The sequence below is a fragment of the Myotis myotis genome, unplaced genomic scaffold (assembly GCF_014108235.1).
Source record: "Myotis myotis isolate mMyoMyo1 unplaced genomic scaffold, mMyoMyo1.p scaffold_m19_p_51, whole genome shotgun sequence".
NCBI classification, from domain to species: domain Eukaryota; kingdom Metazoa; phylum Chordata; class Mammalia; order Chiroptera; family Vespertilionidae; genus Myotis; species Myotis myotis.
Genome location: NW_023416359.1, coordinates 1 through 69,929, shown reverse-complemented (window position 1 = coordinate 69,929; position 69,929 = coordinate 1). Strand labels below are relative to the sequence as shown.

At 57.8% G+C, this 69,929-nt stretch overlaps 1 protein-coding gene and 1 long non-coding RNA gene across 2 annotated transcripts; both read left to right on the top strand.

The window, feature by feature from the left end:
- The first annotated feature begins 5,160 nt into the window (after positions 1-5,160).
- Positions 5,161-13,252, top strand: LOC118657320. Its single transcript, XR_004967980.1, has 3 exons — positions 5,161-5,270; positions 11,525-11,682; positions 11,788-13,252. It is a non-coding gene; the product is annotated as an uncharacterized LOC118657320 (long non-coding RNA).
- A 12,737-nt stretch (positions 13,253-25,989) lies between these two features.
- On the top strand, positions 25,990-54,613 carry LOC118657319 (basic proline-rich protein-like). Its single transcript, XM_036311169.1, has 3 exons — positions 25,990-26,030; positions 31,755-32,067; positions 54,522-54,613. Exons 1-3 carry the CDS (start codon positions 25,990-25,992, stop codon positions 54,600-54,602), a joined length of 435 nt encoding a protein of 144 aa, XP_036167062.1. The 3' UTR covers positions 54,603-54,613.
- Positions 54,614-69,929: the final 15,316 nt, after the last annotated feature.

Here is a 69,929-nt window from a genome sequence, read left to right as displayed (position 1 = left end):
GGATTGTGAGAGGGATCGGGCCTAAGCCGGCAGTCGGACATGCCCCGAGGGGTCCCAGATGGAGGTGGTGCAGGCCGGGCTGAGGGACATCCCCCCGCCCCATGCACAAATTTCATGCACCGGGCCTCTAGTAAAAGAATAAAGCTTGTTGTTGCAAAGGACGTCCGATGCCAGTAAGAGGGAGCACTTGTCCCGGGGACGAGGCAACCGGCTGACTTTCCCTGAACCCCAATGTCGGCCAAACCAGCAGCAGCGGGGGCCAGGGTCCTCCTGTCCGACTGCTCAGATAAGCTGTCGGTTTTGAAAACCATACCAATGACCATAAAAAACACCCCACTTGATAGCCAAACGGCAAGAGACTCTAAAATGTGTAACACGCAGCTTGTGTGCTTGTGGCTCTTGAACACGGGTTCAAGATACGACGGGTTGCTCACCAAACACGTGTTTGGGGAAGCATGAGCCAATTGGATTGTAATTGTATCATTTTAACCAAATCTCACACGATATAATGTTTTAAAAAAACAACCTTATTTTTCACCCGGCCGGCGTGGCTCCGTGGTTAAGCATCAACCTATGAACCCGGAGGTCACGGTTCGATTCCCGGTCAAGGGCACAGGCCCGGGTTGCGGGCTCGACCCCCAGTAAGGGGCGTGCAGGAGGCAGCCGATCCATGATTCTCTCTCATCATTGCTGTTTCTGTCTCTCTCACCCTCTCCCTTCCTGTCTGTGACATCAATAAAAATATGTATTAAAAAAAAAAGAAGAAGAATTGAGAGGCCTTTCCCGTAAAGGTAAGACTTCATCACGCCTATTGCAGAGTGGCTCCAACGCAGACACGTGCAGAGCCACGCCCAGGAGGGGCAGGGAGGCCCCGGTGCACGAAATTTTTGACGTAAATAAAACAAAACAGCACACCTTACTTTTCGCCTGCGAGTGGGCTGCTTTTCATGCGAGATGAGTGCGTTTTTCACAGAATGCCCGTTTACTTTTGTGTCCGATGGAACCGGCAAAGGCGTTTTTGAAAGGACCCCGGAGGTTTCGAAGCTCCGCTGTGTTGAAAGACGTGAGGTGGGGCCGCCTTTGATGTTTGCCAGCCCCTGGCGTTGGCACTGAGCCCCGTCCACACCCCAGACTGGGAGCCAAGCCTCTGGGAATGAAAAAAGGCAGCGTTTGAGGGGAAACAGTGCCACACGCTGGCCGTCCGGGTGCAAAGGGCCCAAAAGGACTGGATTCCCCATCCGTGATCCCCTGTTTTGGGGGCTCAATGGGGTGAGCGAGATGCCCATGCAGATTCCCCGTTCCCGCCAACGACGGGGCTAAACTCTGTGAATCTGAGCACAGAAGGCCCTCGGGTGACCGGGTGACGCCGGAGATCCGCTCTGTAAAAAATCAATAAAATATATTTTTAAAAAACAAGTAAGTAAATAAACTAGAGGCCCTGCGCACGCATTCGTGTGCGAGCAGCCCGCTGCCCCGCCCTCCTGTAGCTCCCCACCACGTGTAGCCGGGACGCCCCTTACTTCATCTTATAAAACGGATATTCTGCCTCCGCGAATGAGACATAACACACAGGCTGGGGAGATGGTTCCGTCTTAGGTCTGCGTCCTTTCTTTTTCAACGAGAGGCCAAGTCGGGCCGCGATGCCTACCAGGATTGATGGCGGTGCGTCTGGATTTTCACACGTGGCTCTTAGCTAATGACACCCGGGAGCCTAACGCCAGCGCACATGTCTATTGAAAGAATATTATGTCGTTTGTCATACCCCCGGCGTCATAGAGACATGCAATTACTCACAGCCCATCACAGGGCATCCCTGCAGATTAAGTCATGAGCCCCAGAACAGGGCCTATTCTTGTTTCTATGACCCGTAACGAAAAAAAAACCAATTAGCCCGGCCGGCGTGGCTCCGTGGTTGAGCACTGACCCATGCACCAGGCGGTCACGGTGCGATTCCCGGCCAGGGCACATGCCCGGGTTGCGGGCTCCATCCCCAAGTAGGGGGCGTGCAGGAGGCAGCCGGTCCGTGATTCTCTCTCATCACTGATGTTTCTCTCTCTCTCTCTCTCCCTCCCTTCCTCTCTGACATCAATAAAAGTATATTTTAGCCCTGACCGGTGTGGCTCAGTGGATAGAGCGTCGGCCTGCGGACTGAAGGGTCCCGGGTTCGATTCCCGGTCATGGACCTTGGTTTCGGGCACATGCCCAGTAGGGGGTGTGCAGGAGGCAGCTGATCGATGCTTCTCTCTGTCCCTCTCCCTTCCTCTCTGTAAAAAATCAATAAAATATATTTTGAAAAAGAGAGAGAGCAATGGTCACGCGGATGCTCTAGGGATGCTTCGTGTGAATATCCATCTTGTGGGTTTAATATACGCGTATAACCCCCGCCCTCTGCAGAGGAGAAGAAGGCGCTTATGCGGGACTCAGCCGTGTCCGAGAAAGGCCAGACCTCAGGGCAGCTGAGCCACTGTTCCGAACTGCACCACCAGGGGGCAGTGTTTCCATCCGCCTCTCGCGCTTACTGCAGCCGGCAGGGCGGCGGTTCTCAACCTGTGGGTCGCGACCCCTTTGGGGGTGGAACGACCCTTTCACAGGGGCCGCCTACGACCGCCGGAAAACCCATCTATAATCACATATTGATTTTGCGATTAGTCACTATGCTTGAATGATGCTCCATGTGTCACCAGGAAAATGCATCCTGCAGGTCAGATATTTCCATGACGATGCAGCGCAGCAGCGACATGACAGTGATGACGTAGCCACGCAAATGATTTTATGGGTGGGGGTCCCCACAGCACGAGGCACTGTATTCAAGGGTCGCGGCGTTAGGGAGGTTGAGAATCGCTGCCGTAGGGCATTACAGTGGGAGCAGGGACTTTATCATTTTTTAAAATATATTTTTATTGATTTCAGAGAGGAAGGCAGAGGAGAGAGAGAGAGAAACATCCATGATGAGAGGGAATCACGGACCGGCCGCCTCCTGCACGCCCCCCACTGGGGACCGAGCCCGCAGCCCGGGCCTGTGCCCTTGACCGGGAATCGAACCCTGACCTCCTGGTTCATAGATCGAGGCTCAACCACTGAGCCACACCGGCCGGGCAATCTTGGTTTTATTGACAAGGACTTTACTTGGGACTCGAGGAATAACACAGCCTTTCACGATTGATTCTCAAGTATTTTAATGGACTTCCCACCCCCCATACTTCCCTGGAGTTAATCGATGCGGCTCCCACGGTCTCCTGCTGTGAACACAGTGGGTCTCCTGCCGTGAACACAGTGGGTCTCCCCCGCCTGTGAAATTCCAAGTGTCTTTTTTTTTTGTGACTTGAACCCCGAAGGCCCAGATGTTAGATGCCTTTGGGAGCGGGGGCATTGGGGGTGACAGCACCGGGTTTGGGAGCGGGGACCTGGCGTTGTAGTCTCTCAGACGCTGCTGCATGCAAGGGCCACCCGCCCGCCTGCTGGCTCTGTGATTTTCGCCCGCCTGCTGGCTCTGTGATTTTCGCCCGCCTCCTCCAGTGAGATTCAATGGCCTGCACCTACTGTTCTGAAACGTTGCAAAAACAAGCCGATCTCTGGGTGATGAGCACACAGTCCCCCCTGAAGGAACGCCCTTTGCTTTTCTTGCCTGCCCACCTCCCCCCGTTTCTGTAAATCCCTTTGCACCCACAGACACAGAACCCCAAGCTCTCACGCTCAGGAACCAAGCACAGGACGGCAATGGTACTCAGCCGACGAGGCTTCCCCATGCCAGCGGAATGACAGGTTCGAGCTGGTGCCTGGCACGCGGGAGGAAAGGCATTTCCCAAGATGCGTGCCGGGAGCAGAAGAGCCTAGCTGTGCCCGAAGTTTAACAAGCGTGACTACGGAAAAGGAATGATATGCACAGGTGTCCTGAGGCTCCGCTAAGGGAAACGCGGTGCCCCCGGGGCAAGAAGGGTGACAGGATTCACTTTCCTAAGAGTATGTGAAGGGCTGAAGCGGTGCATGGAGCCAAGGCGACAATTCTCCGGTGAATGGTGCCGGTGGGGACACTGATTCAGAGGTCAGGCTGTGGTGTGGGTCTGAAGGAGGAGCTAAAATAAGATCAGATCGCCTTTCGCCAATGAAGTGCCCGTCAGCACCTTGTTCTAGTGTTCTGATAGGGGATGGTCATAATAATGGTGGTGGTGATGCTGGTGATGATGATAATGATGATGGTGATGATGGTGATGATGGTGGTGATGATGATGGTGATGGTGGTGATGCTGATGGTGGTGATGGTAATAATGGTGATGATGTTATTGATGATGGTGATGGTAGTGATGATGGTAGTGATGATGGTGATGATGATGATAGTGATGATAATAATGAAGATAGTATTGATGATGGTGTTGATGATGATGATAATGATGGTGTTGGTGATGGTGATGATGATGGTGATGGGATGATGAAGGGGATGGTGATGATGATGATGATAGTGATGGTAATACTTGTGGTGATGATGATGGTGGTGATAATGGTGATGGTGGTGATGATGGTGGTGATGATGGTAATGATGTGATGATGGTAGTGACTGGTGATGGTGATGAACCATGGTGGTGATAGTAATAATGGTGATGGTGGTGATGATGATGATAATGATGGTGTTGGTGATGATGATGGTGATGAGATGATGAAGGGGATGGTGATAGTGATGATGATGATGATAATGATGGTAATACTTGTGGTGATGATGATGGTGGTGATAATGGTGATGATGGTGATGATGGTGGTGATGATGATAATGATGATGTGATGATGGTAGTGACGGTGGTGATGATGATGAACCATGGTGGTGATGGTGGTGATGGTGATGATGGTGATTGTGGTGATGCTGATGGTGGTGATAGTAATAATAGCGATGATGGCATTGATGATGGTGGTGATGATGATGGTGATGATGATGGTGATGATGATGATAGTGATGGTAATAATGGTGATGATGATGATAATGATGGTGTTGATGATGGTGATGGTGATGATGATGATAGTGATGGTAATAATGGTGATGATGGTATTGATGATGGTGATGATGATAATGGTGATGATAATGATGGTGTTGATGATGGTGATGGTGATAATGATGATCATGATAGTGATGGTAATACTTGTGGTGATGACACTTCTAATCTCCTCCTTTAATTTTCACAACTATTCTACAAGGAGTGCACCCTCATCTCCACTGCAGAGACAGGGAATTCTGGCACCTACATGCTGAACGCTGCACAGCTCTGGAAATACTACACGTGCAGGTAAGGAACTTGGCAATTCTTCTTCAGCACCACACTGTGGCCTACCAGGCTACGTTCTCGCTGCCAAATCCTCTTTGCTATCCGAATCCAAACATTTGGAATTTCTCCTTCCATTCCCCCCCCCACAAGAGAATAAACCTTCGCTCGCGCTGTCCCCCCCTGCCCAGGTAGAACTCCCTGAGAGAGAGACACTGGAAAGGCGGGACTCAAAAATGAAAAAGAAGAGGCTGGAAACACGAGTCATCTAACCGTCTGGCTTCTGTTACAGTACGACCCCCTGCTGTAGAGAAATACAGCATCTCCCTTGGACTCAGTGGGTCTGAGCGAGGTTCAGGGCTTGCTTTTCCAAGAAGCTCCCAAGAGATGTTGGTGATGCTTGTCTGCTGGGATGCTTGTCTGCTGGGAGAGCCGAGTGGTCGAGAACACGGGCAGGGCGTGGACAGGCTGCATGGGGTGGACGACGAGGGGAGGGGGAGAGCGGACATCCCTGCTGTGCGGGGAAGGGAGACCCACACTGAGGCATGTGAGCCATGCAGGACGCGGAGGAAAGACCCCAAGCCAGCCCCCGAGGCAGACACGTGTAGACGGAGGGGAACGCCGTGGGCAGGAGCTGACGGGAGACGGTCCGCAGACCCCATCCGGGGGTGTCGGGGTGCCAACCACAGCAGTGAGCCCAGGGCATTCGATGGGGTTCAGGCCGGTTGCCGTAAACACCATGTCAGTTCTGCACAACGCAGCCCGGCTGTCCCTCACCCAGACTGTGGCGGGCGGCGAGAGGCCAGCGGACAAGAGCCGGGGCCTGTCTGTAGGAAAGCAGATTCTGTTGGAGGACTGTGTGCAAAGAACAGAGAGAAGTCAATAAAAACATTGTACAAACCAGCATTTCCTTTCCCGCAGGCAGGCCGGCAAACAGCAGGGCAACGGCTTTCTTGTTGGTTATGGGCTCAATCTCTTAATTACATTTTTTGAAGCCAGCAACGTTCCAGGAAAGAAAGACAAACAAATGGTCCAAGACAAGGTCATTCGTTCTCGAAGGTAACCGTGCCAATAGGCGCGCTGCTCGCGGCAGAAACTAATTATTCTCAAGACAGCTGCGCTCCCCCCACCCGGTAAATTAGGACATCGCCCCCCTAATTAGCCGAAACGGCCTGCAGGAGGTTCCCGCCACTGGGCTAGGCAATATCCCCCAGCAGGAATGTCCCATGCCAGAGGGATGCCAGAGGGAGGGCTTTAACAGGAGGGGGGAGGAGAGGGAGGAGGCGGGAGGGGTGGAGAGAGGGAAGAGGTGAGAAAACAAGTAGGATTGTTAAAAATAAAATAAAATAAAAGCAAACTAAAAAAACAAAAGCAGGATTGGCTCAGCCAGGGTGGCTCAATGGTTGAGCGTCGACCTATGAACCAGGAGGTCACGGTCCAATTCCCGGTCAAGGGCACAGGCCCGGGTGGCGGGCTCAATCCCCAGTGGGGGGCGTGCAGGAGGCAGCCAGTCCATGATTCTCCCTCATCATCGATGTTTCTCTCCCTCCCCCTTCCTCTCCAAAATCAATAAAGATATATATGTTTTTAAAAAAAGAATCCTATATAATAAAAGCCTAATATTAAAATCGACTGAACAGCAGAACGGCCGGTCGCTATGACGCGCACTGACCACCAGGGGCTGCCCCCAGCCTGCAGGCCCCAGGCCATCCAAGGTGGGGGGCTTGTGGGGGGCCCCCGATCGCCCCACCAGTTGTCCCACAGATCAGTCCTGATAGCCAGCCAGGCCTAGGGGCTCTACCTGTGCACAGATTTCGTGCACCAGGCCTCTAGTTAGATATACTCTCTTCCAAATTCCCTTGCGGTTGTGTGTATGTGTGTGTGTGTGTGTGTGTGTGTGTGTACGGTCTTCATGACATGAAAACTAACTGCCCATCAGCTCTGCTCAAATACTCAGTCCGATTTAAGTATTACACGAAGGAAATCAGACTTGTGTGCCGAACGCTGATCAGGAGCTAGAAATGCATTTTTTTTATCCCCCATCAAAGGCCACTCGCAGTAAGAACTCATCAAAGCCCCGGCCAGTGTTGCTCAGTGGTTACAGTGCTGACCTGCACACCGAAGGGTCTCGGGGTTATATTCTCAGTCAAGGGCACAGACCTGGGTTGAAGGTTCACTCCCCCAGCCCCCCGTTGGGGTGGGGTACGCACGGGAGGCAACCAGTCAATGTGTCTCTCTCACACCGACCTCTCTCTCTCTCTCTCTCTCTCTCTCTTTCTCTCTCTCTCTCCCCCCCTTCTTTCTCCCTCCCTCCCACTCTCTGAAAAGCAACAGAAAACAGACATCCTCAGGTGAGAATTAACAACAACAACAAAAACTCATCAAATCCAAGACTCGCTCAAACCAGAGGCATTTCTAAAGACCGACTGTAAACACAAACCCACCTGATGCCGAACGGAACCACACGCTGTGACATGTCCAGGCTAGCACAGCGTGTTGGAAATTGGTTTTCTTGCCCTGACCGGTGTGGCTCGGTGGATGGAGCGTCGGCCTGCGGACTGAAGGGTCCCGGGTTCGATTCCGGTCAAGGGCATGGACCTTGGTTGCGGGCACATCCCCAGGAGAGGGCACCATGGGAAAAGAATACAACAAAAGAATACCCTTGGCCACATGTCACGTGTGTGGAAATATAACCACCCACACGCACGCACACACACACAGGCACACACATGCACCCATGCACACAAGCACACACAGGCACACAAGCACACACAGGCACACACATGCACCCACGCAAACCCATGCACACACAGGCACCCGTGCACACACAGGCACACACATGCACCCACGCAAACCTATGCACACACAGGCACACAGATGCACCCATGTACACACAGGCACCATGCACACACATGCACACACAGGCACACGCAGGTGCCCATGCACACACAGCACACCCATGCACACGCAGGCACCCATGCACACCCATACACACCCATACACACAGGCACCCATGCACACACAGGCACACACAGGCACACAGGCGCCATGCACACCCATGCACACACATGCACACATTGGCACACCCGTGCACCCATGCACACACAGGCACCCATGCACACACAGGCACACACAGGCACAGACAGGCACACAGAGGCACACACATGCAGCCATGCACACACAGACACACAAGGCACCCATGCAACCCGTGCACCCATGCACACACAGGCACCCATGCACACCCATGCACACGTAGGCATCCATGCACACACAGACACGTGCATATGCACCGATGCACACCCATGCACACCCGTGCACTCATGCACACCCATGCACCCATGCACACACAGGCACGTGCATATGCACCCATGCACACACAGGCACGTGCATATGCACCCATGCACACCATGCACACCCATGCACCCATGCACACACAGGCACGTGCATATGCACCCATGCACACCATGCACACCCATGCACTCATGCACACCCATGCACCCATGCACACAGGCACGTGCATATGCACCCATGCACACACAGGCACGTGCATATGCACACGCCCGCACCAGTTTAAGCAGCAAGTCTCTGAGGCATGAATGAGCTGCTGGCGTTGTCAGGGGCAGCCTCCCAGGGGGAGGTCACTGTTTAGAACTGTGGGCTCCACACAGCGCGACTTTGCACCGGGGCCACCCGTGTTCATCGCGCTCCTCCCCCCTGACTCAGACCCAGCCAGAGGAAGTCGTGGGCACTGCCTCCCCCTGTTATGCTTCCCCCACCCGCTCACCACATCCACACATCACCCCCGCCTCAGGCATCCTCGCGGCTGCTGACGGACACAGGTCCAGTCTGTTCTGCTTGAGAGGAAGCTAGAAAGGCGTGCAGCAAATAACACACTGGGGGGTAGGGGAGGCCAGGGGATTCTCAAGGGCGGGGGGGAAAAAAGAGGAGACATATATAATACTCTTTGTAATACTTTAAGCAAAAAAATAAAATTAAAAAAAAAAAAAAACACGGAAAAAACGGTCAAATAAGAGCAGGTCAGCCCGCCATACGAACCAGGAGGTCACGGCTCGATTCCTGGTGAAGGCACATGCCCAGCCCTAGCTGGTGTGGCTCAGCGATAGAGCGTCGGCCTGCAGACTGAAGGGTCCCGGGTTCGATTCCGGTCAAGGGCACATGCCTGGGTTGCAGGATCCATCCCCAGTGGGGGGCGTTCAGGAGGCAGTCGATCCATGATTCTCTCTCATCATGGATGTTTCTCTCTCTCTCTCCCTCTCCCTTCCTCTCTGAAAGCAATAAAAATATATTTACATTTTTTAAAAAATAAAATAAAATACAGAAATAAAACCAGGTCAGCCCAGAGAGCAGTGGCCAGGGCCCTCCCTGCCCCTCCCCCTCCACATCGGGCCCAGGCCCTCTCCTGGCAGGTAGGCAGGTCGGAGGGGCAGCCCACACGGTGGCCCTATCCCTGCCTGTAGGCCAGGAGCCGCCCGCGGGCTGGGAGCAACGCACAGTTCATTACCAGCTGCCGGGACGCCTGGCAGGGTCCAGCTCTCACAACAAACGGCCTTTCTCCTCTGCACTGAGCCTGCGCCCTGATGGGGATGTCTCCCCCAAACATCACAGGCCCCCCAGAAGGGATTCGCATGAGGCAGGGTGCCTCCGGGGCCAGCTAGCGAGGCCTCAGCAGGGTGCCTCCGGGGCCAGCTAGCGGGGCCTCAGCAGGGTGCCTCCGGGGCCAGCTAGCGGGGCCTCAGTGCAGCAGCAACTGGCAGCAATCAGGACAGATTAGCCCATCAGCGAAACCTAATTGTCGAGTCAAAAGTTGAAAATGGAGAGATTTTCCCCGTTTACTGGTGTGGTTTTAACCCGATGGGACAACCGCGAGAGATTTCTACCCAGCGGGCCCGACGCCTGACTCCATCATTCCGTGAACAGAGTCCTGTAGATTTTAACACCTTTTTGCCCCGCCTTTTCAGAAGAAGATAAACGCGAGAGACGCTCACTAGGGGTTAATACGACATGGGGGTTTTTTAAATCGGGGTGCCGGATAGCGGTTCCCACCCTCCCCCCACCCCAGGCTGCCTCTACCCGTGGCTGCCGTGAGGGGTGGCGTTGGTCCCAGACTTTGTGGGAGTCGACGGCGTCGTTTTCAGGTTCTCGACCGAGGAAGGTGCTCCCTGCCGACGGGAAGGGGGGGTGCAGGAAGCGGGCCCAGCCGGACGCCCCGGGGTCACCATCTTGAACCAGAAATGGAACTGGGACCAGAACCGGAAGTCAACAGGGCACAGGCCAGGCCGAGGGACCCCACTGGTGCACCATGGGGGCCAGGAGGGATGCAGGAGGTTGGCCAGCGGGAGAGGGACCCCGGGAGGGCTCCAGGCTGCATCCGGCCCTTCTCGCTCAGTCCCGATCAGCTGGACCCCAGCAGCAAGCTAACCTACCGGTTGGAGCATCTGCCCCCTGGTGGTCAGTGCACGTCATAGCAAGCGGTTGAGCAGCCTTAGCATATCATTAGCATATTACGCTCTGATTGGTTGAATGGCCCACCAGACAACCGGACACTTAGCATATTAGGCTTTTATTATATTGGACGTCTATACTATGACCCTGCGAAACCAGTGCCTCTTACCTTCCACCCTCTCAAGGAATCAATACAAAAAATACCCTCAGGTGAGGATTAACGAAAAAAGCATTTACGGTTTGTTCCTTCTTTCTTATTTTTCTCTCTCTGGAACACCTACTGTTTACATACCAGGCGGGGTCCCTCGGGCTGGCCTGTGGGGATCTGGCCGACACCAGCTCTCCGACATCCCCCAGGGGGCCCCGGATTGCGAGAGGGTGGTTCTTGGGTGACACACCCCAGAATCAGGCTCCCTCCTCTCTGGTTCTGGGTGTATCACCCGAGAACCGCAGCTGCCAAGTCTCCGCAGCTTGGCCGCTCCTGCGTTGAGTGTCTGCCCCCTGGTGGTCATTGCGTGTCCTAGCTACCTGATGGTCGGACGGTCGGATGGTCAGACGGTCACTTAGGCTTTTATATATATAGACTAGAGGCCCGGTGCACAAAATCTGTGCAAGGGGCTCAACCCTTGCAGCTGCAAATGGCTTGCCTGGCAGCCCCGGCTTCGTCCGGAAGGTCGTCCGGAAGGACGTCCGGTCTAATTAGCATGTTACGCTCTTATTGTTACAGAGTGGACCTCGTGGAATGTTCCTCTAATTTTCTCCTCCGGTCTCTCCCATGGCCCCTCTCCTTGTCTTTTCTTCTCCCCTTTCTGTAGACCGCCTTCATTTCATCTTCCGTAGTAAGCTCGTTCTGCACTTACCCGTACCCCCTCGGCAAGGGTGCGTGTTACACGAGGCCAAGATTGATCATCCACACTGAGGCCGAGGGGGGTGGAGGTGACTCAACAGCCAATGTTGGCCAACGTCTGGGCAGGTAGGATGGGGTCAGAGTACCGCTTGGTGAGAAGTATTCCCCCCCACGCTAGAGCGTCCGATTGCCTGTGCGAGGCCTTCCAACGCTATTCCTTCTTCCTGGCAGGGCAACCGGCAGTGTTCCAGAATGTTCCAGAGCGTTCCAGAACACTCCAGAACGGGACTGCCCCGTCCGCCAAGGAGGACCAGGGCTTTCTCCATGACCCACAACAGACACGACCCATACGTGAGACGTGAAGTTACCGTGTTCAGCTGCTGGGATGTTGGGTTTCTCGGTTTCTGCCGCCGAGCCTAGCTGAGCCTCACCATTGGAACTTGCAGCCCATTTTACAGATGACAAAACTGAGGCAGACCTTCAGTCACACAGACAGAAAGTGACGGAAGCAGCATTAGAATCCAAGCAGTCGGCCTGCAGAGTCTCTGCTCTTATTGCTTTTTCTACTTCTTGATTTTGTTTGTTTTGCCTTGTTAATCCTCACCTGAGGGTATTTTTCCATTGATTTCTACAGAGAGAGGAAGGGAGGGGGAGGGACAGGGAGAGAAGCACATCAATTGGTTGCACGTGCCCTGACCCGGGCCCGGGATCACCGAGGGCCATGCCCTTGGCCGGGCTTGAACCCGGGACCCTGCAGTCCACGCGCCGACGCTCTACCCACTGAGCCACACCAGCCAGGGCTGCGCTTTTACTTCTCAGCCGCCTCTCTGGTCAGGACGCGTCCAGGGGAGCGTGGCACGCGCGGGAGAGACCCAACGGCGGTGGGTTCTGGGGCGAAAGTGTGAATTTCCTGCAACACGGGGACTAAATTGGACACGAAGGGTGGGGGTTCCCGCTGGAATCCCGGCCAGAAAGACGAAGAACGTGAGCAGAAGGCTCTGTGGGTGCAGCCAAGAGACAGGAACACAGAACAGCAAGTCGGGGTGCCTAAATTTATTCTTAATGGATGTGTCCGTTAGAAACGATCCCTATACACAAAACTACGGCTTGACTATCAGCCGAGAAATCGAAGCTGCACCCGTTTTCCCCGCTTGTCCCCCGCATCTCAGGGCTGCTTTTCGTAAAATGAAACAGGACGCGCTTCTGCGGGTGATTGACGATCTGCCCCTAGCACAGTCTAACTCGGGCTATTTTCGGAGGGCCCGGCGGAAAAATTGCTCCCGTGTCTATAAAAAGCGAGTGTATTTTGAGAAGTAGAAGATGAGAAACAAGAAGAAAAAGATGTGTGTTTTTTTAAAAAAAAATGCCGCTGCCCGTCCGGTGGGAGCCGGAGCCGAGAATCTCGTGTCCCTGAGAACACCATTCCCTCTGACGCTATTAGAAAAGGAAGAACCTAGATCAGAATCAGCCTGCGGCAAACGGAGCCTGGACCGGACTCCGTCCCCCAAAAATAACTCATTAAAAATATCATCTCACATGTGCATCTCATTTTGGCTCCTCAACGACAGACGCTGCCCGGCCGGGGTGGCTCAGTGGTTGAGCATCGACCTGTGAACCAGGAGGTCAGGGTTCGAGTCCCGGTCCAGGGCACAGGCCCGGGTTGCGGGCTCCATCCCCCGTGGGGGGCGTGCGGGAGGCGGCCGATCCGTGATTCCCCCTCATCATGGATGTTTCTCTCTCTCTCTCCCTCTCCCGTCCATTCTGAAATCAATAAAAACATATTTTTTAAAAAAACATAAAGTAATTTATAAAAATATTTAATGGGGAAAATGTCCTCGGGTGAGGATGAAAAAAAAGAAGCAGCAGCAGCTAGATGTTGAAGACAAAGGCATACATACCCAGACAGAGGTGGAAGGAATTGCTGTGCATAAAAGCACCAGAAGACATCACAGCCCTGGCCGGTGTGGTTCAGTGGATAGCGCGTCAGCTTGCGGACTGAAGGGTCCCGGGTTCGATTCGGGTCTTGGTTGCGGGCACATCCCCAGTGGGGGGCGTGCAGGAGGCGGCTGATCCATGTTTCTCTCTCATCGATGTTTCTGACTCTCGATCCCTCTCCCTTCCTCTCTGTAAAAAATCAATAAAATATATTTTTTAAAAAATTAATTTTCCTTTTTTTCTTAAATCCTCACCTGAGGATATTTTTTTATTTTATTGATTTTTAGAGAGAGAAAGACAGAAACATCATTCAGCTGCCCACTGTGTGAGCCCCGGCCGGGAATCGAACCCGCAACCTGGGCACGGGCCCTGACCGGGAACCAAACCCACCAGCTTTCCCCGGATGAGGCGATGCTCCAACCAGCGGAGCCACCCAGCCAGGGCGTTCCCTGCTCCAGGAGAACTCGAGTGTGAAGCACTCGGGCCCAGACACTGAGCTATTTTCCAAGAATGTCAAGTATGTGGTCCCTCGCAGACAGAGAATGAGCGAGGGCTGCAGGGTGCCTGCTATGCTTGGCGTCTCAGACGCGTTAAATACAGTGGATTTGCGACTAATCCGGGCGGACGGGCGTGCCGTTACCATGACGGCGTCCGATGTGTGAGGCACGCGAGCCGTGACCACGGTGATGCCACACGTGAGAGGCACTGGAATGTCTTCGATCCCGGTAACCGGCGAGGTAGGGGTGGTTACGCACCAGTATTGGAGAGCCATCCCTGACCACCAGGGCTCAGCGCCTGCTTTGAGCACTGCCCCCCGGTGGTCAGTGCCCAGCATAGCGAGCGGTTGAGCGGCCTTAGCATATCATTAGCATATTACGCTTTGATTGGATGAATGGCCAACCAGACGACCAGATAGCATATTAGGCTTTTATTATAGAGGATTTTTTAAAAAATATATATTTTATTGATTTTTCACAGAGAGGAAGGGAGAGGGATAGAGAGAAATATAGATGGGAGAGAAACATCGATCAGCTGCCTCCTGCACGCCCCCTACTGGGGATGTGCCCGCAACCAAAGTACATGCCCTTGGCCGGAATCGAACCCGGGACCTATCAGCCTGCAGGCTGAAGCTCTATCCACTGAGCCACACCGGTTAGGGCTATAGGATTTTTTATTGATTGCAAAGAGGAAGCAAGAGGGAGAGAGAGACAGAAACATCAATAATGAGAGAGAATCATGGGTCGGCTGCCTCCTGCACGCCCCCATGCCTGGGTTGGGGGCTCCGTCCCCAGTGTGGGGTGTGCAGGAGGCGGCCGATCCGTGATTCTTGTCATCGGTGTTTCTCTCTCTCCCTCTCCCTTCCTCTCTGAAAAAAAAAAAAAAGTTTAAAAATAAATAAATAAAATAAAATAAGTTGATGGCCCGAGCCTGTTTGGCTCAGTAGATAGAGTGTCTGCCTGAGGACTGAAGGGTCCCGGGTTTGAGTCCCACTCAAGGCCACGTACCTCACTTGCAGGCTCGAGGCACCCCGGGGTTCAGGCGGGAGGCAACCAATCGAAGTGTCTCTCTCCCACGAACATTTCTCTGTCTCTCTGTCTCCTCCCCACCCGCCCTTCCACGCTCTCTAAATAGCAATGAAAAAAAATAAAAAAATAAAATGATACACCTGCCAATTAAAAAGCAAATTTGATGACAACCCTTGCCTGACCTTGTACATGAGAGAAACGCAGGGGAGCCCTGGCTGGTGTTGCTCAGTGGGTAGAGCGCCGGCCTGGGGACTGCAGGGTTCCGGGTTTGATTCTGGTCAAGGGCCACATGCCAGGGGACAAGGTCGCCTGGGCGGGAAGGCGAGGGGGAGCCGTGATGGCGAGTTTTCCTCCGTGACCCGAAATTCCAGAGCCTGGGCCCCTCCTAGGGCCTCGGAGAAGGTCCCTCCTTCCCTTTCATCTTCCGCTGTGACGGGTGCCCCATGGACACCAAAGTGCCTTCCAGATACACACGTCTTCATGAGCGAGTGGCCCGGTGCACGAAATCTGTGCACAGTAAAAGGGAATTAATCAGAGGGGGCGGGGACACAGTCTGCTGATTGGTCAGTATGTGACGCCAATTTGCATATCGTCCTATTATTAGTTAGGTCATAGAAAAGGAACCACCAGCGCCCTGGCTGGTGCGGTTCAGTGGTTAGAGCGCCAGCCCGCGCACCAAAGGGTTGAGGGACTGGGGGTGGGGGGTGGCAGGGAGCTGCAGGGGGGCTCGCAGCTTGGCTTGCTCTCGCGAGGGCCTGGCGGGTGCTGAAGAGCAGGGCCCGCAGTAACGTGAACTCACTCACTCCATGGTGCGACTTCCCTTCAGTGGCCAGCAGCAGGTTGGATGGGGGAAAAGGGCGGCAGATGGCGGCTGATGCAAGACCGGGCTTCCGGGCCCCGCGGGCGTGGCTCAGGGGTTGAGCATCGACCTAGGAACCAGGAGGTGAGGGTTCGAGTCGCGGTCACGGTTCAAGTCCCGGTCAGGGCACAGGCCCGGTCAATTCCTGATCAGGGGCACATGCCCGGGTTGCAGGCTCGATCCCCAGTGCGGGGTGTGCAGGAGGCAGCCGATCCATGATTCTCTCTCATCACTGATGTGTAATCACTATTCTCTCTCATCACAGACTCTGCTGACCGTGAGCCGCCAGCCAGGGGGCCATGATCACTGCCAGCAAGAACGGCTCCTGGCCCTGGCCGGTGTGGCTCAGTGGACAGAGCGTCGGCCGGCGGACTGAAGGGTCCCGGGTTCGATTCCCGGTCAGGGCACATGCCCGGGTGCGGGCTCCATCCCCAGGAGGGGGGTGTCTGGGAGGTAAAGGATCGATGTTTCTCTCTAAAACAGCGGTTCTCAACCTGTGGGTCGCGACCCCTTTGGGGGTCGAACGACCCTTTCACAGGGGTCGCCTAAGACCGTCGGAAAACACATAGATCATTACATATTGATTTTGCGATGAATCACTATGCTTTCATTATGTCCAATTTGTAACCATGAAATTGGGGGTCACCACCACATGAGGAACTGCATTAAAGGGGCCGCGGCACCAGGAAGGCTGAGAACCACTGCTCTTAAATATCAATAAAAGCGTATCCTCAGGTGAGGGTCAGACTAAATAAATAAGCCCAGACGGTGTGGCTCAGTGGTTGGGCATCGACCTAGGAACCAGGAGGTCACAGCTCGGTGCCCCCGGGTTTGGGGCTCGATCCCCAGTGGGGGGCGTGCAGGAGGCAGCGGGTCCATGATTCTCTCTCATCATTGATGTTTCTCTCTCTCTCCCTCTCCCTTCCTCTCTGGAATCAATTTTTAAAATGTGTATTAAAATGACGTCATGGGGGGTGTCCTCGACCTTCCAGACCGTTTTTAAGTCGCGTGTGCACAGAGCGGCGTGGAAAGGCTGCAGGTACCTCCCAAGAGAGAGGAAACGGCAGGATACAGTCCGCAGAGCTCAGGGCATGAGCTTCTAGAAGCAGCTGGTGCAGCTGGGGGTGGGTTCTGCTTATTGGGGGGCGGGCAGGGGGGGTGGCCTTGGCGTTGGTTGTTTTGCCGCCTTTGCTTTGGGGCCGGAGGGAGGGGGCGGGGCACACGAGGGGCCCCGGTGAACCGGGTGTTGGGGAAATCCCTCGCAGAAACGGGGTGCAGGGCTTGCAGACGTGGGGTGAGCAGCTCCGGGTGCCTCTGGGGCCGGCCAGGCAGCTGGGCCTGGGGACACCCGGCCTCCGCCTCAGACCGACCCCCGCTGGACCCGCGGGCCGGGGACCGGTGGTTGTGTGTGTTTTTAATGGTTTTTACATGTTTTTTGAAGCACCGCTTCCTGTTATGCTGCAGGAAGGCTGGGCCGATGCGTGACGGAGCAGGTTTCTTTTGTAGCGAACCCCACAGTCAGCGAGCTAGGAGCCCCCGCGTCCCCTCCCCGAAGCCGCCGGGGGCTCCCCAGGTCGGATCTGCACGCGGCGCGGGCTCCCCAGGTCCGATAGCACGCGGCGCGGGCTCCCCAGGTCCGATAGCACGCGGCGGGGGCTCCCCAGATCCGATCTGCACGCGGCGCGGGCTCCCCAGATCCGATAGCACGCGGCGGGGGCTCCCCAAATCCGATCTGCACGCGGCGGGGGCTCCCCAGGTCCGATCTGCACGCGGCGCGGGCTCCCCAGGTCCGATCTGCACGCGGCGCGTCTCCACGCGGCGGCTCTGGCAGAAAAGGGAACTGTACATGCACGCAGTCCGGCTAAAAAAACCAAAAAGTGGCAATGGCATCTCGGGGAGGGTTGGGTGGAGCCCAAACACACGTTCCCCGCCCCCCTCCCCCGCGTGCACAACCTCCCTTCCCCCTCCTCCGCCCATCCCCCTTCTCTGCCCTCCCCCTCCTCCTCCACTTTCCATCCCCCTCCCACTATCTCCAACCCCCCTCCCCTCCCCCATCCCCTCCCCCTTTCGGCTCCCATCCCCCTCTCTCCTCCTCTCCTCCCCCTCCCCCTTTCAGCTCCCTCCCCTCCCCCTCCCACTCGCGCCCTTCCCCTTTCTACCCGCCCCGCCCCCTCCCCTCCCCCCTTCCCGCCGCAGCCACAAGCTCCTCCCCCTCCTCCCTGCTCCCCTCCCCCCTCCCCCAGTCCGGCTCGGAGGACCCCTCCACGCGGGGGCGGAGGGGGCGTGGCCTGGAGTCACGTGTCCCCTGGTGGGGCGTGGTCTGGGGAGCCCCCCCTGGCCTGGGGGGGCGGGGGCGCGGCGGCTGCGGAACCTGTTCTTTGTTGCGAGGTCAACGCGGGCGCCTGGGGATGGAGCTACCGAAGACCTTGGAAGAGATGCGCACAGGCAGCGCGCGCCCCTCCCCCACGTGCCGAGCGCCCCAAACACGGTGCGGGGTCCTCATCCTCCCGGGGTCCTGGGTCCTGGGCCCGGGGTTCAGAGGAGGCAGGGAAACAGGAAATGACCGGCCCAGGGGCTGTGCTTCGGGGAGCCCGCGGGAGGCCTGGGCAAGGGGGATGGGGGAACCGGGTTAAAGGGGGTGTCGCTGGGGGCGGGGAGGCCTGGGGAGCTGGGGAGGGGGAGGGGAGCACCCAGGGAGGGGAAAGCAGGCCCCCACTTCGGGGTTCTCCGTCCTGGCGGACCCAGGAGGGCCGCTCGCAGTGTCTGACTCCCTGCCTGGCAGGTGAGCCCTCGGACCAGGCGGCTGCCGCTCCAGCTTCTGCGCCCTGAAGGGAGCGGTAACCGGCTGTAACCGAGAACCTGATGGGCCTGGGCTTCCTGTCGCTCCTGGAGCCGGTTCCGCAGAGGCAGGGCTGAGTGTTAACTGGAATAAACTTCCAGTCCTGCCGGCAGCTGGGAGAGCGGCAGGTCACCCACAAAAATCTGCTCTGCACCCCACCCCCCCATAAGCCAGCTGCTTATCTGGGGCAGAAGGACACAGATTACTTGGGGAGGTAGGCAAAGGGGTGTGCCAAGTGGGCAGTTCACAGGCATGCAAAGGCTGGGGGCCTGCAAAGGGCTGGGGGTTCTCAAAGGGCTGGGGTTTGCAAAGGGCTGGGGGTCTGCAAAGGGCTGGGGGTCTGCAAAGGGCTGGGGTTTGCAAAGGGCTGGGGGTCTGCAAAGGGCTGGGGGTCTGCAAAGGGCTGGGGTTTGCAAAGGGCTGGGGGTCTGCAAAGGGCTGGGGTTTGCAAAGGGCTGGGGGTCTGAAAAGGGCTGGGGGTTCTCAAAGGGCTGGGGTTTGCAAAGGGCTGGGGGTCTGCAAAGGGCTGGGGTTTGCAAAGTGCTGGGGGTCTGCAAAGGGCTGGGGGTCTGCAAAGGGCTGGGGTCTGCAAAGGGCTGGGGGTCTGCAAAGGGCTGGGGTCTGCAAAGGGCTGGGGTCTGCAAAGGGCTGGGGGTCTGCAAAGGGCTGGGGTCTGCAAAGGGCAGGGGGTCTGCAAAGGGCTGGGGGTTCTCAAAGGGCTGGGGGTCTGCAAAGGGCTGGGGTCTGCAAAGGGCAGGGGGTCTGCAAAGGGCTGGGGGTTCTCAAAGGGCTGGGGGTCTGCAAAGGGCTGGCGGCTCCGGTTTCTGCAACCAGGTTGTCAATCTTTCCGCCCTAAGAGGCAGCTCCCGGATGGGGAGGCTGGGCCCCATGTCCAGGTGAGCTCCCAGGGCCCGCGGGCCACTCCCAGGCAGGTGAGCAGGCGCCTTTTTGGATCAGAACCAGGCCATCGTGGTGAACAGACCATGGCTAATACTTCTTCCAGCTCCAGCTGGTCCCCCCTCTTCCATTTCTGCCCCCGTCAGGACCTCCAGCGCCTCCCAGTGAGACCTCGAAGGCCTGTCCTCTCCTCTGGGCGGAGAATGTTTCCATCCAGAAACGGGGGGGTTGAGGGCAGCGCGGGGTGAGGCCTGAGCTCGGGGTGCTCCCCTAGCCTTCGAACGCTGTCTCGGGGTCACTCCGTCGTTGGCAAAGGGTCCCTTTTGATGACGGCCGAAAGCCCCACTGGCGGGCTTTTATATAACAGCAGTGGTCAGCCAGGCCCCTGCGGGACAAGTGCGCCCCCTGGTGGCGTCGCGCGAGGAACCGTTTCCACCGCCCGCCGGCCGGGGTGCGAGAAAGAATCCGTCTCCTTCCACCACGAATACGTCTGTTGCTCTGGGGGTTTGGGGCTCTTGTTTGAAACTTTCAGGGGGTTTGTTTGTTTTGTTTTTAAATATATTCGTATTGCTTTCAGAGAGGGAGGGAGGGAGAGAAACATCCATGATGAGAGAAGAGAACCATGGATGGGCTGCCTCCTGCGTGCCCCGCACTGGGGATCGAGCCCGCCACCCCCGGCAGGTGCCCTGACCAAGTCACACCGTGACTGCCGGAAGTTCTCCTTTCTCAGGGCCCCTGTGGGACCCGCGGTGGGTGGGGCTGTGGCCGAGGCTGTTGGCTTCTCCCCGTTTTCCCGGCAGCCACTGCTCTTTGTGCTCAGAGGAGCGCGCCCAGCCTGAGCCCCAGAGCTGGAAAGCTGAAGCCCCGAGGGGCAGCCCTCTTCGGATGACTGCGGGGGGGGGGGGGGGGGGCGTTGGGCACCTGCCTCAGGACCTTTGCACGTGCTATGGGCTCCGCTGCGCATGCACCACGGCTGCCCCTCCCCCGCAGGTGTCCCCTGGGGTTCTCGCCCATCAACCACCTGAGCCCAGTTCCTCCCTCCGGCTCTGCTTTAGGGAAACCTGAATGCAGGCGACTCCGAAAGTTAGAGCCCAGGTTTAGGAGCAGCCATCAATATGTTAAAGTCACAGCAGTGCAGCCTGGGGCCGGTGGGGCTCAGTGATGGAGCATGGACCTGTGAACCAGGAGGTCACCGTTGGATTCTCTCTCATCATTGATGTTTCTCCCTCTCTGCCTCTCCCTTCCTCTCTGAAATCAATAAAAATATATGAAACAAAACAAAACAGACAGTTGTCACCCGTCGTCTGGAGGGTGCGGCCTTGACCAGCACAGAGAACCCTGATTTGACCTGATTAAAGTCTCGTCGTTTCCCTATCTACTTCAGACATGTCACATGAGAACGGCAGGCCAATTGCTGGAAGCCGGTCCGTCCTTGCTGCTTGACACAGTCGCTGCAGGGAAGAAACATCTGCACAGTCTATGTTTCAATGACCTGGCGTACATGGCATCCTGTTCTTAATATGTTTGCTCCCCGTCTTAGCGCTATGTGTTTTAACCAAGGCCACCTCTCCGAGAAAGGTTGTCTCCCCAGGTGGGGATCTTTCCCTGAAGTTAGGGAGGGAATAAAACCCCTTAACTAAGTCCCAGGCGGGTAGTTAATCACTTTAACTACGAACAATCACGCTTAAGCTACATAATCTTTACTCCCTGGAATGGAGATAAGAAACGCCCTAACCTTTGGAATAGAAATGGACAGGATTAAAATCAACTGGTATAAATACAGATGTAACAAGACAATAAAACACAGAACCTGGCTGGAGATCCTGGCTAGAACCTGGCTAGGCTGCTGATCAACTGAACACTCTCTCCATGTCCCTCATTCTTTGCCGACTCCGTGCACACCTTTGGGGACCCCTGGACCTGCTGGGGTCAGACCCCAACAGGCTAATGGCTCTCCAGGACGCAAATCTGACCCTCCAGAAAATAATATCCTTGTGGGGAAAACGGCCCGGAGAGCAAACGCAGGGCCCGGGAGAGGCGATCCCGGCTTCCCAGCCCCTGTCCCCCGCGTCCGCATCCCTGTCGCCTGGAAAGGGAATCCTCCAATCCCCCCGTTTGTCCAGGACAATTCCCACCTTTCAAATCACGGCGTTCACTCCCTCCCACCCAACCCCCGGCTGAAAAGAAGATATGGTTACCTGCGTGCAGGTGAGATCCCAATGGCTGCGTTAGTGGCAGTCAGCACTGAAAGGTAATGTAGGCACACAGGTGGGAGTGGTTCTTGGAGGATCCCTCACAGCCTCAGGTGAATTTTTTTAAACAGAATTTGCTTATATTATAATGGGTGGGGCCCTGGCCGGTGTGGCTCGGTGGATGGAGCGTCGGCCTGCGGACTGAGGGTCCCGGGTTCGATTCCCATTCAGGGCACATGCCTGGGTTGCGGGCTCAGTCCCCAGTAGGGGGTGTGCAGGAGGCAGCTGATCCATGATTCTCGTCACTGATGTTTCTATCTCTCTCTCTCCATCTCCCTTCCTCTCTAAAATCAATAAAATATATATATATATATATATATATATAAAATATAATGGATGAGGAAGGCAGTATTCCATGTCCTATATAATGAAAGTGTAATATGCAAATTGTCCCCTCGACCTGGAGTTTGACCAGGAGTTCGACCAGGGGGCGGGGCAGGCGGGGGGATGGGAGGGAGGCCCCGGCTGGCGGCCGGCAGCCCTAGGGACCCTAGCAGAGCAGGGATTTCGTGTGCTGGGGCCTCTAGTATCAGATACATGACAAGAGCAAACCAACTAGACTTACAAAGAGACTTCAAAAACCTGGTTGTCTCCATCCCTTTTGGCTGAGTGCCCAGGTACACAATTCCTGCTTTTGGGGTGTTTTTATTTTCTAAATATATTTTTATTGATTTCAGAGAGGAAGGGAGAGGGAGGGAGAAACATCCATGATGAGAGAGAATCACGGATCGGCTGCCTCCTGCACGCCCCCCACTGGGGATCGAGCCCGCAACCCGGACCTGTGCCCTGATGTGCGATGGACCCTCCACCTCCTGGTGCACGGGATGATGCTCAACCCACTGAGCCACACTGGCCAGGCAGGGAGACTCTGGATAAGGAGCTTATATTCACCCGGCGGGCGTGGCTCGGTGGTTGAGCGTCGACCTAGGAACCAGGAGGTCAGGGTTCGATTCCCCGTCAGGGCACAGGCCCGGGCTGCAGGCTCGATGCCCAGTAGCGGGCGTGCAGGAGGCGGCCGGTCCATGATTCCCTCTCATCACTGATGTTTCTCTCTCTCCCTCTCCCTTCCTCTCTGAGATCGGTGAAAAGTCTACGTTTTTTAAATGGCTCGTCTGCATAAGGGGCGGCCTGACTGAGCCCCCCTTCGCTGGCTTTTGATTAATATTCCGATGAGTCCCATCGGTGGCTCACGCAAAGGATTTAATTGTGCAAGAGGTGAGCCTGCAAATGAGGGAGGGAGAGAGAGAGAGAGAGAGGGAGAGAGGAGCTATAAATAGCAGACCTTAATGTTAGTCATCAATAAAAAACACACAATGGATCCTAAAAGAGTCTGGCTTTTTGCGTGTGTTCACATCTCTACAGAGAAGACTTCCTCCCAGACCCCTGCTCCCCCCACCCCGTCCCCGCCCCCAGCCGTGAAAACAGGGCAAATACCGTCTGTTGTGAAATCCAAGATGTGAGGACACTTTCTCTGGAAAGGGAGCTAGGGGAGGGGAGGGGAGGGGAGGGGAGGTTGGGAGGGGAGGGGAGGGGGTGATGCAATTGGGGCGAGAGAGAGCCGCCCTGGACAGTGAAGGAGAGGACGGAGGGCCCTGGTCTCCATGGGTGAATCTTGGGGTCCTGGCGGGTTCCTGGTGAGACAGGGAGGCACAGCGTTTACCTCTAACACAGGTCACCCCAGGCCCTGCCTGCCTCACGCTCTCGGCCTGCCTCTGTCCCCGTCCTCCCTGTGACCCAAATAGCCGGCAGTGGCAGGAGGGGGGCGTGGAGGAGAATCAGACACAAAAGCCCCACGTCCTGGTGAAGGGGTATGTCTGTGTACGATTTAAAATAGACATTTTTATTGATTTCGGAGAGGAAGGGAGAGGGAGAGAGAGAGGAACGTCCATCTGCTGCCTCTCGCACGCCCCCGGCCGGGGATCAAGCCCCAAACCCCAGGCTCGTGGCCTGACCGGGAATCGAATGGGCGACCTTGTGTCATGGGGTGGTGCTCCACTCACCTGGGCCGCAGGGGCCAGGCTTGCAGGGCTTGAACCCAGTCGGGGGCGAGCAGGAGGCAGCCGATGGATGATTCTCTCTCATCACGGGTGTGTCTAACTCTCCCTCGCCCTTCCTCTCTCTCTAAAAAAAGAAAAAGTACACACACACACACACACACACACACACACACACACACTAGAGGCCCGGTGCACGGATTCATGCACCGGTGGGGTCCCTCGGCCGGGCCTGCGCCCTCTCGCAATCCGGGACCCCTCGGGGGATGTTGGAGAGCTGTTTTCAGCCCGATCCCTGCAGTCTGGGCTGAGGGACCCCATTGGTGCATGAATCCGTGCACCGGGCCTCTAGGATGCATATAAGATCTTTGGTTAATCTCTTCTCGCCCTCCCCTCCCCCTTCCCTCTGAGATTCATCCGTCTGTTCCATGTTTCCATGCCTGTGCATTGAGCGTCTGCCCCCTGGTGGTCAGTGCGCGTCATAGCAGCCGGTTGAACAGTTGAATGGTCGCTTAGACTTTTATATATATATTTATATATATGTGTGTGTATATATGTATGTATATATACTGTATATATATTTATATATGTATATATACTGTATGTATATATATATATACACACACACACACATATACATATATATACACACATATATACTTGAAAATTTTCTGAAGAAGTGTTAGCACATTTCCATGGGCGTGTGGACCAAGACAGGAACGAGGGGGAACCTTCTAGAAACGTTCCATGCCCTTGGGGGTGGGGGTGGGGGTGAGAGAGCAACCAAAGAACTCGCATGCACGCATACAGGCATAACCCATGGACACAGGCAGTGGGGGGGTGAGGGCATGTGCTGGGGGTGGGAACGGCCGGGGAGAGGTCGGTGAGGAGAAAAGGAGACATATGTCATACTTTAAACAATAACGAATTTAAATAAAAAAAATAAATAAAAAAGAAACGTTCCATGCCCCCCCCCCATTGTTTTTCAATTTCAGAAAGAGGAAGGGAGAGGGAGAGAGAGAGAAACGTCAATAATGAGAGAGAATCACCGATCGATTGGCTGCCTCTTGCACGCCCCCTACTGGGGATCCGTTTTGCACCCTCAGCCACGTGCCCTGACCGGGAATTGGACAGTGACCTCCTGGTTGGTGGGTCAACCTCAACCACCGAGCCGCACGGCCGGGCACAGCCTCCCTGGCCTGGATGGGGCGCTGGGTCTGCACAGGTGACACACGCACCCGGCCTGTGCCCTCCCCGAAGGGACGTCGTGCCCCAGCGTTTAAGGCCCAAAGTCCCGCCCACCAGAGGCCGGCGTAGGAGACGCTGCAGAGGAGTCACTAAAAGCCGACTCGGGGGCCCCAGCCGGTGTGGCCCAGTGGATAGAGCGTCGCCGGTGGACAGAAGGGTCCCGCGTTCGATTCCGGTTGAGGGCATGTACCTCGGTTGCGGGCACCTCCCCAGTGGGGGGTGTGCAGGAGGCAGCTGATTGATGTTTCTGTCTCTCCTTCCCTCTCCCCTCCTCTCTGAAATCGATAAAAAATATATTTTAAACATAAAATGAAAAATAAAATCTTAGTTTAAAACAACAAAACAGTCCTTTGCCTCCCAGAAGCTCAAACAATGGACATCCGATTTCTCCCTGGATTTGGGGGGCGGGGGCCTGAACGTCCATGGGCCAATGTGTCTATTTTTGTGTGTTGGTGGGTTTCGGGGCTCCGTGCCTCCTTCGCCGGCTCTGAAATCCAGTGGCAGCTGGATTCCCAAGTGGACGAGACTTCTGTGTCTGTACAGCTCCGTGGGGAAGTGATTTTTGGTTATTTTTAAAATATTAGATAATTTTTTAAATAAAGAACGCTTCACATATTTTATTTTACTTTTTAAATATAATTGTATTGATTTCAGAGAGGAAGGGAGAGGGAGGGAGGGAGAGAAACATCCATGAGGAGAGAGAATCACGGATCGGCTGCCTCCTGCACGCCCCCTGCTGGGGATGAGCCTGCAACCCGGGCCTGTGCCCTTGACCGGAATCGAACCCGGGACCTCCTGGTTCGTAGGTTGATGCTCTGCAACTCAGCTGCACTGAGCGCGCTCACAGCGTTGCCCCACCTTCCTCTCTGCCTGGGTCCGAAACATGGTCATCATTCCTGGGGGGAACCACGACCGCTTGACATGGTCAGGCCTCGTCCATCCCACCTCGTTCCATCCCCGCCTCGCTCCAGCCCCAGGCAACCGCGACGCGGCTTTCCACTGCTAAGGATGCCCTATTCTGGACATTCCCCGTGAATGAATCATGTGACCCGGGACCTTCCGTCTCTGGCTTCTCTCACTCAGCGCTTTCCCCCGCCCCAGGGTGCGTCCACAGTGTGGCAGGGGTCGGTAATTCGTTCCATTACCTATATATATAAAAGCCTACGTGACTGTCTCCACCCGTCTCCACGCACTGACCACCAGGGGGCAGACGCTCAATGCAGGAGCTGCCCCTGGTGGACAGTGCGCCCCCACAGCCAACCTCCCGCAGCCCCGCCCCCCAGCCAGCCGGCCCCGATCGGCCCCCACCGCCGGCCAGGCTGAGGGACCCCACCCCTGCACTCTAGTCCTATATGATAAAGACCTAATATGCTAATTAGACCGGATGGCGGAACGACCTTCCGGAACCACCAGTGGGCGGGGCCTCGAGGCAGCCGGGCTGCGAGGGCCGAGCCCCTTGCACGGATTTCGTGCACCGGGCCTCTGGTTTTAAAATAAAAGCAGTTCTAAGTGAAGGATAATTATTTTTTAAGCACAGGTTGGGCAGCTCAGCTATTTATTGGGCACCTACTGTGTGCAGGGCCCTGTACCGTCCTTCCTCACCAAGCGGACCGTGGCTTGCCCTGTGCACCTGGCCCTCCAGGGCAGAGGCGGGGACCTGGGCACGGCCGGTAGAAGGCGGATGCTAAGAGATTACTTGTGCCCGGCCGGTGTGGCTCAGTGGTTGAGTGTTGACCTATGAACCAGGAGGTCACGGTTTGAGTCACGGTTGGGGCACATGCCCAGGTTGTGAGCTCGACCCCCAGTAGGGGGCGTGCAGGAGGCGGCTGATGTATGTATTTCTCTCATCGATGTTGCTCTTTCCCGTTGTCTCTGAAATCAATAAAAAAAAATATATTATATATATATATATAATATATATTTTTTTAAAAAGGATTTCTTGTGAGAATTGGGTGATGCATCATGGGAGGCTGGCAAGCAAGCGTGAGCTCGGCAGGGCGTGCAATGAGGAAAGGCAGGCTGGGGTCCCCCCCGGGAACAGACTGAAACCTGGGGAAGTTCCCTCCTTTTCGGGGACACCTCCCCCCTGCCCCGAAGGCCCTTCCCCGATTGCACCAGGCCCACCCAGGTTCCCCCGGCCGACCTCCCCTGCCGAAGGTCAACTGATTAGGGACCTTAATCACATCGGCTACAAAATACCTCCTCAGCGCCCCCTAGATTCGTGTTTGCAGGGGGTTGAATTGTGTCCCCCCTGTTTCCTCCCTCTCCCCCAAAAAGATATATTCAGGCCCTGACCCCTGGTACCTATGAAAGTGACATTATTATTTTTTTTTCTTTTATATGGAAAGGGCAGAAAGAGCTGACTTTTTTTTTTTAAATCCTCACCCAAGAATATTTCCCCATTATTTTTACAGAGAGTGGAAAGGAGGGGGAGAGAGAGAGAGAGAGGAACGTTGGTGTGGGAGAGACATTGGTTGCTCGCCTCCTGCATGGGATGAGCCTGCGGCCTGGGTCCGTGCGGCGATCATCATCGAGCCCGCAGTTCCATTGCTCTCGGGGTGTGCGCACGCGGGAGGGCTCGCTGGGGCGTGTTTGCACGTGACGTCGCGTGCCTGAGCCTACCAGGCGGCTGCAGGTGCATCTTCAGCCCTGCTGCAGGGGTGAGTCCTTGCAACAACCGTTTCTATGGAACACCCGCTCTCCCCGGCCCCACCTCCCCGCACGAAATGCAGAAGCGAGGACCCGGGCAGGAGGGAAAAGGCACCGGCAAACTGCCTCCTCCTGTCATTTCGTAACTGTGCCGGCCCGGGCGATTTGGGGGGCAATCCTAGCTGTTGCACTTTGCTGGGGGGGGGGGGGCGGCTCTGAAATGGGTCCCTGGGTGGGAAGGATTATTTCCCGCCACGGAGCTTGGGATCCGAGAAGCTGGATCGGAGTTGCCTGCGCCCCTTTTTTGAATATTATTTTTTATTTTATTATTTATTATTTATTATTATTATTTTTCTGTGGGGCGACCGGCGGGGCGATTGGGGGGACCCCCACTGGCACCCGCCTTGGCTGGCCTGGGGCCTGCGGGCTGGGGGAAGCTCCTGCGCTGAGCATCTGCCCCCTGGTGGTCAGTGCGTGTCATAGCAACCGGTCATTCCACTGTTCGGTCGATTTTAATGTTTTTATTTTATCAGAGAAGAAGGGAGAGGGAGAGAGAGAGAGAGAAACGGCCATGATGGGAGAGAATCAACTCGGGCATGTGCCCTTGACCGGAATCGAACCCGGGACCCTTCAGTCCGCAGGCCGGCGGTCTAGCCACTGAGCCACACCGGGCAGGGCTTTTGTTTGCCTTTTCATTCTCTTCACGGTGTCGTTTGCAGAGCCGACATTTTTAATTTTAATAAAGTTCAACATATTCAAGAATATTTCTTTTCCACGGGTCATGCATGCTTTCGGTGTTGGCGTTCATCACGTCATTGCTGGACGCAAGGTCATCCGGATTTCCTCCTCGGTTACCGTCTAGAAGTTTTATGCTTTTGCTTTTCGCATTTTTTTTTTAAAGATTAAACTTTTTTTGTTTACTGATTTGAGAGAGAGAGAGAGAGAGAGAGAGAGGAAGGAGGAAGGAGGTGGAGGAGGAGAGCGAGAAACACTGATTGTTCCACGTATTTACGCATCGTTGGCGGCTTCCTGTACGTGCCTGCAACCTTATGGGGACCACGGTCCAACCCACTGGGCCACCTGGACAGGGCTGCCTGTGTTAATGACATTTTCTTTTTTTTTAAAAAAAAATATATTTTATTGATTTTTTTTACAGAGAGGAAGGGAGAGGGATAGAGAATAAGAAACATCGATGAGAGAGGAAACATGGATCAGCTGCCTCCTGCACGCCCCCTACTGGGGATGTGCCCGCAACCCAGGTCCATGCCCTTGACCGGAATCGAACCCGGGACCCTTCAGTCCGCAGGCCGACGCTCTATCCACTGAGCCACACCGGCCAGGGCAATTCCATTTTCTGAATTTTTGTGCAGAGCGCAAATATGATCTGTGCCTGGATTTAAAAAAATGCAACGCCGATAGCATCGCTTGCAAGCAGGTCCTGCTATCCCAGCTCCGCGGGGAGCAGAAGTGATTGTTGCAAACCTGGCAACAGGGTAGCGAGCGCTCGTGGCCAGGCTGCTGCTTGGGGTTTGCATTAACCTTCACTCTTACGGGAGGAATCCAGGCCCGTTCCTCCGCCTCCCCCTTCCCCTCTTCCTGTTTCCTCCCGCCCACCGGCCTGCACCCGAGAAAAGATACAATGAAACAGGCCCCTTTGCCACCCAGGCCCCCCCCACCCCCCAACCGGTTGCATCTATAGATAAAAAGGCCAATGCAGGCCCCAGGAGGTGGGCGAGGGAGGCTGCTCTGGCCGCTGCAGCCGGACGCCCCTTAGCCCTCTCTTGCATGGCCCAGCTGTGCCCGAGTGGCCCCTTCATCCCTCGTTGAGGGGGCTGCCGGTCAGCCCCAGCAAACACCCCGAATCTGCAAGAAGACCAGGGGGGTGATTGCATGCCCCCTCTAGGGTTAGAGACCCTGCAACCCAGGCATGTGCCCTTGACCAGAATCGAACCCAGGACCCTTCAGGCTGCAGGCCGAGGCTCTACCCACTGAGCAGCACCAGCCGGGGCCCACTTGCCCACACTTGCAATGATCGCAAAGAGACCTTTAAACCGGGTTCAGTTCCGGATTTCCTAAGCAGCGAATGCCAAGCAAGCCAGGCTGGCAAGCCAAGACGGGGGCCAGGATTTTTGGTTTTATTTGTGTTTTAGCATTTTTTTTTTTTTTAATTGATTTCCAAGAGGAAGGGAGAGGGAGAGAGGATCATCATGGATCCGCTGTGTCCTGCACGCCCCCTACTGGGGATCCAGCCGGCAACCCGGGCATGTGCCCTGACCGGGAATCGAACCCCGGACCCTTCAGTCCGCAGGCCAACGCTCTAGCCTCTGGGCCAAACCGGATAGGGCGGGCAATTGGGTGTTTTTGGTTTTGTTTTGTTTTGTTTTGTTTTTTTGCTTGCGCGGCTAGTCGGCAGTGTGCGGTAGCCGAGGGCCGGTCCCGCTGTCACCTCGTTATTTACTTTCCGGACCTGAATGACCGCGCAGCGCGAAGGGAGGCGAGCCCGGCCGCCGCCGTGTGACCCGCCAGGCGGAAAAGACGCCGCGCGCCTCCCGCCGGCGGTGGGGGCAGGGAAGCACGTGCAAAGCGCGGCGGCGGTTGCATCATGAGCTCGATTGCACCCCGGGTGTCTCGGGTGCAGGTAACAGCTCGGCACCCGCCCGCCCAGGCCCCGGGGAGCCCGGGGGAGCCCGGGAGCACTGCAGGGCAGGCCCCCGGGGCGGCCCCGCCACGTCCTTTGGGGGAGGGGTGGGGGCCTGGCCAGGCCACCGGTAGATAGTAAGACCCCGTGGGTTGCGCGGACTCACAAGTATGGAGGCTGCAAGTGGGGTTTGCTATGGACGTGCATCCCCGACGTGGTGCAGTCCGGCCGCGCAGGGTCCTTCGCGGGCCCGCCTTCCGGAGGGAGGACACCCCCCCCCCCCCCGCAGAGCAACAAACGGCCCAGTGTCCCGGGAAAGAGCAGGCGAGGTGACCGGCTGCCACGCCGGGTGTGCAGGGCTCGGGGCGCGGAGCTCCGCGTGCACCCAAGCGGGGGGCGACTGATTGAAAAACACCCCCGAGGCGCAGGGGGTGGGCGCGCGCCCCCGGGTCGTGCCATCGGGGCCGCGCGCGGTGCGTGGTTGCAGGGACACTGGGGACTGGGGTGCCCAGGGCCGGGCCCCGTGAGCCATGGCAACGTGAACACTTTGGAAAAATGCCCGCGGTCTGCGGCCCGGGGGTGGGGGTGGGGGACAGGGTGGAGAGGGGGGTCCCTCCCCCATCCCCCGAGCCCCCGCACCCCGGCTCCCGGCCTCCACCCCGGTGTGTCTGAGTCTCTTTCTCCCCCAAACACTCTGGCTCTTCCCAGGGGGTGTTCTGTAAGGTCGAGGCCCCCACTGCGGGGGGGGTAGGGGGCGAGTGTTGGGGTGCCCTCCAAGCCGCCGGTTTTGAGGGCGGCGCGCCTGGGGCAGGGTGCAGGGGTTCAGTGAGGGCGGCTGGGCGCCTTCTCCTTGGAGGTGGGGGAGGGGCACCCTCCAGGACGGGCCCGGGTTCCCTTCTCCCAGGGACACCTTGGGGTGGGGGTTGGCCCGGGTCCCCCACTTCCCCCCCACCCCACGGGCAGCAGGGTAAAGGCTGCGTTGGAGACGGGGTGCGGGTGGACCAGTGTTCCCTTCCCACCTCCCTGGAGGCCTCGGGAAGGGACCGGGCTCAGAGCGGGGAGGGGGATGTCCGGTCCCCTCACCCCGCCTAGACAGGGTGGGGGCAGGGGGAGCTGGGGGTGGGGGACCGGGCCGGGGCGCAGGGTCCCTCCGGTGGCGAAGGGGCTGGGTGGGGGCGCGGGTCCCCGCCGGGGGCCGGGGGGAGGGGCGGCGCCCGGTCCCGGCGGGGGAAGGGCCGGCCCGGGGTCCCTCTGCCCCCGGGGGAGGGGCGGCGGGGGACGCGGGGCCTGGGGGCGGGGCGCCCCGCTGGCAGTCCTCCCGGCCGGGGTCGGCGCTCTGGCGGCGGCCGCTCCCCCCGGAGGTCACTGCCCGTGCCGGTCCCTCCCGCGTCCCGCCCTCCTCCGCCGCCGCCGCTCCCGCCCCGGCCCCCCGCCTCGGCGCTCGGGAGCGTGGAGCCGCCCGCGCCCCCGCCCGCCGCAGCGCCCTCGCCGCCATTCGCCACCGAAACTTTCCAGCGCGCGCGCCGCTCGGACTCGGCGGCGGGCGGGGGCGCGGGGGGGGGCGGCGGCTGCTGCGGGCGCCGGGCCCTCCTCGGCCCCGGCTCGGCCCGGCGGCTCGGCCCGCGGGGTTGGCTGGGCGCGGCGGCGCCGGCGAGCGGCCCAGCGCGCGGTGAGGTGAGTGCGCGGCCCGGCGGCGGGAGGGCGCGGGGCGGGGGGCGCAAACTTCTGGGGCGCGTGGGGCCCGGCCGGCGGCTCGGGGCGCGCGCACGCTCCGCCCGGGCGCGGAGGGCAGGTCCCGGCGGTGCCCGGGCGCAGGGGCCGGGGTGCGGCGCGCTCCCCGCGGCCTGAACAATACCCCGAGGGGGGCGCTCCCCCTGGTGCCGGCGCGGGGTGCGCGCGCGGAGCCCGGGGGGCGCCTTTGTTCGGGGAGGGGAGGCGGCCGGCCACTTCGGGGAGGCGCTCGGACCGGCCCCCCCGGCCCCTTTCGCCCGCCGCCCCCGGGGGCTCCCCCGGGGGGGAGGGGCGCCCCATTCATCCGCGGGCCCGGGACCGGGTGGCGGTCGGCGTGGGTGCCCGGCGAGGCCCCGCGCTGCCCTGCGTCCCGGGCGCTGGAACTGTCACGGAAGTCGGGAGCCCCCGGGCCGAGCGAGGGGGCCGGGCTGGGGGTGACATCGGGGGGTACCCCGTTCCGGCGCGGCCTGGGAGGCTGTAGACCTGTTGCTCGCGGGCTGGGGGAGGGGGGACCCCAGATCCGGGCCCGGTTCCCCAGGGTACTGTCCCCACCGGGGGCCAGCGTTCCGACGGGGGCACTGCGTCTTCGGGGGGTCGGCGGCCGCGGGGTCCGTGACAACTCGGGGTCGCGAGAGGCGCGCCCGCCCGCGCCGGGATGGGGCCTGGGCTTCACGTGCGCCGCCGGCCTGTGCGCAGCGGGGCGCGGCCCAGCTCGCTTCCTGCACGGCCGCGCGGTCCCCGCGCCCGAGTGCATGGCGAACCCCGCCAAGTAGGAGTCGGGGTGCGTTTCCCCCGGGGGACGTGGTGGAGCGGGCCCCCAAAGACGCGGAAAGCCGGCCCCCTGGCCTCCGCAGCTGCCTCCGCTCTGCAGGGTCACGTGGGGCTCGACCGGACTTGTGGCTGGTTTTCTCCCGTTCGCGCCGCCCAGTCCCGGCCGCGAGGGAGGCGCAGGGGCGGGACCTCGGGCCTGGGCCGGAGGGGTCAGGTCCCCAGCCTGGCTTCGGGGTGCAGACGGCTGTGATGATGGCAAAAAGTTTGCAATTAGATTTTCCTGGAAAAGACGCGATTAGGGGGGAAAAGAGAGAGGGAACGCGAGGGTGGACCCATGGAGAGGGTCCTTGGAGACGGTGCGTTCATTCTAAGGATGCGCACGTGCGCGCTGGGCGTGGGGCGGGTTTGGTGGGGACCCGGCGGGAGGAGTGGTTCAGGGGTAACGGGGGAAGCCGGTCCCTGGGCCTCCTGACTGACAGGGCCCCCCAGGGGAGAGAATTCCAGATTTTAAGTCGGCACACGCCCCTGGGGAGGCAGGAGAGTGCTGGCGTTTGCCTGGGGCGAAGGGGGTGTGTGTGCCTTTTGCCTCCTTGCTGGGCGCAGTGATTTCTGCTCCGTCAATAGTTTTAAAGAAGGAATGACAGCCCGGCCGGTGTGGCTCAGTGGTTGGGCAACGACCTATGAATCAGGAGGTGATGGTTCGATTCCCCGTCAGGGCACATGCCCGGGTTTGCGGGCTCCATCCCTGGCCCTGGTTGGGGTGGGGGAGGAGGGGTGCGGGAGGCAGCCCATCCATGTGTCTCTCTCACAGTTGATTTTTCTCTCTCTCTCTCTGTCTCTCTCTCTCCCCTTCCATGCTACTTGCTCTTTAAAAAAATCACTAGAGCCCTGGCTGGTGTGGTTCAGTGGATAGAGCGTGGGCCTGTGGACTGAAGGGTCGCAGGTTTGATTCCCGGTCGGGGCACATGCCCGGGTGCGGGCTCCACCCCCGGTGTGGGGCGTGCAGGAGGCGGCCGATCCACGATTCTCTCTCATCATGGATGTTTCTCTCTCCCTCTCCCTCTCCCTTCCTCTCTGAAATCAATTAAAAATAAATATATATATATTTTTTAAAAAGTAGGCTACATCCAAGAAGTTAAAATCTCACCGCCAAAGACACTTTAAAAATAGTTCCGAAGAGGAAGCGAGCCTACAGTCATTTTGTAAACATTTCTTCTTTTTTTCTAAGTTGGAAAGATAAACTTTTTTTCCATAACTATTTTTAGTGGGAAGGAAGCCGCCGGCCTCGGGCATGGAGGGTGGATGTGAGTGTCGCCTGGGGGCCTGCCCTCCTCGGCTGTCCCCTCCGCCCCACGCTCTCCGTGGGGATGACCAAGGGGACCGGAACTGGCCGCACTGGCCACAGTGGCTGAGGGAGACCCACCGAAACCGCAGTGGAAGCTGGCTGTGGGGACCGCCCGACAGTCATCATGGTGCAGGAGACGGGAGGGCGCAGCCTGAGAAAGGCTGAAATCCCAGGGGACCAAGCGGGGAGCCAAGAAACCCACTTTTTTTTTAAGTATTTTTTTATTGATTTCAGAGAGGATGGGCGAGGGAGAGGGAGATGGAAACATCCATGGTGAGAGAGAATCACGGATCGGCTGCCTCCCGCACGCCCCACACGGGAGAGCGAGCCCGCAACCCGGGCCTGTGCCCTGACGGGGAACCGAACCGTGACCTCCTGGCTCCTAGGTCGACGCTCAGCCACTGAGCCCCGCCGGCCGGGCTCTGGCAGCCCGTGGGGTGTTCACGGAGCAGCTCCGATGCCGCCATCCTAGCTCCTCACCGCCGTCAGATATTTTACGGAGAATCTGCTCGACTGAAGAGCGCGGCCGGGAGCTGGAAGCCGTGAGGAGTGAGTTGAGCGTTGAGACAGGACAGACGGCTTGGGTCATGCTTCCTCTGCGTTGGTTTGCTCTCGGTGGACGGGACGCAGATGGAGGTGGAAGGGACTCTTAGAAGAGGAAGGTGGAGGAGCTGGGTGTGTATCGGGGCCGTATTGCCAACGCCGAGCTCTGGGGTTTTGCCGATAACCACGGGTTCCCCTCCGGGGGCCAGTGGGAGAGCCTGAGGAGGCCACGCCTGGCTGTACAGTCGACGCACCAGGCCCGTTGGGGCGAGGTCGGTGGGGGAGGTGGGCCCCAAGAAAAACAAGTCGTGGACTGTAGCTCTTGAGGCACCGACGTGTTTTGGGGTGCAGGCAGAGTTGGGGACGCTCTCCCAGAAGGTGGGGCACAGGAGTGGGCTTGGGAGACCCACAAGGACGCAGGCCACGCCGGCTGCTCGCTGCTGAAACTCAGCACACGTGTCCTGGCGGCCCCCGGGGAGTGCCAGTGTGCCCTGCGCTGGGCCTCCTGGCCCCTGGTGGGCAGGGGCCGGGGTGACCTAGTTTGCAACCAGCATGCCAGGCCCTGACTGTGTCTTTGGGCAAATCAGTTGCCTTCTGTAGAGTTGGTTTTGTCACTGAGAGAGCAACAGAGACAAGGCAGCTGGTTTCTGAGGCTGGCGCTGAAGGAGACGGGGTTATTCCGGTGCCTGCAGCCCAGCAGGCCTGGCTTAGGATCGTCCTCCACTCTGCTCTCGGGGACTCGGGGTGGGAATGTGTCTTTATTACGTAGGGTGGTTGGTCTCCAGCCTTTACTTTCTCTTCCGTTTCTCCCCCTCTGTGAAGTGAAATTCCAGGATCGTCATCCGTGTATACACACACACGCACATACACACATGCACACATGTTCTCTCTGTTTTCCGAATTAGTGTGTAACAGATTATGGATTTCAACACGTGCATAGGTTTGTGTAATCGGAGGTTCAGTCACAGCTCAGACCTGTGCACGCTCTCCCTCCGTGGTTCCCGGATCGTCACCCTTCCCCCACCCGGACCCGGGACCGGGGACCCGGGACCCAGGACCCTGCCCGTCAGCTCTGCTGTCCTGTCCTTGGTCGTATTCAGACCCAGGCAGAAACCCCCAGGGGCGAGCCCACCACGCCTCCAGCGCCTCCCTTAAGGCTGCACCTTCACACGTGGGCACACGTGGGCCCCGGGCCCTCCTCGGCGCGATTGTGCACTGCGGACGTTAGGAAAAGCAAGGAGCAGCTATACGGGTTACTTGTAAATATTTGTAAGACGCCGGCTGTCTTGTTGGGGCTGCCAAAGGTTTGCGGTCTCCTTGGCCAGGGCCTCTCTCGCTGCCATGGGGTGAGTCTTGATGCCCTTACAGAGAACGTTCCAGAACCTTTGAAGACCTTTTTTTTTTTTTTTTTTAGTCTATTTTATTGATTTTTTACAGAGAGGAAGGGAGAGGGATAGAGAGTCAGAAACATCGATGAGAGAGAAACATCGATCAGCCGCCTCCTGCACAGCCCCCTCTGGGGACGTGCCCGCAACCCAGGCACATGCCCTTGACCGGAATCGAACCCGGGGCCCTTCAGTCCGCAGGCCGACGCTCTGTCCACTGAGCCACACCGGTCAGAGCTGAAGACCTTTAATGTGTAAAATCGACCGGCAGGTTCACGTCGTGCCTGGGCAGAGAGGTGAATAGCAGAGAGGCTGGAAACTCGAGTTGTGTTTGCATCCGCTCGTTGCAGACGGAAAGCGAGTTCCCCCGTCCGGCCGGCGTCTGGGTTGTGAGTCTGCGTTTCACTGTGGGCCGCGATCCCCGCGTTTCGGGACCCTAATGAGAAATGGCGTGTTTTCTACAAGAAGGAGTCCTTGGCCTGGTGTGTCCTCACGGCGGGGGCCGAGGCGTTTAGCTGGGGAAAGGGCTGCTACTTAAATGTCGGTTACGGGGCCTGGTGGGGCCTGGTGGGGCCCTGCCGGCGAGGCTCAGGGGTTGAGGTCCACCTAGGAACCAGGAGGTCAGGGTTCGATTCCCCGTCAGGGCACATGCCCGGGTTGTGGGCTGGATCCCCAGTGGGGGGCGTGCAGGAGGCAGCCGGTCCGTGATCCTCTCTCATCATGGACGTTTCTCTCTCTCTCTTTCTCCCTCTCCCTTTCTCTCTCAAATCAATAAAAATGTATTATTAAAAGGAGAGTCTGGGGGTTTGTTTTTTTTTAAATCCTCACCTGAGGGTATTTTCCTATTGATTTTTTAGAGAGAGGGGAAGGGAGGGAGGGAGGGAGGAGGAAAGGGCAGGAGAGAGAGATAGAGACAGGCAGACACAGGGAGTGGTTGCTTCCGGCACACGTCCTGACCGACAACCCAGGCACGTGTCCCAGGTGGGGAATCGAACCCGTGACCCTTGGGTGTGCGGAGATCCACTCTCTAACCACGGACACACCGGCCAGGGCGATGATGGTGGTTTTGTGTTAACTAAAAGTATAGGTAGCCCTGGCCGGTGTGGCTCAGTGGCTAGAGCGTCGGCCTGCGGACTGAAGGGTCCCGGGTTCGATTCCGGTCAAGGGCACAGGCCCGGGTTGCAGGCTCGATCCCCAGCAGGGGGCGTGCAGGAGGCAGCCGATCCATGATTCCCTCTCCTCATTGATGTTTCTCTCTCTCTCTCTCTTCCTTTCTCTCTGAAATTAATAAAAAAATAATACGGTGACCTCCTGGTTCGTAGGTGGACGCTGAGTCACAGCGGCCGGGCATTTTGGCAAACATTTAATGAGCTCACCCCTAATGCCTTGCCAGGGCCAGAGCACGTGATTTTGGGGGCCTCATATGGGGGTGGGGGGCGGACAGGAATGCCTGGTTTTGGGTTTTAATTCCCAGACAGGTTTCCGGTCCCGTCAGGGGCTTGGCGGGGCGTATTGGGGGCAGGAGGAGACCATGACGACGCCCATTGAGTTTTCATCTGATGCTTCTAGGCCAGCGGTTCTCAACCTGTGGGTCGCGGCCCCTTTGGGGGTCGAACGACCCTTTCTCAGGGGTCGCCTGAGACCGCCAGAAAACACATCTATAATCACATATTGTTTTTGTGATTGATCGCTGTGCTTTCATGATGTTCCATGTGTCACCATGAAAATGCATCCCGCAGATCAGATGTTTCCATGACGATTCATAACAGCAGCCACGTGACAGTGATGACGTAGCCACGAGAATAATGTTATGGTTGGGGGTCCCCACAGCGTGGGGAGCTGTATTCAGGGGCCGCGGCGTCAGGAAGGTTGAGAACCGCTGCGCTAAGCTCTTGGTGATCTGTGGAACGTTCATATAATGTGAGCTGAGTGCTGTGTGGAGCCGACGAACGGATGACAGGAACTGGGGACACGATGCTTAGCACTTCTTTCTCACCGGGAAGGATTTGCGACGAGAAAACGGTTTAGAGATCACGGGTTAGGTCCCACGGGTGGGGGGTGAGACAGGGCGACGTTCAAGTCCCCGAGTGTAAGTGGGACCATGTGTGTATTCCCTGTCTCCCGCCTCCTGTCAGGGTGTGTGCATGTGTGTGCGTGTGTGCATTTTAAGTGACAGATCTTCCAGTGTTTTTTAAAAAAATTATTTTTATTGATTTCCGAGAGGAAGGGAGAGGGAGAGAGAGAAACATCCATGACGAGAGAGAAGCATCAATCGGCTGCCTCCTGCACGCCCCACGCTGGGGACCGAGCCCACAACCCGGGCCTGTGCCCTGATGGGGAATCAAACCCTGACCTCCTGGCTCCTAGGCCGACGCCCAACCACTGAGCCACACCAGCCGGGGATGCTGTGCTCTGTAAGCTCTCCAGGACCGCAGTGTGTTTCCAAGCTCCCGATTCTGTTGATAACCCGCTGCGTTCAGGGCTGCACACCCTCTGGGCCCCCGGGCGCGGGCTCCGGGGGAAGAAGTGGGGCCGCGGCGAGAAGGCTGCCCCGTGACCTCGTGCCGGAACCGGGGCGCGATGAGCGTGTCCGGTGCCTCCCATCTGGCTGCGTACGTGTCCTCGGTCTTTCTTTCTGCCAGAGACATGCTTCGTTCCTCCTGGTTTTTGGGCTTTTTTTGTTGTTGCATTTCACACGGGTGGCTTTGCCAATAGAAAACCGCCGTTGGCGCCGACGCTGTCTTCCTGGTGTCCCGGTAGACCAGCCGTGGGCAAACTACGGCCCGCGGGCCGGATCCGGCCCGTTTGAAATGAATAAAACTAAAAAAATAAAAGACCGTACCCTTTTATGTAATGATGTTTACTTTGAATTTATATCAGTTCACACAAACACTCCATCCATGCTTTTGTTCCGGCCCTCCGGTCCAGTTTAAGGACCCATTGTGGCCCTCGAGTCAAAATGTTTGCCCACCCCTGCGGTAGATAAACATAGGGTGTCCCAAAATTCACACGAGATTTGAATTTTGCGTGAGCATCAACGACAACAACAAAATAAATAAAAGCCTGATTTTCCTTGGTTTATTGAATCAGATTCTCATATCTGCTGCCCTTTGATGTCAATCCCTTTGATAAGTATCACCAAGTACCCATGGGGCCCAGGAGCAGGGACAAGGAAGACCAAGGAAGACCGCGGCTTTGCGCCTGTGCCAGCAAAGCCCTGGAGGCCATGGACCCGATGTGCTATTCCATACATAAACCCTAGACTGTGTCCTTTATGAATCAATAAAAAAATTTCAATTTTTCATGATAAACCTGTGTTTTCTATCAAAATTACTTCTTGCGTGAATTTTGGGACACCCTATGCCAGGATGGTCCTCACAGCGCGGACCGTGCTGCGGGCTGTGGGCGTGAGATCGAGGCTCCCTTCTGAGCGGGACGGCTCCCGGCCCCGGTCCTCGGCTGAGGGCTTGGTTGGCACGACACCGAGTGGAGCGGCAGCCGCTGCAGCGATTGCACGCCGGCCTTCCGAGAGAGAGAGAGAGAGAGAGAGAGAGAGAGAGAGAGAGAGAGAGAGAGAGAGACATTGACGCAACAGACACATCTATGGGTGGCTGCCCTCTAGCCCGGACTGGGTGGGGACCAGCCCTCCAACCCAGGCGTGTGCCCTTGACCGGGAATCAAACCTGTGACCCTCCTGTGTGCAGGCCGATGCGCTGACCGCTGAGCCGCACAGGCCAGGGCTCCGTGCCCGCCTCTTTGGCCGGTCTGTCTGAGTTGCGGCGACGTACGCGTTGGCCTTGGTTTTCGGGTACGGCTTTTGGCGTGCGCGCCCACTTCTGCCTGTGGGACTCTCGAATTCGCGGGGTCGCGTTGTGTGTGAAGGGAAGGTGACCGTGGGCCGGGGCGTTCGCATGTGCGTGACATCGAGGGCAGGTCAGCCAGACGCCAGTGAATTGCTCTGTCTCCCGGGGAAGGCGGGGGGGCATGCCTGTGGAGAGGGCCCTGGTCGTTATCACTGGACTAGAGGCCCGGTGCACGAATTTGTGCACGGGTGGGGTCCCTCGGCCTGGCCGGCGATGGGGGCCGTCTCACCCAGTCCCGATTGGGGCCGGCTGCGGGGGTGGGGTGGGGGGCGCAGGAGGGGAGGTTGGCTGTGGGAACGCACGGACCACCAGGGGGCAGCTCCTGCATGGAGCATCTGCCCCCTGGTGGTCCGTGCGCGTCACAGCGGCCGGTCGACCGGTCACTTAGGCTTTTATATAGAGATTGTTTGCCGGCCAGATTGCCCGTGTGATGTGTCACAGAGGCATGTCAGGGTGCGGCCCCACCCAGGCTGTTCCCAGAAGCCCTTGCAGGGATTGTCTCCCACATGCATACAGCAGGCGCTCAGTAAGTGCAGGCTTGCGGGTGTGACCTCTGGGACTGGGGCAGGGGGGGATGGAGCAGGCGGGTCGGGGAACCGGTGGAAGCCGGGGGGCGTTCAGCCTGTGTGCAGCCTGAGCTTCGAGAGTGGAAACACGGCTCCCGCTTCTAACATCGTTGAAATACCGTCTACATAGTTTAGGTCTATTTTTATTGATGAGCGAGAATCTTGGATCGGCTGCCTCCTGCACGCCCCCTGCTGGGGTTTGAGCCCGCAACCTGGGCGTGTGCCCTTGACGGGAATCGAACCCGCAGGCGGACGCTCCACCCACTGGGCCAACCCGGCGAGGGTCGTCTCCGTCGTGCACGTCTTCATGTCTTCCCACGGAAATAAAAAAGCCAGTTGTCGTCCGGATCGTTGCGTGGGAAGCTTTATAACGGGAGGTCCGCAGCCGGCAAACTGATATAACCCGGCTAATCACGTTAGCGGACTCACCCTAAATATAGAGGAAGATTAGGTCATGGAAATTCCTCCTCTCTATCTCGGTCCGTCCAGCTCATACCCACCCAGCGGTCGGATCATTTCTCGTTACATTCTGTCATGTTTTTGGCCGTCCTGGGCGTGTTTTCGGAAAAGGGAGCTGAAACGAGACTGGATGTTTTCATTTTTCCCAGATTCATGTTTACATGGGAAAAGGGCCCGGCCGGCGTGGCTCAGCGGTTGAGCATTGACCTATGAACCAGGAGGTCCCGGTCGGGGCACAGGCCCGGGTTGCGGGCTGGATCCCCAGTGGGGGGCGTGCAGGAGGCAGCCGATCCATGATTCTCCCTCACCATGGATGCTTCTCTCTCTCTCTCCCTCCCTAAAATCAATAAGGATATATCTATAATAATAAAAGCGTAATATGCTAATTAGACCGGGTGTCCTTCCGGACGACCTTCTGGACGAAGCCAGGGCTGTAAGGGAAGCCCAGGTCCCGGGTGCCAGAGGGAAGCCGGTGCTGGCAGCCGGGGCAAGGAAGGCCTGCTCTTGCACGCATTTCGTGCACCCGGCCTCTAGTTTTAAAAATAATTGGAAAATGGCACCCAGCAAAAGCTGTCTTGTGAGTTTTCATTCTCTCAGTTATCACGCGTCCTCACGCACACACAGTATTACACGCCTGGCATCACAGACGGCGAGCTAGGGGGCCCCGTGTTCCCGCGTGGCGTTGGCTTTAAGGGAAGTTGGGGCGCGATCCGTGGCTCCCTGTCTGAGGGTAGATGTTCGGCCGCCTCCTGTATGCCCCCTACTGGGGATGGAGCCCGCAACCTGGGCATGTGCCCTGACCAGGAATCGAACCCTGACCTCCACGTTCCTAGGTCAACGCTCATCCGCTGAGCCCCGCCGGCCGGGCGAGGTGCCTACATTTTTTAAAATCTGCCGCGACGGAGTCATCGGCTGTCACCCGCATTGCTTCGTCCTCTATTTTTCCAAGGTGACAGGGTTATTGAGATGTAATTCACAGGCCATGCCACTCACCCGCCCGCCGAAAGGGTGTCGAGAATTTGCGTTCCTGGCATTCTTAGGGGGTTGTGCAACCCCCAGCGCTCCCTGATTCTAGGACATTTGCATCATCTCCAAGAAAACCCGTGCCCAGGGAGCCACCCTCCCTGCCCCCCACTGGCCGCCACCCGTCTGCTTTCTCTGGATTCCTCTTTTCTGGACGTTGCCAGTAAATGGAGCCAGGCAGTAAACGCCTGGTGTGTGTGTCTGGCTTCTTTCTTGTGTTGTTGTTGTTATTATTATTATTAATTGTTATTGTTATATATATTCTCGTTGGTTTCAGAGAGGAAGAGGGAGAGAAAAACATCCACGATGAGAGAGAAATCATGAGCCGGCTGCCTCCTGCACGCCCCCCACTGGGGATGGAGCCCGCAACCTGGGCCTGTGCCCTTGACTGGGAATCGAACCCTGACCTCCTGGTTCATAGGTCGATGCTCAACCATGGAGCCGGCGGGCGATTTCTAGGATTTGTGTGTGTGTGTGTGTGTGTGTGTGTGTGGTTTCACCTGCTTGGCATTGCATTAAATTTCCAAAGTTTTATTCATCCTCTCCTGGTGCGGAGCCTCATCACTGGAGCACTTACTGGGGTTGAAAACCTGTTTCCTGTTGGGTGTCCATGGGGATCCGAGTTATCTTGTGCAGGTGGCCTTTGGCCAGTGCTTTCCGATCAGCGTGCGTCTTCTTTTTCCTCCCTCGCAAGGTCGCAGGGTCTTAGGGCCAGGATCCCGCGTGCGCTCCCCTGGTGCTGTGCACGGCCGTGTGCGTGGTGAATCGCGGTGGGCTGCTGAGGGTGTCCACCGCCCTCCGCCTCCCTCTCTGTGCTAAAGGGCTGAGCCACGTCCAGCAGGGCCAGGGGTGAGCCTGAGGAGGGGTGGCCAAGGACTAGAGAGGACGGACAAGAGGATACAGTCGGGGCCAGGCGGACCGCTGTGCCTGGATGAGGGCACAGGGAAGGACTAGAGGAGACAGACAGGAGGATACAGTCGGGGCCAGTTGGAACGCTGTGCCGGGATGAGGGCACAGGGAAGGATTAGAGGAGACGGACAGGAGGATACAGTCGGGGCCAGGTGGACCGCTGTGCCTGGATGAGGGCACAGGGAAGGACTAGAGAGGATGGACAAGAGGATACAGTTGGGGCCAGGTGGACTGCTGTGCCTGGATGAGGGCACAGGGAAGGATTAGAGGAGACGGACAAGAGGATACAGTCGGGACCAGGTGGACCGCTGTGCCGGGATGAGGGCACAGGGAAGGATTAGAGGAGACGGACAGGAGGATACAGTCGGTGCCAGGTGGACCGCTGTGCCTGGATGAGAGCACAGGGAAGGATTAGAGGAGACGGACAGGAGGATACAGTTGGGGCCAGGTGGACCGCTGTGCCTGGATGAGGGCACAGGGAAGGATTAGAGGAGACGGACAGGAGGATACAGTCGGTGCCAGGTGGACCGCTGTGCCTGGATGAGAGCACAGGGAAGGATTAGAGGAGACGGACAGGAGGATACAGTTGGGGCCAGGTGGACCGCTGTGCCTGGATGAGGAAACAGGGAAGGATTAGAGGAGACGGACAGGAGGATACAGTCGGGGCCAGGTGGACCGCTGTGCCTGGATGAGGGCACAGGGAAGGATTAGAGAGGACGGACAGGAGGATACAGTTGGGGCCAGGTGGAACACTGTGCCTGGATGAGGGCACAGGGAAGGATTAGAGAGGACGGACAGGAGGATACAGTCGGGGCCAGGTGGAACACTGTGCCTGGATGAGGGCACAGGGAAGGATTAGAGGAGACGGACAGGAGGATACAGTCGGGGCCAGGTGGACCTCTGTGCCTGGATGAGGGCACAGGGAAGGATTAGAGGAGACGGACAGGAGGATACAGTCGGGGCCAGGTGGAACACTGTGCCTGGATGAGGGCACAGGGAAGGATTAGAGAGGACGGACAGGAGGATACAGTCGGGGCCAGGTGGAACACTGTGCCTGGATGAGGGCACAGGGAAGGATTAGAGGAGACGGACAGGAGGATACAGTCGGGGCCAGGTGGAACACTGTGCCTGGATGAAGGCACAGGGAAGGATTAGAGAAGACGGACAGGAGGATACAGTTGGGGCCAGGTGGACCGCTGTGCCTGGATGAGGAAACAGGGAAGGACTAGAGAGGACGGACAAGAGGATACAGTCGGGGCCAGGTAGACCACTGTGCCTGGATGAGGGCACAGGGAAGGATTAGAGGAGACGGAGTAGAGGATATAGTCAGGGCCAGGTGAACTGCTGTGCCTGGATGAGGGCACAAGGAAGGGTTAGAGAGGACGGACAGGAGGATACAGTTGGGGCCAGGTGGACCGCTGTGCCTGGATGAGGGCACAGTGACCCAGCCTGCAAGCGAAGCTTTATTGTACAGGCAGATCCCCCAGAGCCAAGCAAGGGCAGCATGTATGCCATATGTGCCAGGTCCCTTGAAACAGCAAGCATGGACCGGCTCCCGGCATTGTGAGTTTCACATCGGCTTCTTTCCGGTGGTTGCCAATCTCTGTCCTCGATCAGGCCCGGTTTAGGCGGCACTGGCTGCACCCCCGCAGCCCACATCCCTCAGCTACCGAGGACTGCAGGGTCGGACTGTAAGGTCAAGCTTACATACAACCATGGCCTTTTGGCTATAATTGTGCTGGGAGGGCTTTGTAACTAGATTCCACCTACAAGTGAGATCATGGGATACGTGTCTTGCTCTGACCGGCTTATTCCGCTCAGCATCATGCTCTCCAGGTCCCTCCAGGCTGTCTCACAGGGTAAGAGACCCTCCTTTTTCAGGGCTGCGTAGTATTCCACAGTTTTTCCCTGTTGATTTCTAGAGAGAGAGGAAGGGAAGGGGCGACAGAGGGAGAGAGAGAGAGAGACAGAGACAGAGACAGAGACATGGATGTGAGAGAGACACATGGATTGGTTTCCTCCTGCGCACCTGGGCCGGGGATGGAGCCTGCAACCCAGGAACGTGCTCGTGACCAGACTCGAACCCGGGGTCCTTTGGTGCGCGGGTCGATGTTCTCAACCGCTGAGCCACAGCTGCCATGGGCAGACTTCCCTTTGCAAAGAGAGTGCGTTTCTGACTTCTTGGGATGTATTCCTGGAAGTGGGATTAGGGACATGCTCTGGGGGGCGGGGGAGGGGAGGGAGGGAGCAGCCCCAGAGAGGTCAGGAGGGGGAAGAGGAGACACAGGTAACACTTTCAACAATAAGGAACTTAAATCGAGAAAAGAGAAGAAAGAGAGATCGCGGAAGCATCTCTGTGCCCCGGGGTTGGTTACGACCGGATCAGCCAGGCGTGTGCTGCCTCTAGGGGCTGTCTGCCAGACATGGAAGGAACTTTGTTATGAGAAACATGCTTTCTCTGGTTTGGGAGTGGCTGATCAACATGGTCCAGCCCCCCCTTTTTCTTTTTTGTATTTTGCATCAAAATGTAGACACTGGCCCGGGCGATGTGGCTCAATGGTTGACCATCAACCTAGGAACCAGGAGATCAGGGTTCAATTCCTGGTCAAGGACACATGCCCGGGTTGGGGGCTGGATCCCCAGTAGGGGGCGTGCAGGAGGCAGCTAATCCATGATTCTCTCTCATCATGGATGTTTCTCTCTCTCTCCCTCTCTCCCTCCCTCTCTGAAATCAATAAAAAAATGTTCTTTTAAAAATGTAGACACTGAGCAGTGAGAAAGACAGGGTCCCTCGTACGGGCACCGGGAATGGCACCGGTGCCCAGGGGTTGGAGCCGAGGCCTCTTGGGGGGGAACGGCCCTTCTCGTCCTGTTCGCTGGCCGTATCCCAGGGTCGTGCGAGTGGACTCCTGCCCCACAGGCTTCCCGTTATCGTCTCACCCGCGAGGAGAAGGTTGCAGGTCCCGGGGGCTGGGGGCAGGGTGCGTGCGTGTGAGGGCGAGGAAAGCGTGGACCGAGGAGGCCACTGGCAGGGCCAGCCGCCGGGCGAGACGGGCCGGCGAGGACAGCCGGGGACAGTGTGACCGTGACTCAGGCAGCGTGATCGAGGGAGAGAGGATCCCGGGGTCATTCGCCTCCAGGCTGCCCTGGGGCAGTGTCGGTGCCACGGAATGCTCTTGGGAACGCGTTCGGCTCAATTTTTCTTTTTTTTAGATTTTTTTTCTTTATTGATTAAGCTATTACAGCTGTGTCCTGATCCCCCCATCGTCCCCCCATCCCCCCACCCATGCCCTACCCGCCCCCCTCGCCCCCTCCCCACCCCCCGGCTGCAGCCATTGGTTATGCTTATATGCATGCATACAAGTCCTTTGGTTGGATTAAATAAAGATAGGCCCGTGGAGCCCGGCCGGCGTGGTTCGTCGACCCAGGAACCAGGAGGCCACCGGTTCGATTCCCGGCCGGGGCACGTGCCCGGGTTGCAGGCTCGGTCCCTGGTGGAGGCCGTGCAGGAGGCGGCCGATCAGTGACTTCCTGTCTCTTCGATGTTTCTGTGTCTCTCCCCCTCTCCCGGCCTCTCTCTCTCTCAAGATCAATAAAGGGCCCTGACCGGTTTGGCTCAGTGGATAGAGCGTCGGCCTGCGGACTGAAGGGTCCCGGGTTCGATTCCGGTCAAGGGCATGTGTCTTGGTTGCGGGCACATCCCCAGTGGGGGGTGTGCAGGAGGCAGCTGATCGATGTTTCTAACTCTCTATCCCTCTCTCTTCCTCTCTGTAAAAAATCAATAAAATATATATATATTTTTAAAAAGATCAATAAAGGTCTATTTTAAAGAAGGTGACCCGGTGATTGTGGGCTAGCGTCTGGGGCCGGGCCGGTAGGCAGACGGGTGTTTTCCTGGAGAGAGGCGAAGAGTGGGAGCCGCGTGACTGGGTTTAGTCCCGATGGCGCCATCACCGTCCACGTGAGGCGGGGACGGGAGAATAAGAGGACGTCCTGCTTCCCCTGACCACGGGGGGCCTGGGCCAGATGCCCCAGCCGCGCCGGCACACGCACTGGCCGGGGTCCCGGGCTGCCCACAGCCCTCGCTGGCGCCCGTGCGATTACAACCGCGGTGGTCGGGGTGCCCCCGGGGTGCGGGCCGTCTCAGGGGCATCACCTCACCTGACGGGGAATTCTCTGTGGGTTCACCCGCCGGCGCCTGGAGCAGTAACCTTCTAGCCGAGGCCACACTCCAGGCTCATCGTGGTGCCCAAGCGCCTTTCTTTTCTTTTCTTTTTTTAATATATTTTTATCGATTTCAGAGAGAGAGAGAGAAGCATCCATGATGAGAGAGAATCATGGACCGGCCGCCTCCTGCACGCCCCCCGCTGGGGATCGAGCCCGCCACCCGGGCCTGTGCCCTGACCGGGAATCGAACCCTGACCTCCTGGTTTCTCCGTCGCTGCTCAGTCACGGAGCCCTGCCGGCCAGGGGCGGACCTGCGGGGACGGTGGAGATGTGAGCTCAGCCTGAGGCCGCCCCAGCCTCCCGGCCCACGGAGATGGCAGGTGGCGTGGCCGTGCCCGCTGCCTGCCCGGGTGGAGAGTGAGGCCGCGGAGCAGCGCGTCCGTGGGGCGGGCCGGCCGGGCCTTGTCCCGGGACACATGCCCGCGTCCCTGTCCGGGAGTGGACGCGCCGCCCGCCAGCTCTTGGCCCGAGGCCTGCGCGGCCCCTGGAGCGAAGCCGGTGGTGACAGGGAGGCGCCCTGGAGCTCGGGGAGCCGGGCACGGCTCCCGGCCTGCACCGTGAGATGCGGTGAGACCGGGAGGTCATGTCGGTGCTCCTGGTGCCAAGCACAGCACCTGTCAGTCACCCGCAGAGGCTTGGGGGTGAAACGGAGACGGTTTGGCCAGGGCCCGTGTGGCTCAGTGGGTAGAGCGGCGGACTGCAGGGCTCCGGGTTCGGTTCTGGTCCAGGGCACGCACCTGGTGGGGGCGCTTGCTGGGGACGCCTGCAGGCAGTGACTGATGGGGCACAGGCCTTCCTGCAGGGCGTGACGGGGTTATTCGAAGGCCAATGGTGCCGATGATGGGGGCACAGCTGAATATTCCGAAAGCAGTTGCAGGCGCCCAGCAGGCGTGGCTCCGTGGTTGAGCGTCGACCTAGGAACCAGGAGGTCGGGGTTCGATTCCCGGTCAAGGGCACAGGCCCGGGTTGCGGGCTGGATCCCCAGTGTGGGGCGTGCGGGAGGCGGCCGGTCCACGATTCACTCTCATCACTGATATTTCTCTCTCTCCCTTCCTCTCTGAAATCAATAACAATATATTAAAAAACAAAAGGAAAAGGAAAAAGCACACTTCTGGTGAAAAAGTGGCTTCTTTTATTTTTAAAAACATATTTTTACCGATTTCAGAGGCAGAGAGAGAGGGAGAGAGAAACACCATGATGAGACAGAGGCACGGATCGGCCGCCTCCTGCACGCCCCCCACGGGGGGTCGAGCCCGCACCCCGGGTGTGTGCCCTCGGCCGGAATCGAACCCGGGACCCTGCGGTCCGCAGGCCGACGCGCTGCCCACGGGGCCACCCGGCCAGGGCCTCCGTGGCTTCTTTCAGAGCCTCTGACGTGCAGGCAGACGGTCTCCGACTCTGCCCTCACGGGGAGCGTTGCCCGGAGCCGATTGGCCGGCTGTGAGCGCGGACGAAGGTGCACACCAGGGCTCGGTTCCTGGGAAAAGAAGCAAAAGAGAAAAGAGAAGAAAAGAAAAGGACGGAAGCTGCCTCGCGTGGTGACAGCTCTTTGCTGCTTCGCTGCCGCGGTGACTGTTGCCGTGGGTGGCAGCAGCTCTTTGCTGCCGGCCCCGCACACTTGCACCTGGCTGCCAGGAGGCTGGGACAGCAGGCTGGGTGCAGAGCGCTACACCCTGTATTGGGGGGGGAGGCCGGGATGGGGGTGGGAAGAGCCCGCCCGCCCCCCGGGAGCCTGCCTTCTCCGTGGGCGGGAGTCCTGTCTGCAGGGACGGGACGCCTTCTTCTCTTAAAATACGTTGGCACTGATTTCAGAGGGGGAGGGAGGGAGAGGGAGAGAAACGTCGATGATGCGAGAGACGCATTGGGCCTCCTGCCTGCCCCCCCGCTGGGGATGGAGCCCGCACCCCAGGCCTGTGCCCTGGGCCGGATTCGAACCCGGGACCCTTCGGTCCGCAGGCCGGCGCGCTATCCACTGAGCCAAGCCGGCCTGGGCGAGAAAAGACTTTTTTAAATGAATAAAAGTAATTTTAAAATTTGTTGGAAAAATACCCTTGGATGAGTATTAAGGTCAACAGCAACCTAAAAGCAAGCCAGGAAAATGCGCTGCAGGCACTGCCTCCTCTGGCTGGGGGCGGGCACGGAGGGAGGGGTGGGAGAGAAGGGACCACAATGAGCTAGGGTTTCTCTTGGAGAGAAACACACCGACGGGTTGCCTCCTGCACGCGCCCCGACCAGGGCCCAGGCCGGGGAGGAGCCTGCCACCGAGGTCCGTGCCCTGGACCGGACTCGAACCCGGGACCCTCCGATCCACAGGCCGGCGTGCTAACCACTGAGCAACACCGGCCGGGGCGAGCTAGGCTTCGGGCGGCACCGAGCCGACCGCCCAGGGCACTTTCCCTGCTGACCCAGTTGCAGAGCTGCCAGCACAGGGAGGGGGCGGGAGCCCGCCGGGCCGGTCGCCGCTGGCCGCGGACAGGACCTAAAATTAGCTCATTGAGGAGCCAGCCAGGGGCCGGCCGTGGCCCGGGGCGGGTCCCACGGGGACTCCAGGGCGGCAGGCGGTGCCTGCTGCGTCTGCCCCCGGTTTCTGCTCTGGCTTCTCTGAGTGTCCTCTCCCCACGCCTCGCCCCGCGTGTGACCGAGAGTGGGTGTGCGTGCAGGGCACCCGTGAGGCACGTCCCAGCTTTATGGTGAGAAGCGGGGACGGGGCTGGTGAGCTTTGTGCCCGCTGGTGAGCTGTGTGCCCGCTGGTGAGCTGTGTGCCCGCTGGTGAGCTGTGTGTCCTCTAGTGAGCTGGGGGCCCGCTGGTGAGCTGTGTGTCCTCTGGTGAGCTGGGGGCCCGCTGGTGAGCTGGGGGCCCGCTGGTGAGCTGGGGGCCCGCTGGTGAGCTGTGTGCCCGCTGGTGAGCTGTGTGTCCGCTGGTGAGCTGTGTGTCCGCTGGTGAGCTGGGGGCCCGCTGGTGAGCTGGGGGCCCGCTGGTGAGCTGTGTGCCCGCTGGTGAGCTGTGTGTCCGCTGGTGAGCTGTCTGCCCGCTGGTGAGCTGTGTGCCCACTGGTGAGCTGTGTTTCTGCTGGTGAGCTGGGGGCCCGCTGGTGAGCTGGGGGCCCGCTGGTGAGCTGTGTATCCGCTGGTGAGCTGTGTATCCGCTGGTGAGCTGTGTGTCCGCTGGTGAGCTGTGTGTCCGCTGGTGAGCTGGGTGCCCGCTGGTGAGCTGTGTGCCCGCTGGTGAACTGTGTGTCCGCTGGTGAGCTGTGTGCCCGCTGGTGAGCTGTGTGTCCGCTGGTGAGCTGTCTGCCCGCTGGTGAGCTGTGTGCCCGCTGGTGAGCTGTGTGCCCGCTGGTGAGCTGTGTGTCCGCTGCTGAGCTGGGGGCCCGCTGGTGAGCTGTGTGCCCGCTGGTGAGCTGTGTGCCCGCTGGTGAGCTGGGTGTCCGCTGGTGAGCTGTGTGCCTGCTGGTGAGCTGGGGGCCCGCTGGTGAGCTGGGTGCCCGCTGGTGAGCTGTGTGCCCGCTGGTGAGCTGTGTGCCCGCGGGTGAGCTGTCTGCCCGCTGGTGAGCTGTGTGTCCGCTGGTGAGCTGTCTGCCCGCTGGTGAGCTGTCTGCCCGCTGGTGAGCTGTGTGCCCGCTGATGAGCCTTGTGTCTGCTGGTGAGTTGTGTGCCCGCTGGTGAGATATCTGCCCGCTGGTGAGCTGTGTGTCCGCTGGTGAGCTGTGTGTCTGCTGGTGAGCTGTGTGCCCGCTGGTGAGCTGTGTGCCCGCTGGTGAGCTGTGTGTCCGCTGGTGAGCTGTGTGTCCGCTGGTGAGCTGTGTGCCCACTGGTGAGCTGTGTGCCCGCTGGTGAGCTGTGTGTCCGCTGGTGAGCTGGGGGCCCGCTGGTGAGCTGTGTGTCTGCTGGTGAGCTGGGGGCCTGCTGGTGAGCTGGGGGCCCGCTGGTGAGCTGTGTGCCCACTGGTGAGCTGTGTGCCCGCTGGTGAGCTGTGTGTCCGCTGGTGAGCTGGGGGCCCGCTGGTGAGCTGTGTGTCCACTGGTGAGCTGGGGGCCCGCTGGTGAGCTGTGTGTCCGCTGGTGAGCTGGGGGCCCGCTGGTGAGCTGTGTGTCCGCTGGTGAGCTGGGGGCCCGCTGGTGAGCTGGGTGCCCGCTGGTGAGCTGGGGGCCCGTTGGTGAACTGGGGGCCCGCTGGTGAGCTGTCAGCCCGCTGGTGAGCTGGGGGCCCGCTGGTGAGCTGGGTGTCCGCTGGTGAGCTGTGTGTCCGCTGGTGAGCTGTGTGCCCGCTGGAGAGCTGTGTGTCCGCTGGTGAGCTGTGTGCCCGCTGGTGAGCTGGGTGTCCGCTGGTGAGCTGTGTGTCCGCTGGTGAGCTGTGTGCCCGCTGGTGAGCTGTCTGCCCGCTGGTGAGCTGTGTGTCCGCTGGTGAGCTGTGTGCCCGCTGGTGAGCTGTCTGTCCGCTGGTGAGCTGTGTGCCCGCTGATGAGCCTTGTGTCTGCTGGTGAGCTGTGTGCCCGCTGGTGAGCTGTGTGTCCGCTGGTGAGCTGGGGGCCCGCTGGTGAGCTGGGGGCCCGCTGGTGAGCTGTTTGTCCGCTGGTGAGCTGGGGGCCCGCTGGTGAGCTGTGTGTCCCTGGTGAGCTGTGTGTCCCTGGTGAGCTGTGTGCCCGCTGGTGAGCTGGGGGCCCGCTGGTGAGCTGTGTGCCCGCTGGTGAGCTGGGGGCCCGCTGGTGAGCTGTGTGCCCGCTGGTGAGCTGGGGGCCCGCTGGTGAGCTGTGTGTCCTCTGGTGAGCTGGGGGCCCGCTGGTGAGCTGGGGGCCCGCTGGTGAGCTGTGTGCCCGCTGGTGAGCTGTGTGTCCGCTGGTGAGCTGTGTGCGCGCTGGTGAGCGGTGTGCCCGCTGGTGAGCTGGGGGCCCGCTGGTGAGCTGTGTGTCCCTGGTGAGCTGTGTGTCCCTGGTGAGCTGTGTTCCCGCTGGTGAGCTGTGTGCCCGCTGGTGAGCTGGGGGCCCGCTGGTGAGCTGTGTGCCCGCTGGTGAGCTGGGGGCCCGCTGGTGAGCTGTGTGCCCGCTGGTGAGCTGGGGGCCCGCTGGTGAGCTGTGTGTCCTCTGGTGAGCTGTGTGTCCTCTGGTGAGCTGTGTGTCCCTGGTGAGCTGTGTGTCCTCTGGTGAGCTGTGTGCCCGCTGGTGAGCTGGGGGCCCGCTGGTGAGCTGTGTGTCCCTGGTGAGCTGGGGGCCCGCTGGTGAGCTGTGTGTCCACTGGTGAGCTGTGTGCCCGCTGGTGAGCTGAGTGTCCGCTGGTGAGCTCTGTGCCCGCTGGTGAGCTGGGTGTCGGGCGTCCACTGTCACAGGACAGAGACACATCGACTGGCCGCCTCCTGCACGCACCGAGCAGGGCCAGGGATTGAACTTGCAGCCGCCCTTGGCCGGAATCGAACCCGGGACCCTTCAGTCCGCAGGCTGACGCTCTGTCCACTGAGCCTAACTGGCTGGGGCCGCAGCCGGGTTTAACTCCGTCCCCCGGGCGAGGGGGGTGGCCCCCAAGGGGCAGGAGGCCAGGGGCCGGCCCCTCGGCTCCCGCCTGCGGCCTCCTCCTTCTCAGTGAGAAATGCGGATTTTCGTTCTGTCCTCGCCGCTGGTCCCACCGGTGCCCGTCGCGGCCAGACCCGCCCTGTTCTCTGAAGGAAGCGAGGGCAGTCCGCGCCCCCAGAACTGCGGTTTTTTATAACGTGGCTCAGTCCGAAGCAGAAGGGTTTACTCACGCCCTCGCCGTTTGGCTCCGTGGATCGAGCGTCGACCGGCGGGCTGAAGGGACCCGGGTTCGATTCCGGCTCCAGTCAAGGGCACCTGCCCCGGTCGCGGGCTCGGTCGCCAGTCGGGGGCGTGCAGGAGGCAGCCGGTCCGTGATTCTCTCCCATCATGGATGTTCCTCTCTCTCTCTCTCTCCCTTCCTGAAATAAATAAAAAATATATATATATATATATATGCACTAGTGCACGAAATTCATGCAGGGTAGGGCTGGAGATCAGGGCCGATCTGTGGGGGGCAGTCGGGGTGGGGGGGTGGGCGGCCTGCGGGATGGGGCAGCTCCTGCGTTGAGCGTCCGCCCCCTGGTGGTCAGTGTGCGTCATCGCGACCGGTCGTTTTCGCCGTTCGGCTGATTTGCATGTTAGGCTTTTACCGAATAGGATTTTTACGAAGAGCCGGTTGGCTCAGAGGAGCTGAGACCCACGTGCATGAATTCCGTCTCCTCTCGCTGCCCGTTAGGAACTCCTTCCCCTGCCACCCTCGCGGCCTTTGTCACCTGCGGTGACGGCGGATTTAAAACTGGGTTTCCTGGTCCCCTCCCCTGGGGCTGGACACCTGCTTGCTGCCCCCGGCCTGAGCTGGTGGAGGGAACCCCGTCCTCCGGATTCCGGGGGGCCTTTCGCAGGAGACGTCTTACGTGTTTGTTTTCCTCCCACCGGCTACACCTCACGTGACGGGCAAATACGACGACGCGGTGACGTCTACTGTTCGGGTGGGATTTGCGTCCGAAGGGCCGTTCCGGGGGCCTCTTCCCGGCTGGAGCTGTGCAGCGATGCTTTCGCCGTTCAGAGGGAATGCGCCTTCATTGAAAATCCCTCGTGTCTGGCCCTGGCCGGGGTGGTTCAGTGGGTAGAGCGTCGGCCTGCGGACTGAAGGGTCCCGGGTTCGATTCCCGGTCACGGGCCCAGGCCCGGGTGGCGGGCTCGATCCCCAGTGGGGGGGCGGGCAGGAGGCGGCCGGTCCGTGATTCTCAAGTCAGTTTTGAGTTGTGACGGCTTCACCGCCTGCAGTTTTGGGACACACTCGGACCCATCAGCGCGCATTTCTGGGCCGTGGCCTGGCCGCTCCCACGGGCGTGGGGTGCTGGCCGGTCCGCCCCGTAATACATGATTTAAGTAGCTCACGCTTTCTCCCTTGGTTACATCACTGGTCAGCTGCCTCCTGTGCCCTTGGCCGGGAATCGAACCCGGGACCCTGTGGTCCGCAGGCCGGTGCTCTACCCACTGAGCCACCCCGGCCAGGGCTGCGGGTTCGTTTTAAACGCTCACCCGTCAGGTGCCCGCCGCGCCCTGGGCTCTGAGCATGGACTGGCTCCTGGTGATCCGATGGGACCACAGCCCGGGGGCCCCGCGGGCACCCAGACACTCTGTCCGTCCGCCTCTCGGCCACTGTCCCTAAAAGCCAACGGGGAAATACCGTCGGGGGTGGGTTAACCAACCGACAGACACACAACGAGGAGGAAAACGAAATAAGTGAGGGGATGCGATGGGACCCGCGTTCTCACTCGGGGTGTTTCTCGCCGACAGGTGACGGACGGCAGCCGGCAGCCGGCACGCACGCCCAGGACGGGGACGGGGCCGGGGCCCGCCCGCCTTCGGCTCTGGTGAGTGACGCGGTGAAGGGGTGGCCGGGTGGGTAGCGCGTGTGCCGTCGCCTCTTCGTGTTCCCGGGTGGGAAGGTCATTGGTGCCGCACGGGCGGGGCGGGTGGAGGCGGCGTTGGCTTGGTGAGGGCGGTGGGGGGAGATGGGCGCTGGCGCCTGGAAGGCCGAAGCTTCGGGGAGACTGGAGACGCTGCCCGGCCGGCGGGGCTCAGGGGCTGAGTGTCGACCTGTGAACCAGGAGGTCAGGGTCGGACTCCCGGTCGGACTCCTGGTCAGGGCACAGGCCCGGGTTGCGGGCTCCATTCCCAGTGGGGGGCGTGCAGGAGGCGGCCGATCCGTGATTCTCGTCATTGATGCTTCCCTCTCTCTCCCTCTCCCTTCCTCTCTGTGAAATCAATGAATATAATCTGCGTAACAAAAGCCCAATATGCTAAATGTCTGGTCGTCCGATCATCCAGTCATCTGGTCGGCTGTTCAACCAATCAAAGCGTAATATGCTAATGATCTGCTAAGGCCGCTCATCCGCTCGCTGTGACGTGCACTGACCACCAGGGGGCAGACAGTCCACCGGTCGGCCGGTCGCTGTGACGTGCGCTGACCACCAGGGGGCAGACCGTCGACCGGTCGGCCGGTCGCTGTGACGTGCGCTGACCACCAGGGGGCAGACCGTCGACCGGTCGGCCGGTCGCTGTGACGTGCGCTGACCACCAGGGGGCAGACCGTGGACCGGTCGGCCGGTCGCTGTGACGTGCACTGACCACCAGGGGGCAGACGGTCGACCGGTCGGCCGGTCGCTGTGACGTGCACTGACCACCAGGGGGCAGACCGTCGACCGGTCGGCCGGTCGCTGTGACGTGCACTGACCACCAGGGGGCAGACGGTCGACCGGCCGGCCGGTCGCTGTGACGTGCACTGACCACCAGGGGGCAGAGGCTCCCACCGGTAGGTGAGCTTGCTGCTGGGGTCCGGGCGATGGGATGGACACGGCGTGCTCACCGACCTTCCCTGCGTCCCCGGCCGCCGCCGCAGCCATTCTCCTCGGGCGGCGCCGGGCCTTGGGTGGGCACGCTCCTTCGGCCCCGGAGACGCCCGTTTGGGTGCAGATGCCAGGTTTTCGGCGGGGCCCTTGGCACGGGCCTGCCCTGCGTGGGTCCGTGTGGCGGGCTCCGAGCTGAGGGTGGGGGTCCCTGGTCCCCGAGCCCGGGCCTGGGCGCGGCTCTCCCGGTGGCCGGGGCCCGGTCCGGGGTGCCCTCAGTCCGTGGAGGCCGAGGAGCTGCGCCCCGGGCCCGTGGCAGCCGGGTGGGTGCGGGCGGGTCCGGCACGGGCGGACCCTCACCCGTCATGGATTTGTAGACTCGCCATGGATCTCCGAGAGGGAGGGAGCGGGCGAGGGAGGGAGAGGGGCACCCGCGATGAGAGAGGGTCAGGGACCGGCCGCCTCCTGCACGCCCCCCACTGGGGATGTGCCCGCAGCCGGGTACACGCCCGGGGCTGGAATCGAACCCGGGACCCTTCAGTCTGCCGCTGGCGCTCTATCCACTGAGCCACCCCGGCCGCGGCTGCACGTTGCCTCCTGGAGGGCTGGCCGCCCATTTCTGGCTCCAGGGTCCAGTGGGGACACGGCCCACCCCAGGGTGCGCTCCCGGGACGGGATTCTCCGTTTCCTCCCTTCCCTGCGGAGACAGGGGTGCGTGCAACGGGGAAGACCGGGCGCCCTGGGCAAGATGCTCCTGATTTTCAGCTGCTTTGTAAAAAAAAAAAAAATCATTTATTTTTTAAATAAATTTTCATGGACTTCAGAAAGGAAATGCGAGGGATAAAGAGGTAGAAACATCCACTGGGGATCGAGCCCGCAACCCGGGCGTGTGCCCCTGACCGGAGTCGAACCCGGGACCCTTCAGTCCGCAGGCCGACGCTCTATCCACTGGGCCACACCGGCCAGGATGGGTTCATGCAATTTAAAGGGCCCGGGAGGGCGGCGGCGGAGAGCAAGGGGGCCATCAGGCCTCTCACGGAGCCCCCGGGGATGCAAAGCCCCGCCCCTCCTGCCAAGCCAGGCCCCTCCACTTAGTCCCTCTCGCAAAGCCCCGCCCCTTCTGCAAAGCATTGACCTAGGAACCAGGAGGTCAGGGGTTCGATTCCAGTCAAGGGCACAGGCGGGGTTGCGGGCTCGATCCCCAGTCGGGGGCGTGCAGGCGGCAGCCGGCCCATGATTCTCTCTCATCACTGAGGTCCGTTTTTCCCGTGGGATGTTTCCTTTTACGTGTCCGTCATTCACATTTCCTTTTCTGTGCATCGGACGTAACCCGAGCTCAAAGGGCATGTGTCGGGGTTCACTTCCGTGGCAGTTGCTTTAGGGACGGTGACGAGGGCCCGGGCCGGGGGAGAGCGCGTCAGCCGGTACCTGCAGGTCCGGTTCCCGTCCAGGGCACGTCGGCGGGTGCAGGCGTGATCGCTGGCCCTGGCCGGGTGCCTGCAGGAGGCGGCCGGTCCGTGCGCCTCTCACATCGGCCTTTCTCTCTCTCTCTCTTCCTCTCTCCCTGGAAACCCGTGGGAAACTGCTGGGGTGAGGGGTTCACAAAGAGCAGACAGGAAAGGACTGTGATGCCGGCCTTTCCTCCAAACCGGCGCTGCTGGCTGGTACCTCGTTCTCCTGCCGCGAGCCTCGCTCTGAGTCTGCAGGTTAGGGGTGCGTGTGAAACAAGAGGGCGGGGGCAGAGACAGGGAGGCCAGAGGCCGAGTGGGGGCGAAGATGGCACCTAGGGGCGCCTGTCCGCCCCATTCCCCCCTCTCCTTCAAGGGGCCCTGGCTGTTGAGGGCTAAGGAGACTTGGTGTGTGTGAATGGCAGGAGGGTGTGTGCACTTGCCTCCTCTCCCATTTTATACTTTGCTTACCAGCAGACACTGCTTTTGCCCGGCTGGTGTGACATAGTAGTTGAGCGTCTTCCTGTGGGAACACACATTCCTGTGGGGGAAAGGCACCTTCCTGTGGGGGAAAGGCACCTTCCTGTGGGCAGAATTTATTTTCCTGTGGGAATACCCTTTTTCCTATGGGGGAACACTTCTTCCAGTGGGGGAAACGCACCTTCCTGTGGGGAACGCACCTTCCTGTGGGGGAAACCCACCTTCCTGTGGAGGAACCCTTTTTCCTGTAGGGGAAAGCTTCTTCCTGTGGGGGAAACACACCTTCCTGTGGGGAAACCCATCTTCCTATGGGGGAAATGTGCCTTCCTGTGGGGAAGCCACCTTGCTGTGAAAGAAACACATCTTCCTAAAAGGGAACACAACTTGGGGGTTAGAGGGGGAAGCACCTTCCTGGGGTTAAATGAATCTTCCTGTGGGAAGACCCTCCTTCCTATGGGGGAAACACATCTTTCTGTGGGGGAATGCATCTTCCTGGGGGGAAACCTTCGTCCTGTAGGAGAAACGCATGTTCCTATGGGTGAAACGCATTTTCTTGTGGGGAACGCACCTTCCTGTGGGGAAATGCATTTTCCTGTGGGAAAACCCTTTTTCCTGTGGGGGAATCGCACCTTCCTGTGGGGGATATGCACCTTCCTGTAGGGAAACCCATCTTCCTGTGGGGAAACCCATCTTTCTGTGCAGAAATGCATCTTCCTATGGGAGAGTACTTTTTCCTGTGGGGGAAACGCAACTTCCTATGAGGGAAATACACGTTCCTATGGGGGAACCCTCTTTTCTGTGGGGGATACGCACCTTCTTTGTGGAACACATTTTCCTGTGGGGGAACCACTCTTCCTGTGGGGGAACCATTCTTCCTGTGGGAAAAACCCACCTTCCTGTAGGGAAACCCATCTTACTGTGGAGAAACCCCTCTTCCTGTGGAGGAATGCATCTTCCAGTGGTGAATCCTTCCTATGGGGGAAACACAACTTCCTGTGGGGGAAATGACCTTTTCTGTGGGCATATCCTTCTTCCTACGGGGAAACAACTTCCTATGGGGGATGTGCACCTTCCTCAGGGTAACGTATCTTCCTGTGGGGAACCCCTTCTTTCTGGGGGGGAAACGCACCATCCTATGAGGGTACACATCTTCCTGTGGGGAAACCCACCTTGCTGTTGGAGAAACGCACCTTCCTATGAACACAACTTGGGGGTTAGGGAGACACCACCTTCCTGGGGTGAATGCATCTTCCTGTGGGAGAATCCTTCTTCCTATGAGGGAAACGCAACTTCCCATGGGGGATGTGCACCTTCCTCGAGGAAACGCATCTTCCTGTGGGGGAACCCTTCTTTTCGGGAGGAAATGCACCTTTTTTTAGAAGACACATCTTATGGGGGAAACGCACCTTGCTGTTGTAGAAACGCACCTTCCTATAAAGGAACACAACATGGGAGTTAGGGGAAAATCCTGTTCCTGGGGTGAATGCATCTTCCTGTGGGAGAACCCTTCTTCTTATGGAGGAAACACATCTTTCTGTGGGGGATATGCACCTTCCTGTCCTGGAAATGCACCTCCGAGTGGGGGAACCGATCTTCGTGTGGGGGAAACGCACTTTTCTCTGTGGGAAACCTACTTCCTGTGGGGGAACTGATCATCCTGTGGGGGGAAACTCACCTTCCTATGAGGGAACACATCTTCTTGTGGGGGAAACGCACCTTCCTGAGGGGAAAATGCACTTTCCTGTGGGGGAACGCTTCTTCCTGTGAGGGATACGCACCTTCCTGTAGGGAGCCCACCTTCCTGTGAAGTAACACACTTTCCTGTGGAGGAAACGCATGTTCCTGTGAGGAACGCACCTTCCTCTGGGGGAAAGGCACCTTCCTGTGGGGGAATTGCACTTTCCTGAGGGGTACCCTTCTTCTTGTGGGGCATATGCACCTTCCTGTGGGGAAACCCATCTTCCTGTGGGGAAACGCATCTTCCTGTGGGGGAAACGCACCTTCCTGTGGGGAAACCCATCTTCCTGTGGAGGAATGTATCTGCCAGTGGAGAATCCTTCTTTGTATGGGGGAAACACAACTTCCTCTGGGGGAAATGCACTTTCCTGTGGGACAACCCTTCTTCCTATGGGGGAAAAGCATCTTCCTGTGGGGGAAATGAACAAACCTATGGGGTAAATGCACTGTCCTATGAGGGAACACATCATCCTGAGTGGTAAATGCACCTTCCTGTAGGGAAACCCATCTTCCCGTGGAGGAATGCATCTTCCTGTGGGAGAATCTTTCTTTCTATGGGGGAAACGCAACTTCCTGAGGGGAAAATGCACTTTCCTGTGGGGGAACGCTTCTTCCTCTGTGGGATACGCACCTTCCTGTAGGAAAACCCACCTTCCTGTGCAGTAACACACCTTCCTGTGGGAGAAACTCATGTTCCTGTGGGAGAACGCATGTTCCTGTGGGAGAAACGCACCTTCCTGTGGGGAAATGCAACTTTGTGTAGGGGAATCCTGCTACTGGTGGAGGAACTCTTCTTCCTGTGGGGGAAATCATCTTCCTGGAAGGGAAATGCCCATTTCTGTGGGGACACGCACCTTCCATTGTAGGAATCCTTCTTCCTGTGGTTAAATGCACCTTCCTATAAGGCAGCGGTTCTCAACCTGTGGGTCGCGACCCCTTTGAGAGAACGCACCTCCCTATGGGGGAAACGCCTCTTTCTGTGGGTGATATGCACCTTCCTGTCCTGGAAATGCACCTTCCTGTGGGGGAGCCGTTCTTCCAGTGGGGGAAAGGCACCTTTTTCTGGGGGAACCCTACTTCCTGTGGGGGAACCGTTCTTCCTTTGGGGAAAACACACCTTTCTGTAGGGAAACCCATCGTCCTGTGGGGGAATGCATCTTCCAGTGGAGAACCCTTCGTCCTATGGGGGAAACACAACTTCCTGTGGGGAAAATGCACTTTTCTGTGTGGGAATTCTTCTTCCTCTGGAGGAAACGAAACTTCCTGTCCGGGAAACGCACCTTCCTGTGGGGAAACGCACCTTCCTGTAGGGAAACCCATCTTCCTTAGGGAAATGCATCTTCCTGTGGAGTAATGCATCTTCCTGTGGGAGAATCCTTCTTCCTATGGGGGAAACGCAACTTCCTGAGGAGGAATGCACTTTCCTGTGGGGGAGTCCTACTTCCTTTTGGGGATACGCACCGTCCTGTAGGGAACCCACCTTCCTGTGCAGTAACACACCTTCCTGTGGGGAAACGCATTTTCCTGTGGGAAAAACGCACATTACTGTCGGGGAAAGGCACCTGCCTGTGGGGGAATGCATCTTCCTGTGGGAGAACCCTTCTTCCTGTGGGGGAATCGGAACTTTCTGTGGGAAAACTCTTCTCCCTGTGGGGGAAATGCCACTTCCTGCGGTGGATGTGCACCTTTCTGTGGGGGAAACGCAACTTCCTGTAGGGAAAGCCATCTTTCCCCACAGGAAGAACGGTTCACCCACAGGAAGATGGGTTTCCCCACAGGAAGGTGCATTTCCCCCACATGAAGAACGGTTCCCCCATAGGAAAATGTGTTCCACACAGGAAGTTGCGTTTCCCCCAAAGGAAGAAGAATTCTCCCACAGGAAGATGCATTTCTCCACAGGAAGATGGGTTTCCCCGCAGGAAGATGGGTTTTTCTACAGGAAGTTGCGTTTCCCCTACAGGAAGAAGGGTTCCCCCACAGGAAAGTGCATTTTCCCCTCAGGAAGTTCCCTTTCCCCCACAGGAAGAAGGGCTCTACCACAGGAACTTCCTGTAGGTAAACTAATCTTCCTGTGGGGAATCCCTTCTCCCTGTGCAGAAATGCATCTTCCTATGGGAGAATACTTTTTCCTACAAAGGAAACGCAACGTCCTATGGGGGAAATACACGTTCCTATGGGGAAACCCTCCTTTCTGCAGGGGATACGCACCTTCCTTGTGGAACACATTTTCCTGTTGGGGATCCGCTCTTCTTGTTGGGGAAACGCACCTTCCTCTGGGGGTACCCTACTTCCTGTGAGAGAGCCATTCTTCCTGTGGTGAAAACGTACCTTCAGGTAGACACATTGACTTTCCTGTTGAGGAATGGATGTTATTGTGGGGGTAACACACCTTCCTGTGGGGACATGCACCTTCCTGTGAGGGAAAGGCACCTTCCTGTGGGAAAACCCATCTTCCTGTTGGGAAACCCATCTTCCTGTGGAGGAATGCATCTTTCTGTGGGAGAATTCTTCTTCCTTTGGGGGAAACGCAACTTACTGGGGGGAACCTTTCTTTCTGTGAGGGAAACGCACCTTCCTCTGGTGGAACTCTACTTCCTGTGGAAACGTTCATCCTGGGGTCAAAATGCACCTTTCTGTAGGGAAACCCATGTCTATGTAGGGGAAAGGCAACTTCCTAAGAGGAAACATAATTTCCTGTGGGGGAATCGAAACTTCCTGTGGGGGAACCCTCCTTCCTGTGGGGGTTACGCACCTTCCTGTGTGGAACACATTTTCCTATGGGGGAACAGTTCTTCATGTGGGGGAAACACACCTTCCTCTGGGGGACCCCTACTTCCTGTGGGGGAAACGTTCTTCCTGTGGGGAAAACGCACCTTCCTGTAGGGAAACCCATCTTCCAGTGGGGAACCAATCTTCCTGTGGAGGAATGCATCATCCAGTGGAGAACCCTTCTTCCTGTGGGGGAAACATAACTTCTTGTGGGGAAAATGTGCTTTCCTGTGGGGGAATATTTCTTCCTATGGGTGAAACGCAACTTCCTGAGGTTGGAATGCACTTTCCTGTAGGGAAATGCACCTTCCTGTGAGGGAAAGGCACCTTCCTGTGGGGAAACCAATCTTCCCGTGGGGAAACCCATCTTCCTATGGAGGAATGCATCTTCCTGTGGGGGAATTCTTCTTCCTTTGGGGGAAATGCATTTTCCTGTGGGGCAACCCTCCTTCCTGTGGGGGTATGTACCTTCCTGTGTGGAAAACATTTTCCTATGCGGGAACTGTTCTTCCTGTGGGGGAAACGCACCTTCCCCTGGGGGACCCCTACTTCTTGTGGGGGAACCGTTCTTCCTGTGGGGAAAATGTACCTTCCTATAGGGAAACCCATCTTCCTGTGGGGAACCCATCTTCCTGTGGAGGAATTCATCTTCCAGTGGAGAACCCTTCCTCCTGTGGGGGAAAACAACTTCCTGTGGGGAAAATGTACTTTCCTGTGGGGGAATCCTTCTTCCTATGGAGGAAACGCAACTTCCTGAGGTTGGAATGCACTTCCCTGTGGGGGAACCTTTCTTCCCATGGGGAAAAGGCATCTTCCTGTAGGGAAACCTATCTTCCTGTTGTGAAACCCATATTCCTGAGGGGAAACCCATCTTCCTGTGGAGGAATGCTCTTCCAGTGGGAGAATTCTTCTTCCTTTGTAGGAAACGCAACTTCCTGTGGAGGAAAAGCGTTTTCCTGTGGGGGAACCCTTTTTCTGTGGATACGCACTTTCCTGCGGGGAAACCCATCTTCCTGTGGCGAACCCTTCTTCCTGTGGGGGAAACACAACTTCCTGTGGGCAAAATGTATTTTCCTGTGGGGGAATCCAACTTTCTATGGAGGAAATGCAACTTCCTGAGGTTGGAATGCACTTTCCGGTGGGGATACCGTCTTCCCGTGGCAGAAAGGCACCTTCCTATAGGGAAACCTATCTTCCTGTGGGGAAACCCATCTTCCTGTGCAGGAATACATCTTTGTATGGGAGAATACTCTTTCCTATAGGGGAAATGAACTTCCTATGGGGATAATACACTTTCCTGTGGGGGAACCCTCCTTTCTGTGGGGAATACGCACCTTCCTTGTGGAACACATTTTAATGTTGGGGAACCGCTCTTCCTGTGGGGGAAACGGACCTTCCTCTGGGGATACCCTACTTCCTGTGCGAGAGCCGTTCTTCCTGTTTTGAAGACGCACCTTCCGGTAGGGTCATCGACCTTCCTGTGGAGGAATACATGTTATTGTGGGGGTAACGCACCTTCCAGTGGGGAAATGCACCTTCCTATGAGGGAAAGGCACCTTCCTGTAGGGAAACCCATCTTCCTGTGGAGGAATGCATCTTTCTGTGGGGGAAACGCAACTTCCTGTGGGGGAAATGCATTTTCCTGTGGGGAACCCCTCATTCCTGTGGGGGATATGCACCTTCCTATGGGGAACACATATTCCTGTGGGGGAACCACTCTTCCTGTGGGTGAAACGCACCTTCTTCTGAGGGAACCCTACTTCCTGTGTGGGAACCATTCTTCCTGTGGGGAAAACGCACCTTCCTGTAGGGAAACCTATCTTCCTGTGGGGATCCCATCATCCTGTGGAGGAATGCATATTCTAGTGGAGAACCCTTCTTCCTATGGGGGAAATACAACTTCCTATGGGGAAAATATGCTTTATGTGGGGGGAATCCTTCTTCCTGTGGAGGAAACGCAACTTCCTATGGGGGAGAGGCACCTTCCTGTGGGAAACCCATCTTCCTGTGGGGAAAACCATCTTCCTGTGGAGGAATGCATCTTCCTGTGGGGGAAATGCAACTTCCTGTGGGGAAATGCACCTTCCTGTGAGGGAAATGCACCTTCCTGTGGGGAAACCCATCTTCCTATCGGGAAATGCATATTCCTGTGGAGGAATGCATCTTCCTGTGGGGGAAACGGAACTTCCTGTGGGGGGAATGCATTTTCCTGTGGGGAAATGCACCTTCCTCAGGGGGAACCCTACTTTATGTTGGGGAACCGGTCTTCCTGTGGGGAACCCATCATCCCGTGGAGGAATGCATATTCCAGTGGACAACCCTTCTTCCTATGGGGGAAATTCAACTTCCTGTGGGGAAAATGTACTTATGTGGGGGGAATCCCTCTTCCTATGCGGGAAATGCAATTTCCTTGGGGAAATGCACCTTCCTGTCAGGAAAGGCACCTTCCTTTGGGGGAAACGCACCTTCCGGTGGGGGAAACACTCCTTCCTGTCGGGAAACCCATCTTTCTGGAGGGAAACCCATCTTCCTGTCGAGGAATGCATCTTCCTGTAGGGAAATGCACCTTCCTGTGAGGGAAAGGCACCTTCCTGTGGCGAAACCCATCTCCCTGTGCGGAAACCCATCTTCCTGTGGAGGAATGCATCTTCCAGTGGGAGAATTCTTCTTCCATTGTGGGAAACGCAACTTCCTTTCGAGGAAATGCGTTTTCCTGTGGGGGAACCCTCCTTCCTGTGGGGACACGCACTTTCCTGAAGGGAAACCCATCTTCCTGTGGAGAATTCTTGCTCCTGAGGGGAAACACAACATCCTGTGGGCAAAATGTACTTTCCTGTGGGGGAATCCTTCTTTCTTTGGGGGAAAAGCAACTTCCTGAGGTTCGAATGCACTATCCTGTGGCGAATACCTCCTTCCCGTGGGGGAAAGGCACCTTCCAATGGTGAAACCTATGTTCCTGTGGGAAACCCATCTTCCTGTGCAGAAATACATCTTCCTATGAGAGAATACTCTTTCCTATGGGGGAAAAGCAACTTCCTATGGGGGGTAATACACTTTCCTGTGTGGGAACCCTACTTTAAGTGGGGGACAAGCACCTTCCATGTGGAACACAGTTTCTTGTGGGGGAACCGCTCTTCCTGTGGGGGAAGCGGACCTTCCTCTGGGGATACCCTACTTCCTGTGGGAGAGCAGTTCTTCCTGTTTTGATGACGCACCTTCCGGTACAGTCATCGACCTTCCTGTGGAGGAATACATGTTATTGTGGGGGAAAGCACCTTCCTGTGGGGAAACCCATCTTCCTATGGAGGAATGCATCTTCCTATGGGGGAAACGCAACTTCCTGTGGGGGAAATGCATTTTCCTGTGTGGGACCCTCTTTCCTGTGGGCGATATGCACCTTCCTGTGTGGGACACATTTTCCTGTAGGGGAACCACTCTTCCTGTGGGGGAAACGCACCTTCTCATGGAACCCAACTTCCTTGTGGGGGAACCTCTCTTCCTTTAGGGAAAACGCACCTTCCTGTAGGGAAACCTATCTTCCTGTGGGGAACCCATCATCCTGTGGAGGAATGCATATTCCAGTGGAGAACCCTTATTCCTATGGGGGAAATACAACTTCCTGTGGGGAAAATGTGCTTTATGTGTGTGTGGGGGGGAATCATTCTTCCTGGGGGGGAAACACAACTTCCTGTGGGGGAATGGCTCCTTCCTGTGGGGAAACCCATCTTCCTGTGGAGGATTGCATCTTCCTGTGGGGGAAATGCAACTTCTTGTGGGGAAATGCACTTTCCTGTGGGGAAACCCATCTTCCTGTGGAGGAATGCATCTTCCTGTGGGGCGAAAACGCAACTTCCTGTGGGGGGAAAGGCTCCTTCCTGTGGGGAAACACATCTTCCTGTGGAGGATTGCATCTTCCTGTGGGGGAAATGCAAGTTCTTGTGGGGAAAAGCACCTTCCTGTTAGGGAAGTCACCTTCCTGTTGGGAAACCCATCTTCCTGTGGGGGAAACCCATCTTCCTGTGGAGGAATGCATCTTCCTGTGGGCGAAACGCAACTTCCTGTGGGGGAAAGGCTCCTTCCTGTGGGGAAACACATCTTCCTGTGGAGGATTGCATCTTCCTGTGGGGGAAATGCAAGTTCTTGTGGGGAAAAGCACCTTCCTGTGAGGGAAAGGCACCTTCCTGTGGGAAACCCATTTTCCTGTGGCAAAACCCATCTTCCTGTGGAGGAATGCATCTTCTTGTGGGGTAATAGCAACTTCTTGTGGGGGAAATGCATTTTCCTGTGGGGAACCACTCTTCCTGTGGGGGAAATGCACCTTCCTCTGGGGCAATCGTACTTCCTGTCGCGAAACCATTCTTCCTGGGGGGAAAACGCATCTTCCTGTAGGGAAACATATCTTTCTGTGGGGAACCCCTCATCCTGTTGAGGAATGCATATTCCAGTGGAGAACCCTTCTTCCCAATGGGGAAATACAACTTCCTGTGGGGAAAATACGCTTTCTGTGGGGGGGGAATCATTCTCCCTGTGGTGGAAATGCAACTTCCTGTGGGGAAAGACTCCTTCCTGGGGGGAAACCCATCTTCCTGTGGAGGATTGCATCTTCCTGCTGGGGAAATGCAATTTCTTGTGGGGAAGTACACCTTCCTGTGGGAAAACCTATCTTCCTGTGGGGAAACCCATCTTCCTGTGGAGGAATGCATCTTCCTGTGTGGGAAATGCAACTTCCTTGGGGAAATGCACCTTTCTTTGAGGGAAAGGCACCTTCCTGTGGGGAAACCATTTTCCTGTGGTGAAACCCATCCTCCTGTGGAGGAATGTATGTAATTGTGGGGAATAGCAACTTGCTGAGGGGGACATGCATTTTCCTGTGGGGGAACCGCTCTTCCTGTGGGGAAAATGCACCTTCCTGTAGGGAAATCTATCTTCCTATGGGGAACCCATCATCCTGTGGAGGAATGCATATTCCAGTGGAGAACCCTTATTCCTATGGGGGAAATACAACTTCCTGTGGGGAAAATGTGCTTTATGTGGGGGGGTGGGGGGGGGAATCAATCTTCCTGTGGGGGAAACGCAACTTCCTGTGGGGAAAGGCTCCTTCCTGTGGGGAAACCCATCTTCCTGTGGAGGATTGCATCTTCCTGTGGGGGAAATGCAACTTCTTGTGGGGAAATGCACTTTCCTGTGGGGAAACCCATCTTCCTGTGGAGGAATGCATCTTCCTGTGGGCGAAACGCAACTTCCTGTGGGGGAAAGGCTCCTTCCTGTGGGGAAACACATCTTCCTGTGGAGGATTGCATCTTCCTGTGGGGGAAATGCAACATCTTGTGGGGAAATGCACCTTCCTGTGAGCGAAACCCACCTTCCTGTGGAGAACCCTTCTTCCTGTGGGGGAAACACATCTTCCTGTGGCAAAACCCAAAGGCCTGTGGAGGAATGCATCTTCCTGTGGGGAAAACGCACCTTCCTGTAGGGAAACCTATCTTCCTGTGGGGAACCCATCATCCTGTGGAGGTTTGCATATTCCAGTGGAGATCCCTTCTTACTATGGGGGAATACAACTTCCTGTGGGGAAAATGTGCTTTATGTGGGGGGGAATCATTCTCCCTGTGGTGGAAACGCAACTTCCTGTGGGGGAAAGACTCCTTCCTGTGGGGAAACCCATCTTCCTGTGGAGGATTGCATCTTCCTGCGGGGGAAATGCAACTTCTTGTGGGGAAATGCACCTTCCTGTGGGAAAACCCATCTTCCTGTGGGGAAACCCATCTTCCTTTTGAGGAATGCATCTCCCTGTGGAGGAATGCATCTTCCTGTGGGGGAAATGCAACTTCTTGTGGGGAAATGCACCTTCCTGTGAGCGAAAGGCACCTTCCTTTGGGGAAACCCATCTTCCTGTGGCGAAACCCAAAGGCCTGTGGAGGAATGCATCTTCCTGTGGGGGAAATGCAACTTCCTGTGGGGAAGTGTACCTTCCTGTGAGGGAAACCCATCTTCCTGTGGAGAACCCTTCTTCCTGTGGGGGAAACACAACTTCCTGTGGGCAAAATGTACTTTCCTGTGGCGGAAGCCTTCTATAGGGGAAACGCACCTTCCTGAGGTTTGAATGCACTTTTTGTGGGGAATCCCTCCTTCCCATGGGGGAAAGGCACCTTCCTATAGGTTTCCTATAGGGAAACCTATCTTCCTGTGGGTAAACCCATCTTCCTGTGCTGAAATACATCTTCCTATGGGAGAATACTTTTTCCTAAGGGGGAAACGCAACCTCCTTTGGGGGGTAAAACATTTTTCTGTAGGGGAACCCTCCTTCCTGTGGGGGATTTGCACCTTCCTGTGTGGAACACATTCTCCTGTGGGGGAACCGCTCTTCCCGTGAGGGAAAGGCACCTTCCTCTAGGGGAACCCTACTTCCTGTTGGGAAACCGTTCTTCCTGTGGGGAAAACGCACCTTCCTGTAGGGAAACTTATCTTCCTGTGGGGAACACATCATCCTGTGTAGGAATGCATATTCCAGTGGAGAACCCATCTTTTTATTGGGGAAATACAGCTGCCTGTGGGGAAAATATACTTTATGTGGTGGGAAACCTTCTTCCTATGGGGGAAACGCCACTCCCTGTGGGGGAAATGCACCTTGCTGTGGGGAAAGGCAGCTTCCTTTGGGGTAAAGGCACCTTCCAGTGGGGGAAACGCACGTTCCTGGAGGAAACCCATCTTCCTGTGGAGGAATGCACCTTCCTGTGAGGAAATACACCTTCCTGTGCGGGAAAGGCACCTTCCTGTGGGAAACAGATCTTCCTGTGGGGAAACCCATCTTCCTGTGGAGGAATGCATGTTCCAGTGGGAGAATTCTTCTCCTTTGTGGGAAACGCAACTTCCTGTGGAGAATCCTTCTTCCTGTGGGGGGGGAAACACAACTTCCTGTGGGCAAAATGTACTTTCCTGTGGGGGAATCCTTCTTCCTATGGGTTAAACGCAACTTCCTGAGGTTCGGATGCACTTTCCTGTGGGGGATACCTCCTTCCTATGGGGGAAAGGCACCTTCCTGTAATGAAACCTATCTTCCTGTGGGGTAACCCATCTTCTGTGCAGAAATAATGTTCCTATGGGAGAATACTCTTTCCCATGGGGGAAACGCAAGCACTTATGGGGGTAATACACTTTCCTGTGGGGGAACCCTCCTTTCTGTTGTGGGAGACGCACCTTCTTGTGGAACACATTTTCCTATGGGGGAACCGCTCTTCCTGAGGGGAAACGGACCTTCCTCTGGGGATACCCTACTTCCTGTGGGAGAGCCATTCTTCCTGTGTTGAAGACGCACCTTCCGGTAGGGTCATCTACCTTCCTGTGGAGGAATGCATCTTATTGTGGGGGTAACGCACCTTCCTGTGGGGAAATGCACCTTCCTGTGAGGGAAAGGCACCTTCCTGAGGGGAAACTCATTTTCCTGTGGCGAAAACCATCTTCCTGTGGAGGAATGCATCTTCCTGTGGGGGAAATAGCAACTTCCTGTGGGGGAAATGCATTTTCCTGTGGGGGAACCACTCTTCCTGTGGGGGAGGAAATGCACCTTCCTCTGGGGCAACCGTACTTCCTGTCGCGGAACCGTTCTTCCTGTGGGGAAAACGCACCTTCCTGTAGGGAAACCTATCTTCCTGTGGGGAACCCATCATCCTGTGGAGGTTTGCATATTCCAGTGGAGATCCCTTCTTACTATGGGGGAAATACAACTTCCTGTGGGAAAATGTGCTTTATGTGGGGGGGAATCATTCTCCCTGTGGTGGAAACGCAACTTCCTGTGGGGGAAAGACTCCTTCCTGTGGGGAAACCCATCTTCCTGTTGAGGATTGCATTCTTCATGCGGGGGAAATGCCACTTCTTGTGGGGAAATGCACCTTCCTGTGGGAAAACCCATTCTTCCTGTGGGG

Coding starts and splice junctions, on each gene's coding strand:
- LOC118657319 (XM_036311169.1), top strand. CDS start 25,990: ATGGTCATCATTCCTGGGGGGAACCACGACCGCTTGACATG. Junction 26,031..31,754: donor AACCACGACCGCTTGACATG/GTCAGGCCTCGT, acceptor CTCCCCCCGGAG/GTCACTGCCCGTGCCGGTCC. Junction 32,068..54,521: donor GCGGCCCAGCGCGCGGTGAG/GTGAGTGCGCGG, acceptor TCTCGCCGACAG/GTGACGGACGGCAGCCGGCA.